The 72,089-nt window shown below is 43.5% G+C and overlaps 1 protein-coding gene across 5 annotated transcripts; it reads right to left on the bottom strand.

Moving 5' to 3' along the window:
- Nucleotides 1-21,012: 21,012 nt before the first annotated feature.
- runx1t1 (RUNX1 partner transcriptional co-repressor 1) lies at nt 21,013-69,753 on the bottom strand. 5 transcript variants are annotated; one of them, XM_036555545.1, is made up of 11 exons: nt 69,699-69,753; nt 42,377-42,514; nt 41,149-41,390; nt 39,542-39,631; nt 35,373-35,554; nt 32,300-32,550; nt 31,381-31,475; nt 29,879-30,098; nt 29,493-29,561; nt 26,485-26,675; nt 21,013-24,788 (listed from the first exon to the last, which is right to left on the bottom strand). In XM_036555545.1, exons 2-11 carry the CDS (start codon nt 42,489-42,491, stop codon nt 24,513-24,515), a joined length of 1,731 nt encoding a protein of 576 aa, XP_036411438.1. In that variant the 5' UTR covers nt 42,492-42,514; nt 69,699-69,753; the 3' UTR covers nt 21,013-24,512. The 5 variants fall into 5 exon arrangements, with proteins under 5 accessions (XP_036411438.1, XP_036411433.1, XP_036411436.1 ...); XM_036555540.1 differs by lacking the exon at nt 69,699-69,753 and adding an exon at nt 58,848-58,914; XM_036555543.1 differs by lacking the exon at nt 69,699-69,753 and adding an exon at nt 58,848-58,914 and having other exon boundaries at nt 29,900-30,098.
- Between the last annotated feature and the right edge of the window lie 2,336 nt (nt 69,754-72,089).

The raw sequence follows: 72,089 nt of genomic DNA, 5'->3' as shown, positions 1-72,089 counted from the left end.
CCCTCCCTGTCTGCGCCTGAGTCCCTGCCCGAGCCCTGTCAAAATTGCCCAGAGTTGCTTCACATAGCAAATTGTTGGAACTAAGAGGAGAAACCACAAAAAATGACACCAGTTGCAAGGCTCAGGTTCCTCTTTCCCGTGTGATAAGATTCAATTCAAAGGAAACCAATGCAGCCCAACCCAAAACTAAACTGCTGCTGTTCTTCTGTACCACACGGCAGACCCTCCCGGGTGTGACAAAACTGTACACCAAAACACCCCAAGCCTTAAGATACATCAGCTCTTTCTCACACTGATGCATGACCTCACTGGCTGTTGCTGTTGGGTTATGAATGCCTCAGACTGTGTGCTGTTTATAAGACATCAATAGATCAGTGTTGTGAAAGAGCACCATGCTCATTTTGTGTGAATAAAAGGACAACTTTATGATCCCTGAGGTGGAAAATTACAACGATGAGAAAAAAACAACCAGTGCAACACATTCAGGGTATAAATGTTCCCTCACAGAAATAAAATATATCATAATATACTAAGAAATAGGTTGTTCAGCCTAAGAATATGTTGGAAATACATTTAAAATACATTAATGGAAAGCAGAAATATACTGCAATATACCAAAACGGTAATCATATTTTAAATATATTGATAGAGCAAAAAAATATATTCTCTAAAATATATACTCAATATATTTTTGTGTGTTGGTGTTTTGAAAAAGTAGAATGTACAGATTCAGACTGCAGATTATTCACTTTGTTCAAAGATTAATTATTTGTATACAAGTTTATTATTTTAATTAATTTATTTTACCTTTATTTTACCAGGAAGTCCCACTGAGATCAAAAATCTCATGACATTCAGATTTCCTTCGTTAAATTTGTAAATTCAAACTTTCATGACAGCTCAGTCACAGGCATCCACATTGGCCTTGCTTGCAGGTTGAGAGACGTCAAGAACAAACACGTGGTCCGACCAGGACGGAAACAAGGTCCATCCAGGGACCAGGAGACACAAAGCAAAACTCGGGCGGCTCCAAAGGAGGGGTTGCGGCAGATCGGGAAAGTGCGGGGAGATTTTTTTTTCCGCACCTGTCAGCGGGACCGGGGCCCTGCATGCGGAGCGGGGAAGGGGTGCTGCTGAGGGGAAGCCCTGAACCGCATCAATCATCCCTTAAACACACCGTGGGTGCCATGCGTCCCGCTCCTTATTTGGCAGCGCTCAGCCATCAATCATCGCAGCTGGGGACTCTCCCAAGATCAACACTCCAGACGGCTTCACGCTCCCAGCACCACCCCAAAACACACTGTTAAAGGCCACCCAAAGCTGTTGGATGAAAAAAATCGATCATTTATATAATATAATATAATATAATATAATATAATTATCATTTTATATATATCTGATTGAAGATGGAAGTCAATATGAATTTTTTTGGAAGACCTCAATGTAAAAAGAATGTAAGTAACTTCTTTTCCCCAGATGTTCTGTTCTCATAAAGGCCACTTTAGGTAGCCTTTAAGGATGGCTCTGAAAGATTAACATACAGACTGATCTTTTGTTCTAATTATAACTACCGCAAAGTGCGCCATCTCTCTCCTTCTCCTAGTCTTTGACGTGTTCGCGGTTGCTGCTCAGCTGGATCCTGCCTTGAGTCTTGCATTGGGAGAAGCTGCCATTTGGGAAAATGGCAACATGTAAAAATAACCTCTGAAATACCACTGAGAAGCGCCCTTAGAGGATGCCCTATATGGAGCCGCTACGGGTTCCGATAAGGCATGGCAGACTGTGGAGGACGTCAGGACATGAAACAGGATCTATACCATTACAAAAAACTGTTAATTACTCTAATTGCTTTCCATGGATATTGTATAACATGGTTCACTTTTTATCAGTTTCTTATGGCTGATTGCATTCATCGATCCGTCAATCAAATTTTATTTGATATTTATTTGAAGTGCATCTTTATGATCAAATAGCTGAACATGTAGTATGGTGCATTTTCCAAGGTGGAAAAAAAAAAGAAAACCCAGGGCCAGTTGAGAAAAACTGGATTATTCCCTGACCGTGGGGAAAGGCAGTTGAGAGACTCCTGGAATGCAATTGGAACTTTTAACACAAAAAAAGCCTTCATTTTGTTGCACCATCTTCATGAAACATCTATATTTCACAGTAAAATGAATACAGCTGCATGGCTGTTTGTCTGTGTGTGGCGACTAGCTATAGCATAAATGCTATTATTTACTTTATAGTGCATATGTCTAAATTGGCAGGAGGAATAGAAGGCAACTTCTAGAGTCAATCCAACAGACCTGTTGCCAGAAAATTGGAAACATAAGAAACTTATTTTAACTGTGCAGCAGACTCATGAGAAGATGAAGCGTGCCACAGGAGTTCACAGATCACAAATTATACATAATTGCAAATGGAAAGCATGATGTCAAATCTCCCATGTCTCCATAAACATCCAAGATAACGTCACAGACAATTACTCATGCTAATCCAAAATATTCTGGATAAAAATGTATTTCAAACAATATATTATTGTAGCTGGCGGCATTATTATTTCAAATTATGCAAGAAAACAGGGACGTGGGAAAGTGCAGTCCATTTTTGGTATGAGAGAGGAGGAGATCTGAATGAGTCTGAGAGGAAATGAAAGGAGAAGGACAGGAAAATTCTATGAGTTTCGCTTTAGTACTTTTCATTTTCTCTGAAAAGAGAAAAAAAATCCCAGAGCCCGATAACACATATGTTCTCCATTAAATGGGAGCGCATAATTGTATTGTAGGTTCTTAACTGCAGTTTACATGAGGCTTAGTTTCACTTATTTGTGCCTGCCAGAAATGGAACCAGTTATTCTGTTGTCGCTAACAACTGTGGTAGATTACATGTTTTCCACAGCAAAGCCCAAGGGAGAGGAGTATTTTTATAAATCGAGGCTTGAGTTTCAGGGGAACCTTGAGATAAAAGTGTGCTCTTTCTCTCTCCTTGGCTCGGGAGCAGCGTGGAGACCATTAGCTGACATTTAAGCGAAGTCTTTGTCCTTGCCTGGCAGATACTTGCTTGCATTCATCCAACCAGCCCCGTCTTAAAAGTGTCCTACACCCATTCTGAGTGGCATTGAAAATATGCTAGGTCCACGGTTATGGAAAAGCAACTTTATGCCTCATTCCGCTTGCAAAAGATGTAGCTGCCGCCTCACTTCCTTAATAATGTCATTTTGGCTGAATGCTATTAACAGATTACCAGGGCCTAGGGCGGTGAAGCATGTGCTCAGTAAAGATAGTCTTGTGTCGGTAATTTAATGTTAACTGTTTTCTCCATAGCACCTCTTTCTGCCGCATTAACAACAAACCAATACAGACTCGCCCCCTCTGGTCTTTCTTCCTTGGCGAAAAACGGATTACAAGATAGCCAGTTCCTGAAGATTATGAAATCACTCAACACCTGGGCCGTGGACACTAAACGAATAAATAAATAAATAGGCTCAGACGCAATCAGATTTAAGTCCTTAAATGCAGCTTCAAAGGGACACGCTTATTAATGTCTTTGAGGGAAATGCCCCCCACCACCACCCGAGGGCCGATGGTGATGCTCGGCACATATCAGGTTTGTGAAAAGCATGGTGAAATTCTGTGACACAGTTTGATTTGGGTGGAGGAGGAGGAGGAGGGGTAGGGGGGTATGTGTGTGGGGGATGTAAACCATTTAGAGAAAACTCTTTATGGAATTTTATCCCATACTCCATCCCCTGGAAGCTGAATTTATATCCTGCATTAGCTATCATAGTGGTGGAGTATTACTCTTCTCCCTTTGCTAGCAGTTCAGGGGCCGAGCGAAGCCCTATCACTCACTAGCACTCACACATACACAGGCATTATGGGTTTATCTCATCTCCTCCAGCAAGCACCAGGCCTGAGCTGAGTCCTCCAGGCTACTTTACTAATAACCTATTTCTTATCAGGCTCTCTCCACCTCTGCCTGTGATCAAAGACCCAATTAATGGACCGGGGAAAGGTGAAGCATTCAAATAATGGAGACAGCTGTTTTTCTCTGTTTGAGAAAATCCATTTGTATTGTTATCGCTGGAGTGCAGTTCCCCAGACGCTTAATTCAGCTCGCGGCCTATTTCTGCTGGCTGATAAAAAAAAAGAAAAAAAAGCAACAATGAACTTCGGAGGACAATGGCAGAAATATCACAGCAGTCCGACTCATCCGCGAGTCTATCAACTCAGAAATGGTAAAACATAAAGATGAAGTGAGGAAGCGGGTGACAAAAGGCGGTCTTCAAAAAAAAAAAAAAAAAAAGAAAAAAATTGAAAAATAAAAGCGTTCGGGAAGAGAGACCGCTCCCTCGCTCTGTCGTTTATTTTGAGGATGGTTAATCACTGTTTTTGAAGCGGGACGCCTGCGTAATCTGAGGTTAACTGTGATTGCGCTGGGGTTGCGTCTAAATACAGGGTCTGAGAGCCCATCCACGGTTTTAATCCAATCACTTCTCCGAGTGCATCCGTCTGCCAACAGAGTCCTTTCGCCTCTTACCTCCGTGTTCCATTAGGGCAAGGGGCGTTCTCCGCCGAACTGCTTCACAATTAGCGGCAACACCGAGAAGCGAAGTGGGGCTGCAAAGTGAATGCATTATCGTGAAGTAGGTAAAAATCTAAACCCGAAAAGGCGGAAGAATTAAACGACCCTTTGAATACACACCGTCTGCTTAAAAGGCATATCCTGTGGGGAAGGCATTTTAATGCTAAGAGTTGTGGAGCCTATCTGTCATATTGGAGGAAAAAATGTTTTAAAAGCTTCACTATTAACACAGTAAGCGAAGTAATTTCCGACTCCTTAATATCTTAAGTCAATGGCAACCCTTGAGAAGTTTATTTAAATCACTTTACAAATGGACTGAAGATCATTAAAGAAGTGTGCTGCAATTCCTTTATGAAGATGGAATATGCTGCAACTCTGAAACTCACTAATTAACAAATATCACTTTGCAGAGTCTCATAATCTGACCTACAGAAAAAATACCTCTGATTTTCAAACTTAATAAGCTTGTGGATTTATTTTCAAATTCACATTTTGGAAGATTCACATAGTGTATAAAATAAACAGCCTATTGCCTATAGACTTATCATCCATACTGTTGTACTTTTGAAAATCTTGTAAATGAGCCCTGCAGCAGTATTGCCATACAGTGTTGCTGTAGACCATGAACACCAGTGTAATAAACCCACATTCAGCTAGTGTGCAAAATTCAGGTTCATAACTGTAAAAAATATTTAATGTTGATTTAATGTTAATATTTCTTTGTTTTTAACATTCACCTTTTCTCATCAGAAGTTTTTGTGTAGTATGCATTAGAGTCCCAGAGAGATTATGGATGAGAAAGCCTTTTTACCAGGACCCATACTATTAGCACAAACACCGCTGCTGCAGCTGGAGAGTCTAGACGTCTTTGCAAGGTATCTGCCAAGCCCAGCTCAAGTAAGGTCACCTTTGCATGGTGGACGGCGTCATTTTTAATGCATGTACATACATAATTATTCAATCATTCATGAGGCAGCCACTTTTCCAGAGGTCATGGATCTCATGAAATGAAGAGGAGCCCATGAAATCTTGGAAGTTCTGAATACAAGCAAAATGTCAGGAAATATCTATTTGATTCTGATTTTCCAGAGGCTCTCCTCAACATTTTCCATTTTCTTAGTACTCACTTCATATGTAATTGTCGTCGTTATTGGCCAGGTGGTTAGAACACAAAGAAAAATTATAGGTACTTCATAATTTTTATTTATGTATGCACACACAAACAAACACACACACACACATACACATGCACACACACACACACACACACACACACGCACACACACACCCTATACAATATACATTTTCATGACTCACTGCAATTAGTGTGTATGTATTTACTGATTGTTAAGTGTCCTTCACATAACATTTAATAAAATGAAAATGCTAAAATCAACGCTCTGTGAGTTTGGCTCCCAGAGAGGAAGAGGTGAATAAAAAAGCACAGCAGATTGAAAAAGAGGAGAAAAGGAGAGACAAAAGAAAGGAAACAAATGTCACCAGGAGGGACAAGGACGGCACATGCCGGGGGGGACGCCTGGTCGGAGTGGTCCAGCTGGTGGGCCAGACAGAGGTGGGTGTAACCCAATCACACAGGTATGCTCAGGTGACGCGGCAGAGTGATGCAGGGACAATGGGGGGGCACGAGCAAGCGCTCACCCTCATTAATACCCCTCAGGGACTGATCCCTGAGCAGCTCATCAGTCACAGAACTCAGCCACTGCAAATCTGCTTTTACAGGGTAACATAGGCAGGTGGTTTGCGTCCACTTTGTAAATGCAACCATAGCCGTATTCATACTCTTGACATGTTTTTTTTTTTTTTTTTTTGCAATGACGCACTGCACATGTGTATGAATTTATTTGTTTATTTGCTCTATTTTTCAATAAGTGTTACAATTTCTTATGAGACAACATCAACACCCGGCTAAAGGCAAGAGCTGTAATTGTCAGCACTGAACCAGTCAGACTGAAATGTGTTTCTCCAGACATTGTCTCCTCCATGACATTAACCATCCCCCTAATGCATTTTCACACTAGCTCCCTGCTGTGGCAAAAAAAAAAAAAATATTCGGAATAAATGCGGCAGCACTTCACCTGGTTGATTTATTTTTCCCACTAATTTATGCAGTTAAGTCCTGGGGTATTATTTAGATAGAGTTAGATGCATAATTTCACAAATATCGCCATGGTAACCGCGGGAGAAAATGAAATTTCTCTGTTTAAGTGCTGCAGCTGGACGCAGCATCACGCCCAGGTTAGTGGGAGTGAAGCAGCGGGTGTGAGCAGACACTGGGGTCTCGGGTAATTGAAAACCTGCTATTTGGACAAACGTCTGTCGGCATACAGGTGACATCATCTATTGCTGGGAACAATTACATTTGTATGCTGTGGTACTGTACACATGTTACAAAGCAAATGCACCCTACATGAATTGCTGCAGATAGATGATATGTTGTAATATATATATATATATATATATATATATATATATATATATATATATATATACAAATGCGCAGATTGTGGCACAGTTTTTTCCAGGAACAAGTATTCCAGGAAGTTAACCTTAAGAACAATTAACAGTTAGCTGAGTCCTTATAGACAATCATCCTCTTAGACAATAACTCTCTTGTCAAAGCTAAATGAAACAACATACAAGATGTTTCTTTATGTGAACAATGCAAGTTAAAATGCTTGTGACACATTGAGTCCATTGACGTTGTCTTTCCATGGGGTGTACACTGTCATTTCCCATTATTGTTATTCTGTGACGAGAGGACTGGGTGGATTGCTGGGTTTGTATGGCTCCATGTCCGTGTGCCACATAGCACAGTGCATTAATCACTTTCCAGTGGAGATACACAGCACTTTCTGTAATTTACACACCCCTGTCTTGGGAATATGGTCATTGAGGTAAGCTATACTCATGAGTGCTTCTCCTCAATCCCCACTGTTGTATAAGTGCACTATTATATCTTTTATAGTCTTATTTGGAAAGCTTTCTTTTTCAATTACAGCAAGATATTTGATGAATTTTGATGAACAATGGAAGATGATTTATTCCATGTATTTGAACCTGGCTTCTCAGAGGTGTGGTGCTCTGACACAGTCACCAGCAGGGCACTTACAACTTCTAAAAGTGGTCTGTAGTGCTACCTGTTGATGGTTAACTTTAAAAAAATCAATTAACAAGAAGCAATGCCCAATGCATTTCTGCCCTGTGAGGGATCTGGCAAATGCAGACTGCTAACTGAGGGTGCCACAGTCACTGGCCCCGGTTCAAACCCTTAATTATTGGGGGCGACCATGACAATGCACCATGCTTTCAATGTTTTCCTCTGTGCCGTCAGATGCCGAGGGCCATATTTAGCCAGTTAGCCAGTTGCGGTTAGCGCAATATCAGTATTGTGGTCTCCGAAAAAGGTCGCAGGCAGCAAAATATGACAGATGCACCCAGGCTGCTATTTTTTTCCTTGCTTTTCTCAGTTCCCTTAGCGGCTGTGACAGGAGCTGGACCATTTATCTGGGGGTGTGAATTGGCACTAATGGAGCGCAGTAGTATTTAAAGGGCATATAAATCAGACCAGTAAAAAGCACTTTTAATGCAGATGCAAAGAGTGAGAAAAGTAAAGATTTATTGAATACGCGGGGGATGTATCCACACAGAGATACCACTTCAGTAGCAATGTTGTACTGTAATTCATATTATGCTCTTATGTTTTGTTCGCAGCTCTGGATATAATGTGACTGATGACACGGTACACAGCTCTGAGACAGCAACACCTTAATCAGCTGTCGGCAGTTTTGTGTCGCTGAAAGTTCAGAATGCCGCGTTTCAGATGGAAAGGTCAGATGGTGGGTGAATTGAACTTTTTCAGAAATTTCCCTCTCACATTCATGTCTCTGTGCAAGTTTGTTAACATTTACGTTGTACGCACGAAAAGGATTCATGTGAGGCCAGGTTTAAAAAGTCCTGGAAAACCTTTGAAATTCTTGACGATTTGACATACCCACTTAACTCATCATTTCCACCAGGGCACAGATTTATATAGCTTCCATTTGCATGGAAAAGTGCTGTTTCATTCAATCTGCCATTTTCAGAATTCAATGGAAGCTTGAGAAACCCTGATGTACAAGAAGATGTGTGAGGATCACAGCTGTTTGGGTCATTCGATGAAGAGGTCACACTATTCAGCATGGGCTACAGTTTTAAGATGCATGTTAGTATTGTGCTGCTTGTTGATATCAGATTGATGCATTGAACAGTGAACTGAAGTAGAATTTCAGTTTTCCTACCCATACGGAAATTAAATATATGGTTATAGACAAAGAAATATGTTGTTCAGTCTAAGAATATGTTATAAATATAATAAAAAACATTGATACAAATCAGACATATTTTGAAATGCTGAAAACAGCAATAATTTACTTATTTTAAATATATTTATTGCCCTGAAAATACATCCTCTAAATTGTTTTCTCTATATACTGTATATTTTGCACCACCCTCTTTATATATATATATATATATATATATATATATATATATATATATATATAAAATAGATAATTGGTGAAATTGGTGAGTTTGGATATAAGCAGCAGTTAAGTAAGTAAATATATACCGTAAAGTGCTACTGTGGCAGTGGATGATCGGCAGGTAAATGCGTGGTAGAGGGTGGGGGGTCTGAGCGATGGTGCTAATTGAGTTAAATCGCTGATTAACAAGGGTTTCATCCTTACCCTTTAATGGTGCTTTTTTTCCCCCCCTGTAATAAATGTGGAAGGAACTGCACCTGCTTGCCTCCTGCAACCTGCTTCCTTCTCTTTGCAGAGTTTGCACATTTGGCCTGATCAAATTACCCGCAGGAAGCCTGCTGATACTTCATTAATGAGCTCTCGTCACTCCCGAAGACTCTGAGGCAAAATCATTGGCCAGAGCTAGATCGGGGTCACCAACACTTCCAAAATGTCACTGTTTCGGAAGGTTCAGCTGTAGTTAACTTTCTAATGTTTTACCAGTGAGTGTTCTCCAGTATATTTGCTCACAGCAGGGAAATGAAACACTGCAGGGAAGAAGCTAATTACATTTTCATACAAGCACAACCAAGAAGTTTAACAAAACAAAATTTCTAAGGTTCCTGAAAGAGAAATGTTAATTACTTAAGTTTAGTAACATCATTTTTTTTCCCATTTCAATGGAATTTTGACAATTATTAAGCAAACATGGCTACAAGCATCCACTGGCACTCCTGACAAGTTGCTACCAGCAACACACTCTCCTACAGGCAGCAGCCAGAAATTTGCCTCTATCTGCTTATAATTATGGCACAACATTACAGATATCTACAATATTTGGACATCTATGTTATGCTTAATTCACGTTTTTTAGATACAATGTATAAAAAAGCGACATGCCTTGCGGCTAAGTGATCTGCATTAAAATCGGAATTAAATTATTACCAGTCCTCCTCACTCCCCACTTAAACACAAGAATTTGAATTTTATTACTATAGAAACATTTCTGCAAACCTCTCCCACTTAACTTACTAACTATACAGTAGTGGTTATGACTCACTTGTTAGTCTGCTTCTTTGCAGCTATTTGCCACATTTTTTCCACAGATTATTAAAATACTTTAAAATAGCAAAGAGGCTGGGAGCACAGTTTAAGCATAAACACCAGCAAAAGACAAGACCAAGCACAGAAACTCTGCAACATGGAATGTCTGGTTGTAAAAATGAGAGAGAAATTTATCTGGAAAGTAGAGGTGAAGCGGTGGACAGCAGTGGACAATGTGCAGCTAGTTCGTAATAGGCTGTCGTTGGGGGAGCAATGTGAAGGTATCAGAGGAGAGTTAAGAGGTAGGCATATGCCATGCTTTAGCCATCATGCGATGAGGCCGACACCATTGCTTTGTCCAAGTCATAACAACTGCACACAATTGAATAGTTTGAATCCGTATTTGAATCCAAGTTCTTAACGAGGTACGATGACTGAACCCATTAAACCCTATATTTTCACATGGATCAGAGGAGGGGAAGAAAGCTAACCAGCTAAAGATAGCTAATTTTCCTTCTTTATGTGACAAGAGACGGCAGATGATTTTGTGGGGAGTGGGGCACTAAATGGGTGTCAAAGTATATCTTCAGTATATTGTGTGCTTATGCCAGCTAAACAGCATTACATGTAAAGAAAAATGGATTTAGAATATATTTTACACAAACATCTAATGTTATCTAATTTTGTTCCAGCTGATTAGGAACTTTGATGGGTTCTCGAGCACAAAGAACAGGAACAAAAAATTAGTGGTTCTTTTTGAAAGGGAAAATTTTTTTTTTCCCTCCCAGTGGGGAGGGAAATGTTTTTTTATTTTCTGGCCGAGAGTAACAAGCACAGTGGAGTTTATTTTCCAGCTTCAAGCTTCAGGTGTGATAGAGACACGTGCTTCCAGGCCCAGGTGGATTCTATAAATGTTTGACAATTCATTACATGTGAAAGGTGCAGCAGTGTCTGAAATAGGACAGCAAACGCGCTCCTTTTTTAGCCTGTTGTTCGCGAGATGGAGATGCAGACATCTGGTACGCCAGCTGAAAGATCCGTTTCAAGCTAGCTCGTGTTTAACATCTGGTCCATCCCTCAATCACTCAGACTGAGAGATAAGGGAGAGGAGGCTGCTGTCACACTGCTGACGTTTCGATGCAGGGTGTAGCTGCCCGACCCCATTGCCATGGTGACAGAAAGTGTTTTTTTTTCACGTCCACTCATTCCATTCTGAGTTTTCATACTGAGAGAAGTCTGATGCTGCCTCACCAACATGCTGAGATGCATGAATGACAAACAAAATCTGGAGTGCACCATAAATTTGTATTGTAGATCTTTGATTTTTTTTGTTGTAATATTTAATGATCTATTCCACAATTTCATCAGTATCCCTGTGTGGATATCTGACCACACCATGCAGAATCTCAAGATGGACAGGTAAAGATGTATCATAGACATTATTTCATGAATAAATGCATGAAATATACTACTGTACTACTTTACTAGAATCCTACTCACGCTGCTGCTGCGCCCCAGACACTACCCCTACACCTCAAGAAGCTTCATTCTGACTGTCCATACTGTCCTCTGTAGTGAGACCCCTCTCCAATGCAACAGAGGTCTGCTCTACAAAGGGGTGAATCACCCTTTGACTCAGTCACCCTCTGTTATAATCTCACACTCTGTTCTTTTTTTTTTCCTCTTCTGCACACTGAGGTTTCCACTCTTGGGCTGTCACTGACTTACCCATTACACCTGCGGGGTTTAACAAAAGCACAGACTTCCTCCCCAGCCAATCGGCAAGGGAGGCGATCACACAGAGGGAAGGGGGAACAAGTGTGTCCTAACTACCGGTTAAGGGTTGCTAATGATGTAATCAATTGGTAGCAGCAGCCGCCCAATCCCTTTCCGCCTTCCACTGAAGTTTACTGCAAACGCAAATGTAACATCTTTGAGACTATGGCAAAAGGCACAGCTTTGAAGGGTTTGTGTAACAAGCCATCTGCACTGGGGAGTAGTGCATAGCAATTGCATAATTTTTTATGGAGAGGGGAGGGCGGCCGAAAATCGGAACAATGCCACAGCCCAAAGTGAAATGAAAGAGGCAGAGTCAATGCGGAATTATTCTCAACTGTAAGCTGCCCTCTCAATTCCAGAACTTTTAAATAGACAATAGACTACTGGTTAAAGATACTGGTTAAAGATCTTTAGATTTTTGAGAAAGGCTTTTGAGACAAGGCTTTTTCAGACAATCCCTATGCAATAAATGGTACCTAGACAAACCGGTCCCATCCATGACTATAAAAATTCCACTTATAACACTCTCCTTTCTGTGTCAGCTGTTCATGGCATCCCTCCTCCACCACATCAACCCCCCCCTTTCTCTTCCCTGTTTATGGTGTCCAAACAGGGGGTCCACAACCTCAGCCTGTGGTCAGATGCAATTCCATGTCAAATAAAAGTACTGCTATAACCACATCAAATGCGACTTTCACACTTTAATTGTAAGGAAATTCACATCTGCTGAATAACAGTAAAAGCTGCTATTTTTTTCCGTCTTGTACTTCAGCATTTTCTTTAGGGCTTTGGCCCCTATCAAGATGTCACTGCGAATTATTCCAATGGCATGTAGTGTGTGCTTCCGTGTGCAATAAACTGTTTCAGTGATAGACACGATAGACACATTATTCTGAGTCCCAATCAGAAGAGATTGAATTATATTTCCTGATCAAACACCGTCACGGCGTGACGCCCTTATGTGTATTGTCCAAATTTAACGAGAGCAGAAGGCTGACGAACTTCCTCTTTCATCTGGCACTTCTCTTTGTTTCAGGCACTTCTGTGATGACTTGCCTGGTGACAGAATCTAAGAGGTTGCACTCAATAAATCATCAGAGGCGTTCAGACTATTAAACACATTATGCAATTTGCCGCAGCCTTAGGCTCCGTAGCAAAAAGCGGCAGTTCCGTTATTTTGAATATGCAGTGCATTCTTTAAATATTGCCATCAGAGGAATATTAAAATGACAGTATTTTCTGAAGAAAGACAGACCTCTCAGTTGTTTGTAAATGCCACCTAATCCATGTGCAGCTTTCTTCCTTTTTTGGTTATTAAGGTGCTCTGCACCATCGATTATACCGTAGCTCTGCAATTGCATCTATTGTGAGTACTGGTATTCTCCATGCTACTGCTTTATAATTTCTGAACACTTGCAAGGATAAAATGTTTTATCCTGACACCAAGAATCGTGGCTATTTATTTGAAACATGAAATAACATTCCAGGAAACCCATATTGCTCAAACCTAAAATCTTAACAGTGACTGCCATTTCCTAAAAATTTGTCTTTTTTGTTGCAAAAAAAGATCAGCACAAAGAGGCTTGTTCAGTAGTACTAGTAGAATCGAATGTATTTTTCTTCATGGTATGTCCAATGTTCTCTCATTCTGACAAATGAGAATTCGTGTAAATTACAATGTGAGGTCATCACTGATAATGAACAGGTTGTGCATTGGAATAAACAGTTCTAAATTTCCATGTGTGTTAGTAAAGTAACTACACAATGAATGTTGTGAGGATAGGGTGTTCTACGTGAGCTGAGTTTATTCTCCCTTCACAGAAACCCTGAATGATCTCGATCACTCAGGATCAAACATGGACAAAATTCACTCTTGTTCCTCCTTCCACATCCTGCCGGCCCATAAAGCATAGAAGACCCCTGAAACTGGAGGAGAACAGAGGTGAAACTACATCCTTTCATTACATCATCCCTGACAGTTCACCAAAAAAAAAAATCAAAAACACCATGTAAAGCAAATGAACATTTTCCTAAAGACTTTTTTTTTTGCTCAGGTACTGGTGGGAGCATCTGTATACACCAGGGATTTTGGCGGGACTACCTGATCACGCGGTTTTATGAAGTAAATATGAAGTGTTCTGTGTGTATCTGGAATTTTGCCATGTTATGGAGTTTTTTTCTCCCAGATTACAGTGAAAGGTAAAGACTCTCATTTCTACATCATTTACCGGATGCTTCATGGATTCTGCATTTCTGGCCCATGTGCTGTGTCGATCGCGTACGGCATGGGCGGCCAATGAAAACAAACCTGCTGCCTGTTTTGAGTTCAAGTCCAGGTTCATTTATATAAGAGGAAAGACAACAATCAAAGCCACGAGACTAGATCACAGGGGGTCCTGAGAGACAGAGAGAGGCTGTTTCCTGTTTCCAGATAAGAAAACAGTGCTAAATATAACCTCATTAGACATTAGTGGAAGATAGCAGTTGAGGAACAAACTGGTCTGCAAATGCGGGAATTAAATTTCCACAGGGAGTTGCTATGTTTTGACCACTCAGATGACCACAGTGTTAAAAAACACACAGATTGCCACACAGTTATCATATATCATGAAATGCATTTCTTTTATATCCAGTATTCTGCTGTATAATTTAAACCATCATATGACATTACACTGAATGTGAGGCACAAAACACTACCTACTTTATGCTTCATCTGTGATCAAATCCAAAGCGTACCACTGACATGTATCCCAGAATCAAAATCATTTGCTTAATATGAAAAGGTGGCACCACACGTGTCCTCAATAACATAGGAATTAAATTATGGTATTGAGCACATGCACTCATCGATTGTAGAGTGGGCAGTGAATTACAGTCACACACAATTTTAAGGCTCAATCGCAATAGTTTTCAAACTCAGATGCTGGCAAAATACTGGCTTTGAGGACTGACAACATTCACACCAGTAGCCAATGCAAAGGAAATGCTGGTAAAGTATGGATCCTCACAAAGGCAGAAACCAGGGGAATTTCTGTAACCCATATCTGACATCCAGGGGATGTGATTTGTCATAATTACAAACAACATGAAATAATAACTGGAAATATGAGAAAATATCTGTTTACATCCAATCTGCAAGCTACAAATACAAAAATCAGAGAGGGTTCTGTAGGATATAAATACACAAAATGAAAAATGCGACATAACCTTGGCATGTTTGTTTGGAATGCCATGATTGGTTATTCTGACCACATGACATGTGGTGGTCAATACCCAGTACCAATGGCATTGTATTTTTCCATTCACATTGCCAGCCAATGCCTACATTCCCTACCCTCAACCCTGGGACACCAGCTGGCAAAGTGGTGTGAAAATGGCCTCTTAGCAAAATGCAGGTATTGGTCTCCCCCATGAAATAGTTGGGGAGAAACGCTGACCTTTCTCTCCGGAAGCGGGCGCAACACGAATTACGTCACCGATTTCGAAAGTTGCGAAACTCTCCAGCATTAAATAACGGCATCAGCAAAGCGCGTCCCGCCCTGGGGAAAAGCGGATCAGCAGTATCCTTGAGGAGCCTCACACCAGCATCAGCATGGCGGGAACGCGGCTTTCCCCCCGCAGCTGCGCTATCTGCTGCTGATCCTGACAGGAGCGCATGCCGTAATATTGATTAATTGGACGCGTAAGCAGAGGAAGCAGGGCGCATTCACGGGACGCAAACACAGAGTCGCTGCGGACGCTCCCTTATAATTTCGCTAAAACCCAATTGGCAGTTAACTGGTACACAACACCTCGAGAGGTCTTCCTGCGCATTGGGAGATGCAATAAGATAATCTTCACCGGAAGGCAAATGACTGTAATCAGTCATTTATAACAACAGCAAAAGAAACTCTTAAGCACACTACATAATTTGTTTGCTTTGTAGTGGTCTTTTTCTGTTACTTATATTTTTATTATTACAAATGATATTTTTATTAGCCACATATAGACATACAGTACTTCATGAAAATGTTTGATACAATGCATACAATGAACATGTCACACCTACTGCAACTGGTCATATTGGCTCATGATAGCAGAGCTGTTTTGTGGAGCACAGATTTCAGAAGTTTATGGGACCCAGTTTCGAGTTTCTTAACAATTCCCTAAAATGGGCTTGAGGAAAAGAGGGAATTGAAAATTCATCTTGGGTATCTGATATGAATGTGCTTAAAAATGTTCAGAAATTCATGAAACATCACAATTCTGTCATTAAAAATGCCGTCCGAGGCTGAGCAGATGCAGAGACGGAAAATTACAGAACATATTGTGGCTAAAATGACGGCAGTAATCCCCACCTGCTTGTTCCTGGTGCTGGGCTGAAATTGCTGGAAGGCTGCTTGGAGCGTGATTCAGAGGTGACCGGTGTAATCAACAGCAGCTCAGCTGAAATCGGACAGCATGCAAGAACAGGTGCTCATTACTGCAGATCACTCATGCTTGAGAAATGTGGGTCTTCCATTTTTAAAATCTATTAGTCTATTTCATATTTGTTTCGTAAAATCAACATTTGTATAACATCTCCAATAACAAAAATAATAATAATAATATAATATAATAATAATCGTAATAATAATTTTAAAAATCACTACGCAATTAACCAAGCCTAGACAAAACGGTCCTATCCACCACCATAAAACTGCACTTATCCCTTCCTTTCCATGTCAGCTGTTCACAGCATCCCTTCTCCGCCTCATCTCCCCCCTTTCTTTTCCTTGTTCATGGTGTCCACATGGGGGGTCAACAACCTCAGGCCACAGCCAGGTGTGATCCTCTCATCACACTCCAAGCCAAATAAAGTACCACTATAACTACATCAAACATAATCTTCACGCTTTGCTTGTATGGAAATTCATGCCTACTGAACTACTGAAGTAAATTTAATGCCAAAATGTATTGAAATAAGTGACATACAAAATATAATGAATATAAAATGAAAAGACTGCCTATATTTGTCAGTAAACTTGTATGTTCTTCTAATTTTGTTTCTTACTCTTACATCACCCATCATTAAAATTGGGAGCTAAAAAAAATGCATTTTGGCAGTTCCAGTTTATACTTTTCCTTGAATTCAATCCACACTTATCCTTAATTTTGAGTCACAATAAAGTGCAAGTGTTACTTTTTTTTTTTTTTACAAAGTTTGTCAAGTTCAATTATCACCAACATCATAGAAGACTTTCAGTATTGAACCCCAGCACTTTGTCAATCAAAATGAAAGAAAAATGCTGATTCACAGACTGTGTGTGAAGACCTGTCACACATACAAATGTATTAAAAGAAAACAGATGACCAAGTGAGGTGATTTCACATAACGAAAATACCAGACATATCCATTATACACACAATTTTTATATAGATGTTTAATATTGGATATCCCAAAGCATAGGTCTAACTGTCCTAACACCACAAATGACATCCTGTACCCTGCCTTGGTAAGTTTTTATCATTACAAAAGATTGTCTTCCAGATAAAAAGTTTAAAGACACTGGACTTTAGGGAGACATGGAAAAGTAATATGAAACAGTTTGTTCTATCACTGGGAACTAGAGAAAAGCAAGATCAATATTTCAGAAACAAATGGAGGAAAATCATATGGTAGAGGGCCTAAGGTAGGGTGAACATTCCTATAATCACAGTAAACCTAAAAGGGGTTGTTTGTTTTAATGAATAAAAAACCTTGCAAGCACAGTGTAATTTGTTCTTATGGGTGAATGATGCGACTCATTCTGCCCTGTTTTCTTTGATATATCAAACACAAAATACTGTGTGAGCCTGGAAAGACACCAGTAGTGGACAATGGTTCATTATCTGCTCTTCAGCGTCACAATAACACGGCCATCTGGATGAAATAACATCAGGTCTCTGCATTACTTTATGGGCCTGCAAGCTGTATGTACAGCTGATCAAAACCATCCAGTGAACCCTCAGTCACTTTGCCTCCATAAAGGATGACCCATTGCTGGCAGTCGTTTGTTTCTTCTCCAAACAGCTTTGAGCTGTGTACTTTACAGGTCAGGGGATGCAGTAGATGTTGTCATTGGATCAGGATTAGAAAAGAGAATGATTCGCGTATGATAGGAGTTTGATTAAATTTTTTTTCTGCCGGTGTATCATGCCATAAATATCAGAAAAAAAAACATTTCGGTTTGTGCGTGTCTTTGCTGTCGGGCTGTGCTGTTGAGCGGGAGTAAGTCATGAAATTTTGGGCCTTGTTACGTACGTGGTGTATGATGCAGCGATGTTTTTTTCCCTGTGGACCTGTGGATACCCTGTGGCTTGGAAATTCTTCCAAGCCCTCCGTGTTTACGTCTCTCTGTAGCATGTAGCTGTTTTCTTGGTGGGGCACAGTAGGTGGCAATTTCTGTGCGGTCATTTTGCTAAACAGTGGCTCCTCCCACGTCCTTGGTCCTATGCTCTGTTCTGGATATTCATATTATGATAAACAGGAAGGCTTTTGGCAAGTGAGGGCCACCTTGGAATCCCCCAGTGTGTGGGATCTTTCTCTCAGTGATCCAATTACACAATTAGCTCTTAGCACAATTTGCTCATTAGGTTGCGATAGTCACGGGTCTGATCCCTGCTCAGACCATAGCAGGTAGACCGGCAAGGCTGAAATTGAGTAACTGAGCAAGTTGGGCGTACCTGGAGAACTCATAGATGTCAACTGAAATAATACTACAGTGTTCAGTTGGTGGATTGAATGCTTCTGGAGCAGCTAACAGATGAAAGGGTTTGTGAAAAATAATTTTGCATTTAATAATTTGTTTTGCTCCAGACACAGTGATGTAGACTATGTACAGGTCGCTGCAGGAAACACAAATGGAATTTCAATGGTCATTTTCTTGTTTGTTGTCTAGCTGAGAGAGTCTTTATGACTAATTGCCATTTACGCTGACCATCGATTCCTTTTTTTGCCCTGGGAAGCTAGTCTATTCATATAATAAGTCCCTGTGTGGAAAAAATACCCCCAAGTGTCTGTGAGAAATGTACCTTTAAATAATTTCCTCCTATGCCCTCCTGTTCTGTTGATAGAACACTGCTCGAACGAGAGACCATGGCAATTAGTTGAAGGTAAATTTTGAACTGACACTAGCAAGTATTTTGCCACACAGAAGGTTATTAATGCATAGAATAGCACTCAGGAAACAGCAACCTGAAGAGTGTGCAAGACCAGTGTGGACATAGTGGTAGATGTACTCTAGAGTCTAGGCTATAGGCAAAATGACTAGCCTATATAGGCTGAATTGTCTCTTCTTGTCATTAAACCTCTCATGTTCCTATGCTTATTTTCTTCATTGATGAGCATAGGAACATAGGAGCATAGGAAATGATGAAAGATTGCTCCAACGTTATCACCAAAAAATTAAACTGAAATATGGTAAGACTGATCATATAAATTAGTGGAGAAATTTGAGGAGGGGAAAATAATTCATATTACATCACAAAGCTGTCTGCCAAGTTTTTTGATAGGAGATGTATGGTATCCACCCTTTCAACTACAGAACAGAAACTGCAGAAGAGTAGTAAATCTCAAGAAAAATCACGTCACAGCAAGGGAAAAGTAACTCTTGAATACCACACAACATTTTTTCCTCAATCTGGATCATATATAAAGTGATATCCCTCCTTTTTCCACAAATTCTTACCACTTTAAGTTTGTAAGCAACAAGGCACCCAAACCAAATTGTAATGATAGAAATAATGACACAAATTTTTTTACCTAGTAATGAAATATTAAGAGATCAGTTGTCACTGTATCTGCTCCTGGTTATTGACTGATTGCTGTATGCAGCTTTGGTGTGTATCCAATTGGTCAGCTGAAGCATGACAAGAAAAACAGTACAGAGAGGTCTGTCTGATCAAAAGCAATGCGATGCTTAACATATCCTTTGTCTGTCATGTCAGATGTCCAGGAGAGTGTGTTTCTTTCATAAATGTTTTGCCTACCATGCTGACTTGCATTCTTTTCAACAGTAAAGATGAACATCTTAATCTCATAACTGACAGAAAGACAGATTTTGTATGATAAAATGGAAAAGTTATGAGAATATTGTATGAAGAGCAAAACAATATGTGTAAAATATGTACAATTTTTTTTTTTTACAAAAGTATTACTTTGAAAAGGACTGGAGACCTGCACGGCTGCTGAGAGTTTTATGCACACAGTGTCCCTTCAGGGTAATGTTGTGTAAATTCTTCTTTTTGTGTAGCCTGATGAAAACCAGAGAAAGTGATAACTGCCTGGAACTCATTTGATTGAAAATAAAAAAAAGCATTTCACACAGGCTCTCAGTGAAACTAATGCAAACATTAGCTCCCCCCCTCCCATTTATTTAGTGATTTAACTGGCCATTTGAAAATCTGTAAATATTTAGCATATTGCTGTATAAAACAGAATATTTAGCTGTGTTCATCATTTTACAATTTTATCAATATTTTGGCTTCAATCTGTCAGAAAAGTGACAAGCAACTTCAGTCTTCCAATATTTGTGAGTTCCCATTCCACCAATGGCTTAATTGGTTAATTAATTCTCCTGCGTATATTTTTTTTCCAGGCGTTCAAATATTTATCAGGTGATTTAACACCAGGGTCATTTGAAACCTGAATGTCTCTGGTCTTCAGGATAGCCTCCTCTTACTTAGAGAAAAAGACAACAAACAAGAATTGAACTTCTGTGGTTACAGATTTTAACATATTTATTACACAGTAAGGAGTACAACAATACCAGAATCATACTTCAAAGTTTCACAGGTTGACAGACCATACGTTACAGTCCAACTAAAGAAAAACAAAAAAACGAAACAAAAACAAAGAATTACAAGAAACCACAGTCCCGACATAGTAGACTTAAAAGCTCAAGAGTATGCCGACAAAGCAGGATGAAGGACCAACCCCAGTGTTAGTCTACCATTAACTTGTGGTACACGTCTGAATTAAGTATTGCACAACAACTTCAATTTGTTTAAGTTTTTTTCACAATAAAACTTTCAGAACCCTCCCCAGCCCTCCCACCCCCACCCCAAAAAATCACTTCAGGCTGCATTTCCACCACCTCCAACAATTTTTTAAAAATTATTTATGTATTATACAAACTGGAAATTGCAGTAACTTTTCCCCCACCTTGATACATCATCGAAACAGGCATGCGTCATTTTACCAGCCTTCATTATTTTAAACACTTTGAATTATTTTTTTTAAAAAAAGAATCCCCATGATATGAGCCTACACATCGACAGGCGGCCTACCATAGCATGTCTAACAACAGAGAAAAGCGAGAGAGAGACAGAGAGAGAGAGAGAGAGGAGAGAGGAGAGAGGAGAGAGAGAGCGAGAAAGAGGGATAAAATGAGGACACCATATTTCCCATCAGCGACCACTGTTTTGACTACATCAAATAGAGTCAACATCTTCTTTTAAGTCACGGTCTTTAATTCGTTATACCTACAAATTATACTTCGGGTGATCTGTATATGTGACAAGCATAAAGGAACATAACAAAAGTTCTTTTTTCTTCTTCTTTTTTTTCTCACTTTTCTTCATTCGTTTTATGAGGTCTGCATTGTTACCAAGTAGTGATATGGTTTTGCAGCTGTATGAGCTTAAAGTTTTGGTTTTTTTCCTGTTCTCTTGTGCCCATTTGGTTTGACTAGACCAGTATCTGTTCAGCAACTGGTGCTATTAACATGCTGTCAGAGGTAGAGTGAAACTTTTGCCACTGAGGATCTTGTAGCAAAACAGAAGTAGAGGAGAGGAGAGAAGGAGATAGAGCTTCAAGGAGTTTTCAGCTTTATTTATTCGCTTCTTTTTTTGTCTTCCTTTTTAATTTTTTTTTTTTACCCAGGTTGCCCTGAAATGCAATAACGTAACACACTGATCCTTTTATTATTTTTTTTTTTCTTGAAATACACAATACACTAGTGTTGAAATGGCTTAGCCGTTTCACGTAAAATCACAGCTTCTGAGGAAACGTAACTGGGTGTCAGACACCTTTTTGGATTATTTAACCCTTTAGAGTCTAGAACGTAGGCTTACACCGTGGGCGTGTATGAGAATCCCACCGATCAGACTGCTCGAAGCCACCATCAGGCCACCTCCATGAGGTCAAAGGTCAAACACACGTCTATTAGCACCATGGTTATTGGGAGAAAAACTTGCTGTGTAAGTGAATAAGTGCTTGTCAGTTACCCTCTTCCTTCCCACTGCTGACTGGGTTGAAGTTGATTTATGCTGTTCTATAATAATTCTGTTACGCTGTGCAAAAATAAACAGCATTTAGCAAGAAAAAAATTAATATTGTGGCATTTATTGGTGTTCTTAAAAAATATTAAAACAAAAAATGCACTGCTTTAAAATTTCCAGTATTATGCAAGTACTCTTGAGGGTTGAAACCACAAATGATGAATATCCAAGCAAAGCAAAACGTAAGATGAAGAATCTAAAAACTCTTTATCATTTATAATTTTCTGTTGAATGGAAGCCTCATAAGATTTTCAGCTACCGTGGATATTATTGCTCTTTTTTCAGAACACATCCTACTGCGTGTAAGGGAAGCATCTAACATCTGTGTGAAGTGCACCTATCCACTTCCTTCACCATTATTTCCCCCAAACTGGTTGAGCAGTGCCGGTCTTGGTTCTGGACAGGAAAGGGTTAAAGGTTTTTTTTTTTTTTCTTTATTAAAACATTGCTGAAACTGGTTTCACCTGATGATAGCTTGGTTAAAACAAAAATAAATAATCGTGCATTTGAGTGTATCTCTTTTGACTTGAAGAAAATCAGATTTTGGTCCTTCGTGTCTGTCTTTGGCTGACTTCCATGTTTTAATTCTTTTGTAATACTGTGTAACCTGGCATTCAGCAGTGTTAAAGCTGTCAATCTACACCTCTGCATTTGGAACGTTAGTTTCTTAGTTTTTTTCTTTTTTTTCTCTTTTTTTTAGTAAAAACAACAATACTTAACAAACGTTCAGTGATGTGCATGCACGGCCCTTAAGTAAAAAGAAAGAAGTTATGATGTCTTATTTTGCTCAGAAAACATCACCAACAATAGTGGATTTTGTTACATTTTCCTTATTACAGAAAAAAAAAATCACGCTAATACTACAGATTAAATCAGTGTGAAATGGAACTATACCGAAAGAGTTTGCCAAAAGATGCATGCCTAGAGTCCTTGTGACAGTGCAAATACATTTATGTACATCCCTTGTACAAAACATTTATGTTAGCATTCCATGAAGCATGCTAGTTCTCAGAAAAAGATCTGAATAGAGTGAAGTAGCAGCTCTGAGAGTTTTCTTGAGGACAACAAAAAAAAAGAATTTTCCTTCTGGTAGAACTACTAGAGAACTATCACTAATACATACAAATATAAAAGCAGCTCGGATAGGATAACTTTTCTTTTTGCACCGACTAGAAACAAAGAGCCTAAAGTTGTGGGCATGGTTAATCTACTATGCATCTTCACAATTGTCCAACACATATACAATAAATCACCATTGGAAACTGCACAGGACATGTGTTTTTTTTTTCTTTTTACACCATGAGGACTATTTAGAAAACCAAAGAGAAAATCAGGGCTGAGCGAGTGTAACACATTTAAGGGGGCAGAGCTGTATCCAGGATGGATCTGGTGTTTTTCAGCCCTCTGCTTCCAGATGACGTCAAAGTGAGGCTCCGTCTCGCCACGCCGGGGAAGGCTGACTTTACCGTTCTGTTCCGGGACCGGAAGGGACGCGTTTAAAACGTGAACGTGTGTTTTGTGTGTTTCCCTTCCCCGATCCGGCGCTATATTCCTTTGCGCGTGTCCACCCTGCTGCAAAACCCCTTTTCTTTCTCGAGCCGTTGACCTGGACATTATTACGCTTCTTTCTGAAGTCGGGGGAAAAAAAAGGATGAACATCTGGGTTTCTTTCCAATCTGGTGCACATCTGAGTATTTCTTTGAGGGCGCCCGGAGTTCAGACAGTAACCATAGGATGCCCGCCGTATTCCCAGCAAAATGTTTACGCCCCCTCCGTCCAACACTCGTGCCCTTGAGGATGTTTTTCTTATTCTCTCTTCCCCTCCCTCGCTTATTGTTCAAAACAAATGTGTCTCTTTATCACAGAGCATATTATCCTTGTAGCTTTCAACAGCAATTAGTAATCCCTTGGTTTGCTGTTTGGTAAAGCGTCTATTAATGAGGTCAACTAGTTTCAGATCCCAGCTACTGGAAAAAGAACAGAGGGGAGGTCAAATGTACTCGTCTGCAATTCTCTGCTGTCTCTTCAGGCTCCTTTTTTTGTATTTACAGGGAACTAAAATAGCAACAACAATGATAATAATATTAATAGTAACAACAATGACATTAATAATAAAAACAAAGAATATCTTTGTGTTCTTTTTCATGGCAAGTCAATATGACCCGTTATTGGCCTTCTGTGTCAAACGTCTACTCCAAGACAAGTCCTCTCTCTTTGTAGCATCTTAGTTTAAAATCTTTGAGCGAATGAGGAAAGTGAAAGAGTTTTACGGGGAGGGAGGGGCGGGGCCGGGCTCGGGCCGCTCTAGCGCGGCGTGGCTTCTATGGTGGAGGGCGTGCCCGGGGTGGTGGAGCGGGGAGTGGCGGCGGGCGGGGTGTCCACTGGGCTGCCCGCCCCGCTGCTGGACGCGGCCGAGGAGCTGACCGTGGCAGGGGCCTCGGCCTGCTGGGCCTGCAGAGTCTGTCCGCACACGTGGTGGTGCTTCTCCCAGTCCTTGTGCTGGCAGAAGGAGCCGCAGTACCGCGCCGTGTTGCAGCCGCTGCAGGTCTCGCTCGCCTTGCGCCCGCAGTTCCAACAGCTCTACGGAGGGGGCAGCAGAGAGTGCGAACTATAAAGCTTTTCCCTGAAGGTGCAAACTTACAAAGTTCCAGTCTTTTTAAACACAACAATATGGCAGAAGAGGTGTAGGAATGTTTTTTGGTACCACTTTCACGTCGAAACATCGGCAGCAATGCCGACAGTACCAGAGTGTAGTCTCATTAAAGGTAGCTTACAATTGGTGCTTTCGAAGGTAAGTTTAAGGAAACCAAATAACTAATAGTAAGTGAAAAGTAAGTCCTGCCCACTTGTACCTGTGGGTCACAAACTATGTGAACCAAAAGCATTTGTGTCAACATTTAGATCAGGACCATTGGTCTTAACATTCACAACACTCAATCCATGTTCACCTGTTCTGAAATGCTGTTTTTCCAATTGGGGTCAATTCATGTAAAATCAAAATGGGGCTTGGTAAGTAGCCTGTACAGTAAGTACAGATTTTAGAAAAATCATTACCTAAAAAATTAGCTCATTTTTCCATTGGGGTTGCGTACTGCCAAGCACTCTATGCACAGTTTTTTGTGTTTGGTATTTTTGGTATCAAAAAATGACAAATTTCCAACATATGACATACAATCACCCTGGATTGGCCTTGTCTTGTTATCAGTAGAAACACAATTGAAAATCATACTTTACTGGGCACTTCAGAACAAATTTCCTAGCCTCTTCATTACTATGTAGTAATCCAAACTCTACTTAATGTGCATATAGCTTTGGATAGAGATAAAAAAACAACCCTGGAAGAACAAAAGGGCATGGGGCTAATACGAAACTTTCCTGGTTTGTTTGGAACAAAACATTTCCCATGAATGAAAATGTATTTTTCTTACAATTCCAAGTTACACACGCAGTCCTATTTTTACTGTTCCAACAGCAATGGTTTAACGATACATTTGTATCTGTTACAAAGCATGCAGATTCACACAGCAAGGCAAAGCATTGCGTAGGTTGTACTGTACATAAAGCAACTTTGTAAATATGCCTTACAGGCAAAACCAGGTAACTTCAAAGACCCTTGATTTTTTTTACCTGAAACAAGAAAGAGCACTTACAAACAGCTACTGAAGCAATACTCAAGGGAGACAGTCAGATAAACCTGGCTCATGTAATTAATCTCAGATGTACGTACACTGATTAAACTCCCCGGTTGAGATTAGCTGCCCATACCACCACCCACCTTTATATTTTTCCAATTTGCTGATTAGTACAACCATTACAAGCTAACATCTAAGTAAGGAAAAACTACAGGCAACTGAGCAGCCACACTTAAAGTGTTAAAGCAGATCCCCTCCAAAAGAATTAAATAAACTATCCATTTATGAAGTTGGATTATTACAGGATCACTTGAGATGAAATAACTTGGTAAAGGAATGCAAACCCAGATCCCAACGACATGAACCTGAATCCATTTGATGTCTGTCTGCACTGCTGGGATAATGCATTTTTCATGTGCATTTTAGACAATGTTTTATTTATCATCTGTTTTGATTGTATTTAGGGACACAAAAAGAGAGGCATTCTCCAGAACTCCAAATTAAGTTAAAGCACCGCTCAAAGACATTGAGGACTGTTACTGCCTGACACCACAGCAGAGCTCGGAAACATTCAGGTGGTTCCTTCACCAGGTTTCCCTATGAAGCTATGATTGCCCTTAATGGGGTGGGGAGGGGTTTCTCACCTCACTGGAGTCCTCCTGCTGGTTGATGACAGACAGAGCGTCCTCTGCCGCCTGCCGCTTGGCCTCGGCGACCGTGCGCTCCATTTTGGCCCTCTCTGTGCTGATCATCTCGTGGGCCTTACGCTCCGCCTCCGACACCGCCTTCTGCAGCTCCGACATGGCCTGCCTTTTAACCTCATTCACAGCCTCTTCTGAAAGACAAGAGACCTTCCCTCAAGAACTGGTCTGCACTTTGTGTCCCACAAATACACATTACAATATAGCTCTAGACTCTCACTGATGTGTGGCATGCACTCGTGGAAGTCACACTTCATCTTAACACCTTGGATTGTGTAGTGTCGGGTCCAACGAATGACGATAATTGGTCTTGCAAGCGCCAGTCCCGCATTCTTCACTGTTTCTATTTACTGCTGGGTTTCATGAACAGTGTCATCAAAATAAGCTTTTTTTCTGCAAGCTGTTAGCGTTTCCTTAGCACAGAGTCACAGCAAAAAGCAGTGAAAGAGTCATGGAGTAGGAAAGATAACAAGCAAATGCCAAGAACAGTAAGCTAAAAGTACACACTGGACAGAGAAAGAAAGGAATTTATTCAGCTGTGGCAAGGGCATGATGGTTTACTTCAGCTGTCTGCAAACAGGCACTACGGAAAAGGATGGAAGCATGACAAACAGAAAGAAACAGCCAAGTAGTTTGACAGAAGATGTTGGTGACTTTGTGTGTCCTTGAGTTATGGTAAGTGCTTTTCAGCCTTACACGGCAACACAGGCTGCACCATATGAATGGAATCATAGCTGAGTCCTGAAGCAGTCATGCATGGTAAAATTCTCAGATTTCAAAACTCAAGTCTCCCATGATTTTCTGGAAATGTGTGTCAAATTGGTGGCCAACAACATATGACGCTGTATAGTGTGTTCTCTCGAAATGTGTCGAGAGAACACACTATACTATATAATTATAATATATATAATATAATTATAATATAATTATCACCATTGTATCATTACACATCTGTATATGCATGTTTAATTTCCATCATTACAACATAAGAATATAACAGTGATGTCATCAAGACTATGTTTATTTCGCTATATGAAATTATTATATTTGAAAAACAAAATTCAGGATCCCGAGTAGCTCAGCTGTGGCTTCCAATAGCTCAGTGAAGGTGCTGATTCTGAGTAGTCTAATCTCTACAGTCATAGATTATGGCCTATTTCACAGAAGCAGAAGTAGAAATTATGGCAAATACCATGAAAACATCCTTACACTTTCGCATTGTACATCCATTGTTTTTTTTTTTTTTCATTTAATTGCAAACATCCATTTCTAACGAGAAAAAATATCACTGCCAACCTGTTTCACATAAGTACAGACAATTTTTTTTCTATACAATTTTTACATTCATTCTGTGAATAATGAAATAAAATGTTTAAAGGGATTTAAACAGGTTTTACTATTTAAATGTATCATATTTGTACAAAGACTTGTAGGGAATTTTACTCTGAATATTCAAGGTCAATTAAAATTCCATCAAAATGGCAACAGGACAATATTTCTGCGCTCTGATCAAGGCTGCAGCTTGACTAATTGTATATGTAAATCAGGCAATTTATATTTAAATTATGCATTTCTATTGTGGTCCCAAAGGCACATGCAGATCAGTAAATGAAAACTGGTAGGACATTTTGAGAGGCACCTGAATATTTATTACCAACTGTAAACATTCTGCATTTGCTAGGGAAAAAAAACAATGCAAGAAGTCATAGATTCTGAATTTTCTGCAACCCTCTCTGGGAGACATAAAAGAGAGAAAAAAAAGGCAATTTGGAGCCTTTCCACCATTTACATTGAATGATATTCTATCCTGCCTGACACCTTGCTCATAAGCCGAGTCCCCTTTGGAATGTGGAGAAGACAAGAAAACACAGTCGGCGAATGAGATGTCAATATAATTCATCGTCTTTCAGAGCTCAAAGAGTCATCCATTAAAATCTAAATGAGGGCCTATTATGTCACAAGAGATCCCATAAACCTCTGAGCAATACAAATCTACAGCACATACATCACAGAATCATACCAAGTATGGCGTCTGAGACTGAAGAACATGTTTTTGTTAGATTTGAACTGAATTTATACCCCACTGAAGGTTTCCACCACATACAACCTAAATCAAATACGTTCAGCTTGTGGAAGCAACTTAATATTGCTGAAGATACTTGAGGATTGTATGAGGATTGCTTGATGACAGCAATAAAAATATGCAATTGGAATTAGTTGCTAGGGGAAGGGATTTGAGCTTTGGCTGTGATACATAATTCATTTCAAAGATGTAATTTCTTAGGATTTCAAGGAAAAGAGAGATGTAATTTTAAGTCAATTAGCCGAGGATGTCTACCATGCCTATACACACAAGTGTTTTATAAATGTTCATGCATACTCCATATTCTACCTTTTGAGAGAAACCATAGTCTATCATTTCCTGTCCACATATGCTACAGTGCAATAAAGGATACTGACTTGAAAGCAATAAAGCAGTAGTGATGCATAAGCAAAAAAAAATGCAAACGTGAATGGCAATACTAGCAATAATATTAGTTTAACTAGTGACTATTATAGAGAATACATGCTTAGATTCCTTGATATTTCGGATTATTAAAATGACTTTACGGCCTGACATCATATTTGGATGTGAAAAGACAGCTTTTGGTGAAATTTTATTGGTTGGCTACTGTATATCTCAAAGAATAATTTCGAGCGCTGCACGGCTGTCCAAGTTTCCCTCTGCAGTAACACAGACGCCGAGGTGACTGACTGAAGTTTAAAAGCTTTTCTTTTTCAAAGCCAGCAAAAAGGATCTGTTTGAATAATTTCCCTTTGATTTCCCCCCTGCTTCCAAGGGACACTCTGGATAAAAGCCGCACTGAGGTATCTGAGAGGGAATGACAAAGCCGATGCCATTGGACATACATCCTTTTACACAGAGATATACACATACATGCAGTGCTCACCAGCTTTTTTCCAGATCTCTTCAGGCACGTATCCTGACACCGGTCTGTGGAGCAGCTCCCTGTGTATTTCTAAAAGGCAGTAACAAAGCTTTTATCAGAATCCCATACATAGCATATAACTAAGTACAAACCACTGCAAGTCAGCTCAAGAACTTATTAACATTCAAACCTATACAAAACATCAAGTAAATATTTGGTACACGACAAAGTACTCTGATGCCATCAGGCTGGCGCAATAAGAAGGTAATGATCTGCTGCTTGAGTATTCCCAGCGAGTGCCAGGAATGGAAGAAATGAACGGTCTGCTTCACTTCGTGGTGATGCCATTTGGCCTCTGCAGTGCCACGGGACCAGACTGGGTCTACCGTCCCCAGCGCTGGTCTCACCTGGTCGGCCTGGCTCAGCACCTGGTGTGGAGGCGTCCTGGCTAGCCGGACTCTGCTGTCTGGACTGGCTGCTGCTGCTGCTGCCTTTCTTCAGGTCCTCCGCGTCGCTGTATCTGCGGATCCAATAGTTGAGCTCCTCCCGGTCGGCCTCCTGGCAGCGGCGGAGCACCGTGAGGGAGCGCCGGGTCTTCTCCACCATGTCCATGATGCAGTTCAGCAGCTGCGGGGGGGCAAACATGCTGAGTACACAGGCTAACGCCTGGGTGGCCGAGCAATGGTATCATGGCTCAGGGCAAATACAGAGTGAATGGATACAGTCAACCTGCAAGGTGCCATTTGTAAGAACAATACCTTTCAATATAGCAAACTTATCATTTAACTTAACAGGCACCTTTGCACATAGATTAAGTAACATTAAACATGTACACATACACACACATACTTGCTAATATACACAACAATTTAACAGTCCTAGATTCAACTTGGCAGAATCAAATTCATTTTGATTTTACTGATAAACCTGATAGAAATGTTAGTCTTAATTTCAAAGAGCTTTGATTGGTTAATTAAGGGCTGTAGTCACCGTGGCTGAAACATGAATGTGTTGCTCCTGATTTATAATGCAGTTTTTAAAAGTACAGTTGTGTACATTTCAAGAGTCAATGCCAGATGCTTATTTGCAATTATGTCAGGCTGATTGCTTTTCCACTGTTTGAATGTAATACCTATATCATGTATTAATATAACATTTTATTTGAGGATGATGTTGACATGTGTGTATGTGTATGTGTCTTCATGCTACACAGAGAAGCTGATGTAAAGCACTTTTTATACTGTAATGGAATATTATCATATCTTTAAAAACAACATACCTTAAAATAGACAGACCTTAAACATAAGTTTAGATTTAAATCAATTGCTTTTCTGGTTGTGTCATGAATGCAATTTTTCCTTTAAAAACAAAACAACTTTGTTGTTTGACAGTGTTTACAAATTCAAATCTAATCCTGCCAAGCCTACATTGCATCTCCTAATATTTTGCACGCTGGGTACACACTAATGAACAGAGCCTTTTTGGGGTGTGTTTACACAGAGGATAAAAATATCACAGAAATTTCCACAGTACTTCTCTGTGTTGAATCCTTTCTATAAATCTGCATGCAGTATGTACATTGAAGAGCAAGTTATTTCCCAAAAACACTGATGCTGTGAATCTCAGCACTCAGATTCTTAGTATTTTGAATAAAACTAGATAAAAATAAGAGTCTTGCAATGTACATGGCTGTGTTGGTGGGCTATCACAGAAAAGCTGCTCTGGAAATCAACTGGAGGACAATTAAAATACTTCATATATGTTTTGATTGCCATAGATCCATGTTCCCTAAACACATACAATGCTGCTGCTTACCCAGAGTGCACAAATGCATGGGGATACCTTGTATTTCTGAACACAAACAAGGACAGACACTTGGACAGTCTTAGTAATAAAAAAATGTTATTACTTTTCTTACATGGTCAAGGTGCTTCCACTCCTCCGCCCACTCCCTGTCGGTGAGTCTGTGATCGATTACTTCTTCCTGTCGCGTGCCGTGCATCCCTGTCGGACGGAGGGGACAAATGACTCCAGACGCTACTCCTGGCTCCCCAATCAGTCCCTCTGCAGTGAGTCAACATTGACCAAACCACCCACACCCCTCACCCTACGTCCTGACACCCCTCACTGTGCATCTACTCTCACCCACTCACTACATCTTCCCTGCTTGGAGGCCTCTTACTTACTGGAGGGGGTTCTGACAATCACCCATAAAAATCCATCACAGAGCAAATTCATCTTTGCACTTTGGATTTTCAGGAAGGGTAATTCGCACTATTGAACTTCCTCAGCGCTCCCTGGAAGCATCTTATCCCAAGACTGCCCCAGGTCTATTTGGGGAACCTCCGTTACTTCAGTAGGGCCTTTGTTTGCGATCCCCGCCTCGGTCACCGCCCCCATCTTGGAGGCGCTGCTGTCAGACTCCACTACTGTGGCGTTCTGTCGCGTTTGAACGCATTGCTGATTTGCTGGCAGTGGGAGGAAGCTTCACATTTTGGATCTGTTTATTGGCGCGTGGGCCTAAACAGAACTCAATGTCACTTTAACTTGCTCCTGCCAAAAACCCTATAAACTGAGGATTAGAATTCTTTAATCCATTTATCCTCATGCAGGATGTTGACAAGAAATGAAGGCAAACATGCTTAAGACCAAGAGCGATCCTTAATGTCTTTGACCTTAGTGATTTCTGTATGGAAATCTGCACTCCCTGCTAGTCTAACCAAAACAGACTGGGGATGCGACCCGGTTTTTTGCTGCTGACCCTGCACATATGCTGCCTTCTTGATCCGCCCGAAAGGTCCCCACGCTGAAAGACCTGGGACACTCACCCAGAGGCCTGGTGCGGTCCCTGAGGTCGCGAGGGTTGGGGTGCCTGTAGGAGTCCCTGTAGTGGTGCGCGATGGCCATGTCGTCCAGGCGGTAGTGCTGAGGTGGGGGCGGCGTCGGGTGAGGCAGGCCGTTGGGCTGGTAGGAGAGCCCGTTGCTGGGGCTGTAGCGCTGGCCGGGGCTGATCGTGCAGGGCCTCTTACTGGGGTGGTCTGGGTGCAAAGCCTCCCGGTCGAAGCCGTTCTCTTTGGTTCTGCGGAGACGTGGGACAGAGGGCCATCGATGAAATACAGCCTCGATGAAAAAATACTGGGAGGGATGACATGAGCAGCACTATCACTTAGAGTCTCCAATCTCGGATCTCAGATCTCTCATGGGAAATTTCACTGTGTTAACATTAATTTCTGCTATTCAATCCTGATGGCCTAACGCTTGAGAAAGGTTTCTGATTATGACTGTCCTGGTTAAAAATACCTAAAATCTCTGATACGCATATCTCAGTGATGCATGTCTTGCTTCAGTATTACTCCACCTCTCCACATAAAGAGCCTGCTGTTGACTGGCAGACTGATAGCTGTCAATGGCTGTAGCTGTAGATGGCTGTCAACAAGCTAGTTTTTAGTTGGTACCTGAATTAGCCATTTAGTTTATTCAGTAGCTGGGTGACATTAGCTACATTTGCCTTGTGTGTGGAAGGAGGTCACCAGCATAACACCTTCACAGCATGCATTTGATTAGCCTGTGAGAGGGAACTGAGTCATACAGAGCTGAATGTGTTGGGACACATCAGATGAGTGTAGTGATTGCTGGTTAGCACATTTGTTGCTCCTTTGCATTACAGTTGAGAGCAAGAAGCATTTGAAAAAGCAGTAAATAGTTGTAAACCGAAGAGTGGAAAACAGTATGCCTTTTAAAAAGAGTCCAACAGTCATTTTATTAGCTTAAGCAATCCCACCCAACTTGTTTGACCTCAGTGCCCATCAAATGTCCACTGATGGGACAGTGCTCCCCACGATACAGCCAAGTGTAAACTCCCTGCTGCAGAGTCTAAATTAGTCACATTACAGAAAGCAGGACACAGTGATGACCAAACACACATTCCCACCTTTTGAATGCTCCTGCACACTGCAGCATTCCACAAAAGGGGGTGTGTTTTATCATAATACCCATCGCTTCCATCGCGTTTCCGTTGAGAAATGTCACCTGCGCGGTGTACGAGAGTGCAGAGGAATGCCTGAGCCGCTGACCATGAATTTGAAGAAGGAAGGGCTGCTGATTTGTGTGTGTTTCAGCATCCTCTGCACCCTCGCCGCTCCTCTGGGCATGCGCGATTCCTCGACCCCCCCCCCCCCCCCCCGATGTCATCCTGCCCCCTGCTTTCCTGACGTACGGCTCCCCGCATCATGGCAGAAACAGATTGAAGGTCTTAATGAGCTGTTTTTATGGACTGGGAAGCCTCGTTCTCGGCAGGCCATATGCACCCCCCCCCCCCTTCCCCCAGCAAGAGCAACCCTGTCCTCCATCTTCTGCTAAGACATATTTAATGCCTCAGCTAAGTTTAACTACGATGCAGTGCCGCGATTGAATATTTACCATACCCATGGCGATGAGGCACACATTGCTTGATTAAAATAGTAAAAAAAACAGCTACATTTTTTAATGTAATTTCACAAAGCCTCTATATGCAGTACCTATAGTGTATGCTTCCCACTGCCTTTGATAATAACAGTCTGGAATAATCTTGCATTGTGTTCAGTGATTAAGAGTAGTGTTTCCCATTCAAATTCCAACATTCCAATTCTTCCTATAACAAAGCAAAGCCCAGCTAAGCAGAAAAAGAAAAGCTTAGCAAGCCAGATTGGGGCAATGGCTCATCTATATGTGTTATCACCTATGTCCCTAGGCTCAGTCTCCACGCATTTCAGATCTTAGAAATATGCAGGAATTACAAAAGCGAGTCACGTGCAAGGCTCCCAACAACACACCAAAGACCTATACTGTTAACACAGACATATTTTTAAAAAACTGAAAATAAATATATAAATACAGTTGCTCAATATGCCAGAGCAATCTGCTGGGTGCCGTATTTAGAAAATGGTGCAACCAATTTTTCTTCCTCCCTTTCTTGCGATTCATAACAGAACCTATTCATTTTGGTAAAAGGCTCACTTTAGTTTTACGATCATCACAACTGGCTTGCACGTTTCATTGCAATTCCAGTAGACTGAGTAACAGCATGTCATTACGGGACCAAATCAGAAAGCCAGCCACACGCTGGCTGGGGACTCTGTCCGCATTCTCCAGATGTGTCCCACAATCCTCCAGGAATGTCTGGTTCTGCTCCATTAAAGAGCGCCTCTGAAAACAAAAAATGGACCGCGACACAAAGCGGGCGGCGATGCGCGAGCCGGTGATTCCGGATCTGCGCGCCACGACGGGCCTGTCCTCCTAGGGAGCCGCAATCTGCAGCTTATATGGCCAAAGCCACCGGGGAACCTGGGTAATTTCATGCTGCAACACAAAGACCCAACTGTTCACCAAGACATATTTTTTAGCAGAACTGGGCACACGCCTAAAAGTGATACCTTCAAATGATGAGCACAAACCCCTTTCCTTCGCTTGCACTGAAGACAGAAAAATCCCTCTCCAAAGCTACTTTAAGGAATAACACAGATCAATTATGCTATAGCACATATGGCATGTAGCTTGCAACTGCATAATCTGATTTTCCGTGATAGAGAGAAACATGGAGCTTTAAACCAAGATGTGCCAAATTAATGGCACCAGCTGTAAGTCACAGTCTCTTTCCTCACTTCACACTTAACTCTACATTCACCTTCATTGGAAAACAGCAGATTAAGAGAAAGTTTATTAAGCACTTTGCTGTTAACTTGATTAATTCTGTTCACCATTACAGCAGCGATTGCTGAGTTCTGCGCAGCGAAACACCTTAGTCATAACTAAAAGCCTACAGCCTGCTACTGATGTCACTCTATTGCACAGCTGGACGTCTACAACTAGAACAGGAGATAAGATCAAAGGGTCCAGACGAGGGGCGTTTGGTCTCTGCCTCACCTGTCAGGAGTCCTCCTTTTGCCGTTCTCGTTGACGTCCATGAGCAGTTCGGAGGAGTCCACGGGTGAGGTGGTACTGGTGTCGAGGAGCAGCTGCTCATGCTGGGCCAGGTACTGGGCCGGGTTCTGCTTGGCCAGCCGAGCACAGTGCAGAAGCTCGCGCTGCAGTAACGGCAGATTGGCCTGCAGGGGGAGACACAGTTTTGTCTGGGATCAGCACTGGTTCTTCTACCACGACACTTCATTTCATGCAAGTTTGTTTGGCCTGATCCTAGATCCTATCTCACATGACCTCCCTCTTCTTTTTACAATGCCCATCTTGGCTCATCTTTGCTTGTACTTGCGCAAAATCTTAAGCAAGACCGATGCTCCTGATGGTTGCGTTCTGTGCGATATTTTTCTTCACATCCTTTCAGCTCTCTCCAGTGCTGCCCCAAGATCCAGAGTAGTTCTCTGAATATGATCCAAAGCTTCTCTGACCCATCAAGTGCGACAGCACTTTCGGGCTTCCCTGTGACTTGGAGGTGGCAGTAAACCACCATAAACGCAGGAAATGCCATCAAAGTAGGCGGTTGGGAAGTGGATGGCATTTTGTTTTGTCCTCGGCGGCGAGGAGGTAACCGTTCGTAAACACTCAGAGAGAGAAACACAGAAGTGCACAACTTCAAAGCCATTCCGTGGAGCATTTTACGGCAGATGAAAGGTTTTCATTATTTCATCCAGAGACATAGGAGGCCATTACTGAATTTTAATGACACGGGGGGCCATTATGGCTACCCATATTCCGAGAGTCTTCCGAGAGACTTCAATAAGAGCTTTCTCTCCAAGCCCTTGACTACACTCAGACAATGCTCCCCAGCTCTGCTGCTTCACTGCCGAGCGTCCTCAAGAATACAAGCAATCGAATTGTTATCATACACTGAATATCAAACAGAGCTCTGAAGGACTTCCCAGCAAACACACAAACTTGGAGCTACACAACAAACCCAGAGCACTCTTGTCAATTCTTTAGCGTTTGCTATTCAAGAAGCTGACTGAATCAAAGTCAGTTTATTACAGGAACTAATTTATGGTTACCAATTCTTGCTGACATGAAAGGCCGCTATAAGTCAAGGTTTGTTATTTAGAAAAAGGAAAGACTCTAATCAGATCATTTCCTGGCCAGTGACAGAAATGTCTCTCATCCCTCTTTGAACACAGAGGAAATCTTTCAAAAAATTATTTATGGATATGGGAGAAAAAAGAGCATCACCAATCACTGACCATGCCAATAACTGTTCAAGTTAATGGTCTGTTAATAGTTTACGATGACAATTACTGCAAACCTGGATTACCTTAACCCCGCTAACCCCACGCTTCCATTTACAGAAGGTCATTTTAATTGCTCACTTTTCATACTGTGAGACTGCCCATGAAAATATTGAGCAACAAAGCAGTAATGAAGAAAAAAAATCAATATGATGATAATTAAAGGCACTGTCTGACACACTCAGAAGGCAAGCCCGGGCCCTGCGCACCCCCATTTCACCATTATTTTTAAGTGCCGCTCTCAGACATTTCTCAGCTGACATTTTTATCCAACTAGCATAATTGCCCATGGAGCCGAAACAAGTCAGAACACCGGCCAATCAAAGCAAAGGATTCTTGGGGCAGCAGTGCAAGGAGCGAGGCCAAGTGTGGAGCATCTTATAAGCAGATGTCTGGCCTGCTGTTTGGGATCTTCATCTCACCATTGTCTGCTTGCTTGCACTTAACCGTCCCACCCTTACATTAAATACTGACACCGACAAGTAGGTCTATGTAAAGCATTGCCTACTTATTATAGATGCCGAGAGCATCCTAGCTGTCCCGTCCTTAATGTGTTTCATTCTTAATGGCTTCCCTTGGCATGAAGTCTATGTTTAGTTAATATAAAATTGTTTAAATAGACTCACAGTTACTTATCTGCACTCTGAGGCAATGCTCATGCACGTCTACCATAGACAGCCTGGTAACTGGTATTGTTCAAATACATACTGCTATTCAAATCGCAAAACAACACAGCTGGCACAAAACGAATCCACTTTAAAGGGAAGCTGGGTAATTCTGACTAAAAAATACACAGAGAAAGTGTTTGGTCAGACATACCAAGCATTTATAAAGTGTAAAGGGCAGTTATTCGGTGTTTGCTTGACCATTAAATTAATCTCAGTCTCCAGCCACATAGACATTTAAAGTCTCAACCGTAAGAGAAAGCTACTGTTTCGGGGACAATGTTGTAGGTCTTCCTTAACACTGTTTTGGTAGCACGCGTTTACTGCATGTATTTGTTTTGCTCTGCAGTTCATCTTTGATCTAGACTTGCGTAATCACAAAAAATAAGAAGTCTCTCAACAAAAAAAGAAACTGGTTTAATTTACTGAGACCATACAAGTGGTTTTCAAATGAATAACAGAAAAATGGCAATACAAAGCTATCCCTTTGGCTCTCGTTTTGGTCCCAGATTAGCTCATTAGAACAGTGTGTAATATCCTTCCAGTAAACGCTTCTCTGTAAACACAAGAATGGAGGAGGAGGTCGGTAGGTGGCATTAGACTAATGAAAACAAGGCTCTAATGCAGATTGTTGCAGCTGCGTTTGAATGCACTTATAAAAACCCACGGTCCCACAGCCATATGGTATTTGTCATTAAAGGCTCCTTTGAGGAAAAGCACTAAAATTAGAAAAAAAAGAAGTTGCATCTTTGACTCCAACCATTCTGACTCAATGATAAAGTGGCCATATGGCAGACTGCAGTGAGAGGAGTTCTGGCAGTGTCCTTGTGTGCTTCTCTCCATCCGTCAGCTGCCACGACCTCTAATGGGAGCGATTTTTGTAGCGCCGCGTTGGCCCCGGAGTTTCCTCTGAGACGATGAGGCGCGTGAGAATGACACCGCGCATGCAAAGGGGGGGCTTGGGGGGCGAGAGGCGGCGGCTCCATTGCGTCTCGTTCGCGTGCATAACGCGCTTATGAATAAGATAAAAGGTGATCTGTGCTTCAAGAGCCCGGATTTCAGAGCAGGGATAGAAAAACCATGTCGCCATTACAGCGGAAATCCTGACATTTCCCCAGGGCAGGGGAAAACCAAAAACAAAAACATGAAATGCGAAACACTGGATGTTCCAAGAATTCTCTAAGAATGTTGGGGAATGGAGTAGTATCTCACCTGGATCAACTGAGGACTGTGGTGCCCCAACCTATAGTAAACCCCCGTTATTTAGTCTTATAATATGAGTTTTTTGCGATCCAAAATGAACTGTCAGACCTTTTCAATCTCGTTGACCTCACAGAACCATTGTTTGTGACATTTAAGTAAAAAATGTGTTAAACAGTGAAAACTGAAACAATTACAAGTAACATGCAGTCCACAAAGGAGCTGGTAATAACTGAACCACTGTTTTCTATTATAATAAATAAGCCTTTTGGCTTCTTCACTATAATTTCTTCTACTGAACAAAGATGGTCTTCACAGCTTGAAACATTCCAATTAAAATGAATACCAATCCCCATGAGGATGACACAGAGATGACACAAGGCTATGATGTGGTTCAGTGTGTAAAGGGTATCTGCTGAGCCTGGTATGTCCAACAAATAAATTCTCTGGCTTTCATTCTAAAACACCTCTTGAATTGTTCTATATGATTATTTTGTTCCAAGCCCCACTTAACTATACAGAACAACAACAATAAGTACAACTGTTTATCAACTCTCTGACAAAATTGTGGGTTTCCATGTGGTAACACTAACATCTTAAGATTTTAACATTGTACTGGTAAGATGCTACTACTGTACAAAGTATGAGTGGGCTGATATTCAAAGACCATAAACGTGAGTCCGTCAAACCAAGAGGAAAAAGGCAGGCCATACTTCTGGCAAATGAAGCTGAGGTTTTGTGTATAGCTACCTCGGGCAAGTTTAAATCACGTCTTTCCAGTTAAAATATTACAGAAAAATAAAACAAATCCCACAGAACAGGAAATTCTGTGCTATTTGGCTCACGGGGAACCCATGTATCCATTTATGCCTGACTCCTTTCTCCCATTCAAAGTCTTTAACAACAGCAAAAAAAAGAGGTAAAGAAATATGCACATCTGCATCTTAGCTCCTGAGCCATTCAAATGGTTTCCAGATCATTGCCGGTTGTGCAATACCTTCAGAAAAGGGATGACAAAAGGTCGTAGTGGGAAGTTCGTAGCTTCTTGCAGTTTGGAATGGAATTCCTCTATGGTTAGGGTGGAGTTCTAGGAGAAAGAGAGAGCAAGAGAGAGGGAAAAAGAAAGAGAGAGACAGAAAAAGAGAGAGAGAGAGAAAAACACATGAACACACATGGAAAACATTACGCGATAATATTTCTTATTGGAAGCAAAACTATATCCTGTCGAAGACCGAACGGTTTTAGGATGTAGACGTATAATGGAGAGCACATGGCGGACTACAGCGAAGCCACGCACTGATGATTCATTTTTACCCCTGCAGTACATGAGCAAACACCGCGTATCTCGCCAGCAGCTCCAGGACTGTCACACTGAAATGAGATACAGGTATACGTGCGCAGATTGCAGTAGCAGTGCAAATGTTTAACTGTGGAGTCCTGTTTTTCTGGGGAGATACGAAATGGTTTAAATACCTTTGCATGTACGTACGATGTGGTAATCTGTTTAAGGGGTGGGGAGGGGGAGGGGGAGCTGGGGGTGACGGTGTTTGATCCGTTCAATAATGATACCGAGCAAACAAGGTGCTCTCCCCTGGTGGAGCTGCGCATATCTACCCCAGCTGGCTTGAATTGGTTTTCATCTCGTTTAGTTACGAAAAAAAAGACTTCTTTTTATCTGCCCCTCGCCAGTTTATCTTATTTACACAGACAGACAGCATGGTGACACTATTTTCAATTTCAAAAATGCCAGTTTTAAAAAAGGGAGAGAGGGAGAGAGAGAGAGAGAGAGATAGAGAGAGAGAGAGAGAGAGAGAGAGAGAGAAATCCAGAGCCGCCTCCTCCATTTCCCAGACCTGAATTTTGTTACATTAGTCCTACATCTGTTCCCCCAGATTGCACAGCTCTGTTTTGACATCCTGAAATCCTCCAGAGCTTTCCTTTAGCATAGCGAGTGCTAATTAAGTGTGTCACTCTTTCAATAAAGTAGAGCGGGGACAGAATTAAAGAGGGATAAAAAAGCCAAGGGGACACTACTGAAACCATGTGTGCGGATGCAGAGGGGTAAAAAAAAAAAAAACATGAAACATAAAAAATTCCCCTTTACTTGAAAAATTCCTTGACAGTGTTACGGATGACGAGAAGATTCATCCATTCATTCAAACTCAGTAATTAAAAGCATTATCCGTTATGAAATCATCATTGCACAACAATTCGCCATTTATATCAGCTCATCAGTGAACAGAGCTGAAACACATGTTCAGTATCTTTGTTGGATCATATTTTATCTCTGAACAGACATCCAGGCCAGATGCAACAAATACTGACTTGCTAATAAAAAATCACAACTAATCCTATTGGACATTTCCACTTGGAGCGGAACCCATTCACCTCTGGCATGTTAAACCACAGCTAGTCTCTATGCGTGGTTTGTAATTTTGTGGAGAGCGGGCAGATCTAAAGTTTGATCACTAAACCATTAAACAAGGTCATGAACAAAGGAGATAGCTAGACTGGAATCCCAACAGCTTTTTATCGCAGGCAAATAATTAAGTATGAATTAGGAAAAACTGCTCTAGCTTGTCTATCTCTGCGCGTTGGACTCACCACGAGGCCCAGCACGAGTGTGCGCACCCTCTCGCCGATCTCCGGGGAGATGTCGTTGCCGAACTGCTGCAGCGTCGTGAGGAAGCGCTTCAGCTTGCTGAGCTGCCGGGCGCCGCAGGCCGGAGGGAGCTGCTGATTGGCCAGCGAGGAGGAAGAGGAGGAGGAAGGCCCGTTGCTGAAGCCGTTGGGCGGAGAGGGGGCCCCATTCAAAGCCGTGGGAGAGTGGCTGGTGCCATTGGTTACTGGGTGCGAAAGCGGACAAAAGAGAGCTCTTCAGTATTTCCGTTGTACAGTAATGACACTGACAGGTTTTTACGGTGTACGCTAGCTGTAATATATTTCTGAACACTGAACACAAACAGCTAAACATGAAAAAAAAAATTAATTTAAAATCTTTACATCTGCTAGAAGATGTGGCATACCAATAACAATACCTTACTCAAACACTTCAGCATGGTTAGGTCAGTCAAAGGCAAAATCAAATGCAGACAGTAAAAAAAAGCTCCTTTTTTCACAAGCGCCAACAAAACACACCATATGAGGGATAGAACACAAAACTCCATCCCTTAATGAAATTAAGCTGCATGTTCAACTCCCCATAGCTTTTCCCCAATAATGGAGAAACAAGATACTCCAGCTACATCTGGTAACAATTACATGAGGGGGGAAAAATCAAAGCACTCGCTTTGTTAAACCTTCAGAATTTATAATTAGAGCTTGTTATTAAAGACTCCTCCTTGCTGGGGAGCCAACTATACAGTATGTGTGCTAATTGCAGATTCCAAATGATCTCTTTAAGGGATCTGGCATCTTCGACTGCGAACAAAACCTCTTCAATTACTCTGATGTAATGTTTTCAGCAAGGGCTTTAAAAAGAAGACTTAAAAAAGATTTTCCAAGTCCAAGCATTGCTTTTATGGTGTATATTTTGAATACAGATGAAGTTATGATCCGCTGAGACACAGGCTGGCAAGGCTTTAATGAGTGTGATCGATGCTGTGGATGCTTACACCAGTGAAATCGTTTAAAACATAAATCACCCTGGGATTTCAGGCGACCTTGATTAGCGCATGTCTTGACTGAACTATGATAAATTCACTGTTCCAGGCCAGTCGTATGGAATGCGTTGGCTGAGCACTAACAGGGATTGCGCCTAAGAGGCCCCCTTTTCTCAGTGAGGAGTTTCAGTGAGAGAGTCCCTCTGGACATGGGCAGGGCTCAAACTCACGTGTGGTGGGTGTGAAGGAGCTGGTCCTGGGGGCACCCTGTGTGGTTGGAGGTGGTGGCATGGTGGGCGGAGTCAACCTGGATTGTGTCTTCACATCCGCAGGTGAGTCTGGCATGGTGGAGCGCTTCTCAGTACGATCTGGAGAGAGAGAGAGAGAGAGAGAGAGAGAGAGAGGGAGAGAGAAATGTTACTCACATTCATTTGATAAGCAGGTGCCCTCATCCACAACATCTTAGACCCATACCCCTACTCATACAGCTGGCTTTTAATGGTAACAATACAAGTCAAGCACAGATGGCCCAATAAGACCATCATCCCCTAGGCGATGTTGCTTCTCCGTGCAGTCTCTCTTGATTAGTGATGTGACCCCATGTGACAGGTTTGGGCCAATTAGGCGAAAAAGCTGAGCTGTGCACGGACGAAAGCACTCCACATGCTTCTCCTGAGATGATCGCGGGGGCTGCCTTGATCAAAGGTCTAATGGTTACCGCATCGCCCCTTATCACATCTGTGATGCAAGCCCCAAAGTGTTATCCCCAGACAAAGGCACGCCCAAACCAGTCAGCAGGTTCTAACGAATTCCAGAGGCCACAGGATATACCCCTGCTGAAACTCTGATCTGGGGGGAGGCTCAGATGATGTGCAGCCCATCACTCCCCAGGCTACACAGATTCCGCACCTGTACAGTGAAACGGACAGATGTTTCCTCCGCTAATGATAGTTACTTCATCCATCCATCCATCCTCCTGGCAGGCTCTGAAGGCCTACATATCTCACGCACGGCTGTTCCGGGGGAAACCCTAGCGAGTCCCACAGTTCTGCCCAAACCCAGCGTCTGTATGTGCCGGTGGGGTCAGTTAGGGTGCTAGCTTCAGAGAGTGTGGGGCAGTGATTTTATTTCAAAACTCGTGACTACTCCCTGTACCCTCTCACCACTAAGAGTGCGGTTCTGCTCTTATCATGGAAATATAACACGTTCTAGCAGAAATGCCCTTTTAGTTCAAAGGGAGGGAATAGGTGCTTGGAAACAGGCAAAAGCAGACTCCGGCAAGACCTTCACCTGATAAAAGCTGTAAATAACCTAGCTGTTTCCATCTAGCCGTTCACACGACCTTGCAAGTGGCTCAACCGTATCGGGAAAGTCAACAGTGCAGCGTTTTGTCTCGGAGAAAGCGGGAAGGGAGGTCTTTCCAGGGAAACGAGCGCTATCTGTGGAGGTGGACTCTCGGGACGCGCTGTAATCAGGGTGGTGGAGGGACATGTTCCAGACCCAGGGTGATGTCTGTGACAAACCCTTCCCATAGGTGGGACATAGGGAGAGCCCTGCCACACTCTCCTCTCAGCCAATGACGGGGACTACACCTCAAGAAACGAGCACTGCTTTAGTAGTTAAAAAAACACACACCATAACAACACTGATAATTTAAGCTATTGCTTTTACCTTAGGATCAAATACTTTGTAACTTATTCAGTTACAGCTCTATTTAACCTGTCATCTGTACCGGTGTGTCTTTTGTTAAGATGATGTGTTAACACATCGACATTCACAGGCAAGTATCCTTTTCCATTTGTGCAAAAAAGACACCGGGCGCCTGGTAGAGTGTCTCATGAGAGGTACAGCAAACAAGCGTCTTTGACAGCTCTTGGACTCGACTCAAGTAATTACTATTCTGCTTACACAGGAGTAACCTGGAGATGGGGAGGAAGAGAGCGGCTGAAGTCAGGGGTGAGACTTTGCTGTGGTAACGATCTGCAAGAGAGAACTGCAGGACCTCCAGCATTTTTAAAAGTTTTAAAAGACGAACCCATTATCCATTCATGGCTAATAGCGAGGATGGAGCGTTATTTAAAAGTTAAGCGCATCGATTTTGGAGGCGCGCTCGCAGATCGCAATCAATTCTCATTACGCACCGTGCCCAGGGTTGAGATTTCAACTCGTCCTTCATTAAAAGTAATACCAACGCGTTGTACACATAACTGCATTTTTTTTTTCACAAAGATAGTTAAAAATGCATGGAATAGATAAGCACGAACAGACCTTTAGAGGGTACAGGCTTGACACAGTGCTACAGTGCAACTAGCATTCTAACCTGCAGGCGAAATGATGAATCTGGTTATGCCCAGTGGCCTGTTCTAGTAAATTCTTATGCTGTAGACAAGTATGTGGCCATGTACTGAATTTTCCCCAGGACCTGTACTGCTTTGGGCAGAAAACAAAATTGATCTAAGATGTAGTGACTGAGGGCCAAAGGTCTGCTCCGGGGAGCCAGGTCCAGCCAGGCGAAGTCAAACCTCTAGCGCAGCCAGGGTCGGGCCCTGCCAGGAAAAGTATGGAGATAAAGACCAGGAATTTTCGGCCCCATCTGGGTATCGCTCTCCGAGCGCCGGTGCTGAGCCGCGAGAGGACGGAGTCAAACGAAGGCAGCACGATCTGAAACACGTGTGCCAAAACTGACAGGCTCTCCAATAGCAATCCGCTCGGGCCCCGAATGAGACCCCCTGCCTCCGGGCTCTCTTCCCTGAATCCGCTTCCACAGATAACAGTCCCTGCCGCCAGAGCAAAAATCGCGCGCTCTTTCCCCACCCCGGCTGAAAGACAAGGTTTTCATTAAAACTGTTTATTTGTTCCACCGCTGGAGAGACTCGAGCCGCTTATTTATTTTATTAGGTAAAGATATAACGGGATAATTACGGAAGTATATAGTTTTACATAATTGCTTCTTTACTTTATCATTTCCTTTGAGCATCAGAGAAAAAGAGGCTTAAAATAACAGCTGTAATTAAACGATGGCCGACGGATCAGATCTCAATTCACTGAAGGCTGCCAGACATCTGAGCATGAAATACAGAAAATTCCAAGTGCTACAAAAAGAACCGTCAGACCAAAATGAATCCTGTTTAACTTGAGAACTGGCTCTTTGCGATGGGGAGATTTCTACTGAGAATATGACTTATCAATATAACCTCCTCTACATTATATATTCGGTGTGATTCTCTGTGGTTTTCTCTGACAGCTGACAAATTGACAGCTCTCACAGTTTTGAAGAATGTGTTGAGAAACAATTACTTAGATTCCAATGAGATATGTTAATGTTTCTGAGGAAGGGAACACCAACAGGCTACAAAACAGACAGGAGAGAGATGAGATATGACACAGTGATATAGGCTTAAACATTTAAATGATCCCATCTCACACACCGGTGTCTTAAAAGAGAGCAATGTCACAATATCACAAGAGTGGCCCCTGGGGTATGGACGGGAAAATGAACCCTCAAAGAGGACACGAGCTAAATAACATCTTACAACAGATGTGCTGATTAAAAGACCCAAGACCCATTGTGAATATTACTATGGTAAAGAATGTTGCTCATATTCATAACAAAATCAATGCTTATTATTATCTACTGTAGGTACCCTCACCTAGGGCAGACTACACTAGCAACAGTAACAAAATCACAATATCAAAACCTAGAACATAACGTAACATTTCAATATGATTTCTAATGTAACACTGATAATGCAACATGTCAATATCATACGCTGTAGATGGAACCAGGAGCCTCCTTCTGATCAAAATAAAAAAAGCCACCGTCGGTACCAGGTTTGTAATTAGGGATTAGCCGCTGGGTCAGTGTTATGATTAAATTCATGTCCAGAGAAGAGCGTGACCCCCGAGCGCAGTCACTCTCCCACAGTCCCAGCGAGATGGAGCCGGCTGATAAAGGGCCGGGGGTCGGCCTCTGATCCATTCAAAAACATGCAAAGAAAACAGGCCCCCGGTGGGGTTGCCAGGACCTAAGATAAACCCGGCAAAGACGGACATGGCCTACAGTCTCCGCTCGCGTTTGTTTTTGATTACGCCCCCCTGCGAAATGCTTTGGAGCATCTCGGCTGGCAACGCCCCGCCTCCCCTCCCCCCGACATCTACCAAAGGCATCAGTTCGTTTGCCAAAAGCAGACTGAGGACCTCAGACAAACGCATCAATTGAATCATTTTCAAAAAGGCCTATCACGTGTTCTTATTTTCTTATTGTCATATTTTCAAATGTCCGTATGAAAGTATAGCATTTTTAACACCCCCCGTTCAAAAACAAATCAGGAAATGACAACCTTTATCAAAACAATAAATAAGGAAAGTATTGTTACAGTTCTTGTCTTCAGCGAACTTATTGAATTTTATGTGTGAATTTTGTCAACCACCATTAAAGCAAATCGCCCAAAACCCTAAATTTAAACAATTTGATATCATTACAATATAACTATGATGCAGATCTAACCAGGTTGTAAAGTTATGTCACAGTATAGGTGTGAAAGCTACATAATTTCTTATCAAAAGCACTGCACATGTGAAATATGAAACAAGCTTAGTGCGCAGCTTAGTGACACTAATGTATGACTACTAAAATAAGCCTTTGTAATCATGGCTGGACCACCAATCATATGACACAAATATACATTAATATTCACCACAGAAACATATGAGGTTCAAAACAAACCCAGGAAGCTGGATGCATTGCAGTAATACTGTGTGCATCTTAATCAGTATTGAAAAGAGGGTGGATAACAAGGAGGGATCACAATTAAAGAGTCCATTCACAAAGTTAATTTATCTGGCAGCTACTTCACCATTAAGAGCGTGTCTGACGGTAAATACATTATGACATGAAACCAAATGCGGAGTAAATAAATATTCCATGGCCTAAAATGGATATTGAAATGCTAAGTGATTTACTGGTACTCCCAGGGAGAACATAGCTTGAGTGCTTTCAATTTCCCGTGCAGAGAGATTTCTTTTAATACATTTCGAAAATGCGCCAGGCCTATATAGATTGCCATTAAATGAAGGCATTCAGCTGCCAATTTAAGCAGAAAAGAGCACTAAAGACCTTAACTTCACTTCACTCCTAATGCTTTTCATTACCTACAGCAACATTACTGATCAGCTTGTTACATTCAGGATTAAAGGATCAAAGTTTTATGCCTGTACACCATTGATTTTGCAGCCTCCCTCCCATCAGCTCCCTCTAGTGTGAACATTAAAGGTATAGCCTCACGCTCACAATCTCTCCTCGGTGCATAAACAGTTTCTATGGAGACAGTTGAATAATTGGCCCGCGGTATGCGCCCGTGCGTCTATTGTAGCGGCAACCCGTACTGACTCGCAGATTGACGATAAGCGCGGCAGTCGATTTGATCGATACGCATCCACCGCTTGCAAAGAAGACGGATCAGCCTCTCCGGCAGAGGAGTGGGAGTGGGGGTGGGGGGGTGGGGGGGGGCTGCTTTCGGCCTTCCAAACCGCCCCTTACCACTTGAGGGAGAGTACTGCCACAAAAATGAAGTTTAAAATTGATGGCTGTATTCTGCAACATCCCTTCAAGGTAATCAGATTTGATAGATTGGGGGGGGGCGCAGATTGTTGCCACATGTAGGCAGTTGCGACACTCTTGTGTTGTGGTGTAAATTTATGAAATAAGGACACAAAAGTTTTTATGAGGAATCATCATTTGTGTTTGTCTGCACATCCTCCAAAAATATGACACAGAGTAGGCTAAGTGCAAAGACCAATTACCAAGTCTTGGCATATTCAATAATTGATGACTTAGGACACATTTACCCTCTGTTATAGAGCGGATTTGTTGGAGATTAGAAACCCAAACAGAAAGGCTCCATCGGTGCAGACGTTCATTAGTTACGGTAAAATGCTCTAATGCAGTTCCATTTCAATTTAACTTGCAGTGGATTGTGGGACCTCATTTCTCACGCACATCATCTTTTCTCTGAAGTCCTCTCTACACTTTTACACCAGCTACTGTATAATCACCAGGTGAGAAAATGTCTACAGAGCTGTTCCTCGTTGCCTGTTGTTTTTCCGTAATTATCTTCATAGTTTGTTATGAGCTCGGAGATGGGGACTTGGCCGAGCGCTGGAATGCTTCATTGTCATTTACTCTTGGTACTGAGCTGAATAAGGACTGCCTACAGAAACCTTAAGCAAGATTTCAACCAAATAAGGATCCGAGCATGCTGAACCCCTGTTCCAAGAAAAGTCTTGGTGACTCACAGAAATGAAATGGCTCTTTTTTCTCCCAGCTTTGTCTCAAGAAATCAGAACCAGCCCTGCGAAAGTAACGGGCTCATACATACACAACATTCCTGAACCACAGTCTTCTCTTATCTGCCTTTCATCACCGGGCAGAGCTTGACAGTGCTTTGAGTCCCACACGAAAAGCACAAGACAGGAAACTCCTTATATACGCTATACATACTCCCTCTGTAGTTGGAGCAGGTAGCTGGGATACATTCAATATCTGCAATGAACAGATGTCTCTCATTTCAAAGCTTTACACAACTACATATGCTTAGGTCGTGTGGACAGCCTTGGAGATATCAAAAATAAGAAAAGGAAACCTAACGCTAACAAGGTATCATTCTGGGAGTCAAACTGTGTAATGACAGAGGGACTGACTATTATGTGTAAAGCCAAGAGTGCCTCAGACTAAAGACTAAACTGGAATAAAATTCTCTTATCAAATAGGCAAAAACACAGAGAGAGAACAATATGCCTATGCATGGGTATGAAGAGATGGATTAAGCACCTCTGTCTAATTGAAATGTCTTTGAAAACATAACAAACATTGCTGAAGCATTTTCTAGATGGAATGTAAACACTACAAGTATTAGAAATTTACATATTTTTAAAAGCAAACAAAGAAAAAAAAAGTCAATGACTCCTAATGAAGAGTTTATAAAGAATGCCCGAAGAAATTCCCCTTAATGCCACAGGTTTTAATCGACTTGTCTGGCCACATACCAGAGGTGGAAAACCCCGGCTTCAGAAAGTAAAAGTCCTACCATGTTCTAGCCATTCACTAAACAAGGTGATTTCACTAATTAGCTCCTCTACCTGGTTGAAGAATTGTGCTAATTAAATACAGCTGGTGTAGTGCATGGGTGGAACAAATACGTGGCAGGACATTTACTTTCTAAAGCCAGGGTTTTCCACCTCTGCCTCGTACATTTCCATTTTAAAGTATCATTTTTTTGTATCATTTAGCAACAAAAAATGCTCACATACTGGAAATTGTACAGCATACAGTTTTAACTGAATATGTTCTTATATTAGCATAGCATTATATCATTATATATAGCATTATATATACAGTACATATCACCAATCACAGTCTGCATGGAAAATGTTATGGCCTACTTCATGGAACCTCATTTCGAGATGCATACTGCAGTTGTTCTACAGAAAGCAGCACCATCTGCCTTGTATGTTTTGGAATGTTTAAGACTGGTAGGGCTTTAACATCAATTCACAAATTAATTGGGTACCCTAAATCAGCATCTTTGCTCTAAGGTTATTTTGAATGATCACTACGTAAGGTTTTCTTTTGAAGTTTCATCAATAATTTATTTTTAAAGTTAATGTCATTGTGAGGAAACACGATATCAATGAAATTATTGACTTAATTTTTCTGCTATTTTCAAGAGTACACATAGTCAATTTGATTTATCCAATTTACTGTAGTAGTAGTCGTAGCAGTAATAATAATAATAATAATAATAATAATAATAATAATAATAAACCTTGCTGTTCACTCTGATTTACCTGAGTAGAAACCATCTGTTTTGTAGCCACATCCATTCTTCAGAATTGCTATGGATTTCAAAGCTCTCTGTGAGTTAGAATGTGTTTCGCCTGTTAAAAACAATTTATGCACAGAGCCATCTAAGCATATGCCTGAGTCTGAGATAACATTTACTTAACAGAATCAATTTCAAACAGCTCGGAAAATATTTGCTTGGAGAGGCGCCTTTTTCTTCTGGGATGTCCTTTCGCACTGATGTGAAACACATGAAACAGAAATGCAACAGGAAGTAAATGAACGAAATGTTGATGGAGAGAAGATGCTGGGGCATCTGTGAGAAGATACCTTGAGGTAGAGAAACTCATACTCACGTTGGATATTAACTATAAGAGGTGATAAACACAGAAAGGAAACAAACCAAAATGTCTGTGAGGAGCTGGAGCAATGCAGAGAGAGGACAGTGCCGGTAGCGAAAGTATGTTAGCGAGAGAGAGAGAAAGAGAGAGAGGGAGAGACATATTGCATGATTAAAATTCGGATGAGGTTCAGAGAGATGGGGGCCGCTCCATTGGTATGCAAGTGACGTCCCGGCCCCCAGAATACATTATGAACTAGCGGCACGCTAATACGCCATGCAATCATCAACGGCAGATGGAACAGTTGGCGGTACACGTCCCATCAAACCCCTCTTGCTTGTCAGGAAGATGTATTAATGTCCCCGCCCGCATCCTCCCCCCCCAACACACACACACACACACACACACACACACACACACACACACACACACATACACACACAAACACGCACACACACACACACGCATGCACACCCCGATTTTATTCCCAGCACTTATTTATTTATTTCCAGTTGGATCCTCAGCCCTGCTATCTCTCCCCTGCCCCCCCCCGGACCTCTTCCGGGAGGCCCCCGTTTCCAGGCCGATCCCCACGGCAGCAGCTCCTCCCGGCCCGCCTCGCCCAGAGGCAGGTGGCGAGCAGTCGCTCCGTCCCACCCCATCAAATAAGGTGAGGGCCCTGGGACTGCATCAGCTCGCACTCGCTCAGGGGTTACCAGCTGCGGCAGCTAACAACCTGCGCAATTTAATATTTAAAGAGGCTGCAGACTACTTTCTTGTGTATTCCTTTTATAGCGCTGTTGGAAAACGCCATTAAATTTGCATAACTCCGCCATGGACAGGCCGCATGGAAAAAAAAGAAAAAAATCCATAATGCTATGAAAAAGAATACAAGTAACAGATAAGCCGATACACAGAGCTGCCGGGCTCTCGCCTGTGCTGTGTATTCGTGATTCGTATGCGATATGTGGGCCGACATGTCTGAGTCATGGCAACAAGATAATTTTTTTATTGCAATACTGCTGTTTTGGAAAATATTTATATTGTGTAGTAACAAAATTGAAAGCTGAGATTGCTGTATTATAGAGACAGACTAGAATATGATGCAGCCTACCAGAATCTTGAGAATTTTTCTTTGAAGTTTGATCAGGTGAATTAATTAAAAAAAAGAAGCATTGTCATTTAATTCAATTTCAGCTACCAGCAGGCTAACAGATGCAGATTGCACTAAAAAGGAATGAGGGCATAATGAGATGAGATGAATTCAGTTGTATTCCCTCTAAATTCAAGGTCATCTATTTCAGTGGTAGGATAACACAAATCACAAATATCTCCCGATGAATAATATCTCAAATAGAGTAAGAGCTGGAACGCAATTAACCATCAAATGTTAATTTACCCAGCTAGAAAGATAAAGTGCACCGCGGTGTTATCTGGTATAACAGTGTACATTTTTTAAGTTGAAAAAATTCAATTATGATTGCTAGCTATTATGCAAACATCTCATAAGGATTTTAATGCTTATAATACCACATCTTGTGTAACATCTGTTCATATTCACAGTGAACAGTGTTACTCTCATGTTTTATTGGAAAAACCAAAAGACAACAATCTGACTAATGCAACAGGCAGATATATACAGCATGTATTGGCTCTTGGTTTGTTCAGCACAGAGTCTTGCTTGAGTATAATACATCCAGGATTAAAACCCAGAACCCTGCTTGTCATCAGCACTATTACCATAATGTCATACACACTGGCTCTGCTGATCAACACAGTGCCATTTATCTGTTAAAAAATACACACACACACACACACACTTTCTCTAAATCTTATTTGCATTCAACATCTATGATAATGTCATCTTCTGACACAAATAAAGGCTTGTGGAATATTTCAGAAACCTGAGAACAATGTGTATGTGTCTTTCAAAGGGGAACCTTTTTTCTTCTTCTTCTTTTTTTTTTAACAGAAAAACAAACGTGACCTTTCAAAATACAAGTCCCTTCTTCTTCCATCCTTTCTCCTTCCTGTTTTAACCATCTGCTTAAATAAGGCCCCAAAGACCTGAAGCATGGAATGAGAAACGAATGCTGAGGAACAATAAAGTTGATTCATGGTTTTGCACTAAGGTGCTTAAAGGGACTTCTATTGAGAGACTTGAGATTTGTGCCTTCTTTAGTTACCGTGCACAGAGATATTAGGCACTTGTTATGCAGGATGGCAAAAACACAAGAGTACTTAGACAGTGCTCTAAGTATTTAATAGAATCTGTGAATGCATTATTTAACAATATTGCATTAATAACCCCAAATTCCTCCTTTGTGAATTCATGCAGTTGTGCAGTTTCTCTAGATGAAATAAGCTAAACTATGAAAATGGAAACAGCAAAAAAGCACAATTAATCACCTCCATTGTAACAATTGTTTTTTTTTTTCAGTAAGACAACTGTGTGACCCACCACCACACAAAATAATCTGGAAGTATTATGTGGGTTATGTCTATGTAATTTCAGAAAAAGTAATTTAGCATATTTGCAATTTAGCAACATAACCTATAGGACATAGGAAATAGTATAAAAACAATATGACATCAAGCAGATTGGGATACTAAGACAGACGATAAGAGAATAGAAACACGTCATTTTTTCCTCATTGTTAATTTTGAAGAGAACCCCTAATTTTCCATTATTACTACCATTATTAGAATGGTATCACAGGCTATATTTACATGCACAAAACATTCCGGATAATGGTACTTACTCTAGTTACGGTCATGTTCCAAATAAGATGTTTACATGCACCATGAATTACGGCCACTTCTAGTATTCCTGTACACATGCTAATCAGAGTATCCCGAATGGGCCTTGTAAAGGACAGGCATAAATTTTCCCACTAATTATCTTGTTTGGAAGAACAGCATGAAAGATGCTTGCTTTTGCTTTATCTTGTGTTGTTTTCTTAGCACTTAAGCAAAATCACCTATTGCAAACAACTGTCCTCACTGCTCCAAAAATGCAGACGTTTTTGTTAGCCATGACTGGTAGCTAGCAAGTGAATACTGACCCACAATTTCTTGCAAAACACTGAAACATGTGCAGACGTACGTTTACAGGAGGTATATTCTGAATAATTGTTTGTAAGACTCCATTTATTAGGGGAATATCTCACACGTCTTATTTGTGTTTTTCATAATCGGGATACTGGTGTGTTGAGCTTATGGTTATTGCAATCGGTTATTTACATGACTCATTTTACAGCTGAAACACTTGAATGTTTGGGTTAACAGAACATTAATGTGCAGTAATTGAAGTCATACAGTATATATATACATATATTTAATCAGCTAACCTGGACAAAATGGGTATCACTGAAATACAGGCACTGCAAAGGTGGAAGTCTGGTTGCCTAATGGCTTTTGACCTACCGTGGGGCTACCTCTCAACTCTTCCCCACCATCTACAGCACTTAACTAAAAGGACAAAGTGCTCCTGGTTGTTCAACCACAGCCTAGTGAACCACACAATATCTCCTGCAAGAGACTTCCTCCTTGCTTCACAATTGTCTCTTCCCGACTATTTAAAACTGGACTTTCCAGGTTTTATAATTGCTGTGACTCCTTTTATTATTATTTAATTTTTGCCAGTGTTTACTTTCAAATTCCACCTCCAGCTCCTTAGGGCTTGAACTTCCTTCCAAGTGGTAAAATAAGTGACAAAAAGAATCGAAATCTAGATAGCTAACCCTGACTGCAAACTTAAAACCAACAAATAGAGAGAAATCTGCTAAAAATGTTTCCATGGTAATAAAATTATAATTCAGGCACTTAAAAGAGTGAGGGAGAGGGAGTGCTTAAGTTTGCTCACTGAATAGATTGTGATGACTTCAAAACAATAATAGCAAATGCCCACAGTAGCTCTTACTACCAGGCATGAATACAGATTTTAATGCAGACAGCCACAAGGCTTATTAAAATTGTATAAAGGGTAGCTACCTTAATAAATAAATGAAGTATAAAGTAGGTATCTAGTAGTTCTAGTTGAAAAAAATAGATATCTGTAATTTACCGCAAATCACCACATGCTTTTGCCCATTTTATGAGGATATGTTCTTAACAGTCACTTTCTAGGAGGATGGAAGGGCTTTTGGGCAGTGAGGCTGCTGTCTTACTAGTTCAACACATTTGTCAGTGTTTATCTGTCAAAATTATAGAGGACTTCCCAGTGATATTGGCTAGTTGCCAGTGGAAGGCTCCTTCTTGGTTCCCCAATAAAGAAAAAAATTTAATGAAATTTGCATGTTATTAATGTTATTAATCATTATTTCTGTTAGGGTACACTGGAAATTTATTTTGTTTTGTTCCTGCTCCTAGAAAAATGTTGTTTGTTTCTATTTTTTGTTTTTGTTTCCTGAACCAGCGCTATTTTTCCAGCAGGGGATAATAACTGGGTTCAGCCAAATTCTGCAAACACCCCCCCCCCCATATGATCTCTTGTTTTAAAAACTCACAGAAAAGAAATCTGCAACCTTGAGACTGCAAAAAGGCCAAAGGCCACTGCTGGAAGTGTTGATGTACCTGGACGCTTTTGCACAACTCAAACAACCCTCTCAGCCTGTGTGCAGATCTGGTCCCAGCCTCACCAGGGAAAACAGAGTCCAGAGGAAGCAGGACAATTAAAGCAGCGTGCTCCATTTGTGATTCAATTTGTGCTAGAGGCGCTAACCCCCTGAAACTCTCCTCCCCCCCCCCGAAACAACAAATAGCATTGCACATCCCAAATCAGCAATTACAGATGCGTTTCCTCCAGCTCTTCCACTGCGGTCCTCCATCCGAGGAGTTGGCGTCGGCTGCTTGCTACGTTACTCGCAATTTCAGCTGGCTGTCTCGGCAACAGTCACCCACACGGGCTCCCATGTTAAGAGGAGTCAAGTCCGCAGCTATAAATGCCAAATCAATTTTCAACAGATAATAAAGAGGTCCGTGTTTTACATCAGGGAAATGCCATTTTACTATACCAGAATGTGAGCTAATAATATATTGCCCTGCTAACTGAAAACACAGATACGCGGTAAAAGAAAAACAGACGGGAATAAAAGGAGAGAGTGGAAGAAAAAAAAAAAAAAACAGAACGACCTGGCGGCAGAGTGACGGTTTGTTTCTGCCGGGACCTCCATCTGCAAGTGTTTTCAAAAATATCACATGACAGGGGCCATGTGTTAGAAATTACAGCCAGTTAATTTCTCTGCTCAGAAAAATATGTAGACAATTTATGAAATGTGGCCCAGGATGGATATGTACTAAGCAGAACCAGATTCAGAAAACACCCTCTTCCCCTCTTCCCCATCTCCTCCTCTCCGACCCCTCCCCTCCCGAAACCTTAAAATAAGGACTGCAGTCACAGCTGGCAAGCAGGACGTTCTGGGAGACGGCGGTGTGACCTAACGTTAGGGCAATTCAAATATGAACAATCTGCGTGCTGCAGTGTCCACAGTTGCTAATGGCTTTGAGTGGAACAGACTGGGGTGATTGCTTCAGGCAACAACAACAAGGTCATTGGCAACTCACCGGATGATTCTGGGACAGAACGCATTAACGTCTGAGCGTACTTTTTAGAGTTCTTTTCTAATGCCGGGGAACTGAAAAGCAATTGATGCTGCAGGACCCAAAAAAAGAGAGAAAAATCTGATCTGTTTCTATTGTTCCCTTCATCAAAGCTTGCTCCAGCCCTTGCTCCTTTAAAACCCTCAGCCTTCAGATTTTGCGGGGGTTTGGAATAATAAGGTACATGTGGGCGTGGTGTGTGAAAGGCTTTGAGCAAAGCTCAAAAACCCTGAAACCTTGAGTGGAAACTGCATTTCAGGTTGTTCCAAAAATGGCATACCATGATAAAAAAAACCTCTTGGAGTAACCAGAATCACCTCAGAATCACAAGAATCACCTCAAACTGCTTTGGGCGGACAGGCTGACAGTGCAGCCTGCACAGGAAGCTAGAGGGGCACAGTTTAGCTGCCTGTGAGCAAATTCTTAAGCATGCTCAAAAGCTCTTTTCTAGTCTAGCCCAATCATCAATGGATCACTGTGTGATGTCACGCTGTGACTGTTGTAAGTGTGGCTACACTGAATACATGAGAGACAGCTTGGAAATGGTGATTTAGAAGCTGACACTCAGAGCAGGGCAATGCTATAGGCTTTGTAACTCTGCCTAAGCTGAATACAGGTATAATGTTGGAAAGTCAGCCACAAAACTAAGGTAAACCTTCACGGTTTTTAAATTCCTTTGCCTTTCATTTTCCCTCCTTTTTCACTCTTAACACTGCAATTGCCTATTGTGTAATTGACTTGTCTCAATGCAACATGCTCTGTTCTCACACACTGGGGGTGGAATAAATGCAAACTACAAGTCCCACAATGCACCAGCAGAGCAAACAAAGAATGTGGAATCAGCATGCCTCCCTGATCTGAGATACTCATAGGCACCTGACAAGCTGCACGGTGCCAGGAGTGATCTGAACCCCTGCCAACAACACCCACCCTACCGCAGCGGTAAGAGGCCTATTGTATTTCAGCGAATGACGTAGCTCAGACATGACTGCGGTCTGAGCTGTAGGCTGTAGTCTGTACTCAGAAGGAGCCTTAGCCAGCTGAGCCACTCAGGAGCTGGTAATTAAATTTCTGACCAGGACAGGAAACACAGATATTTGATGATATCTGATATTTCAAACAGTAAGTATTTATCTCCCATATTATATAATATTCATCTCCCCTTCATAACAGAAAACAAAACTAGGGAGTTGCTTGACTTTCTTTCAGCTGTGATTTTTAGGACTAAAAAGAAGGCCCTTAAAAATAGGTTGCCAATCATCTTTAATTGTGCCATTTCTTAATCCTATTTGTACGTATTCTTTCTTTTATCGATAGTCTGACTGTCGAATTAAAATGAACTGTAATCAAAATATTTTCTGTTTTGTTCATTTCTTTAACCTATTAAATCTGACACAGAGAATGTCACCTGTATGAATTTGGAATTTCTATCCTGTGAGGATTCCCGTGCCAGCGCAAACAAAAAGGTTGCGCCTCTTGCCTCACATTACTAATTTAACATACACTGTGATACAACAGCAGAAACAACACGCGTTACCTCCAGCAATAACAATAAACGCTGCCGTTCCTTTAATGCGCCAAGTCCCAGTCCTCTCACAGATGGACGCCACTCTCTCTGGAAGTGCGCCAGGGCCTGAGCGTGCTGCCAGCCGCCTCGTCCTGAAGGAGAGGTAGCGCGAGTGCAGATGGGTGTCCGAAATAGCCCAGCGTCACTTCTGCTCAAGTGTCCCTGACCTGGCGCGCGCCTCCGGTCACATCTGCTTCCGACATTCCCCCCGGAGCACGGGGCGTGCGCACACACACGCACGCACGCACACACACGCACACACACACACAAACACACACACATACACATACACACACACACACGCACACACACACACACACACACACACACACACACACACACACACATACACACACACACAATAACGCACACACACACACATACATAAAATCACATACACACACACACACACACACACACACACACAATAATGCACACATACATAAACACAGATGCACACGCGCGCACACACACACACACACACACACACACACACAATAACACTCAAACATAGATACATGCAATCACACACACACACACACACACAATATTGCACACATACATAAACACAGATGCACACACGCACACACACACAGACACACACACACACTTGTACAAAGCTATACAACAAAGCAATGTCTCTCCAACAATGTAGCACTGCACTGTGATAAACAATGACCCCCGCAACACACACACACACACACACACACACACACACACACACACACACTCGCCTCTCCTGAGGGGGCAGCCTGGCTCACCCTGAGATGCCATTCCTCTTGCTGTGCCTGTACACAAAGGGAAGAACCCTCCAACAAGGTCCAGCCTCACCACCTTATCACTCATAACACAGGCTACATGTACTCTATACCTACTTCCCCTTCGCACAGCACCCCTCAGTCTCACCCTGCCACACTCCCACAAAAATCCTTTCCATGTAAAACAGCATGTTCAAAAAATGCCCCTGAATTAACATACTACAATTGTAACAATCTGACTTTACATACTATCATATTATTCGGAGGAAAACACTAAAATGACAAACTGTTCTTTTCTGTTGCTTGGCTATCATTCTTCTGAGAGTAACCACTTATCACAACAACAGCAAGACTTCAATTTCACTTCAAAGGAAAAAAAAACACAACGATAGAAACTTAGTTTTGTTATATCCGAATACTCAGACAACAATCTGCAGCACAGGACACAAAATGCACAGCTAAATAAATGCAAAACGCTTGTATAAGGAACACAATGACACAAAATAAGAGACAGGTCTAACACTGTAGTATGGGATGAGGAGACTGAGAATGTGCTCCCAAAAAGCAACACTTTAAATCTTTGTGATGTGTCACCTTTTTGTCCCTTTGTCATTTTCCGCCCCTCCAGGCTCTGACACTTCAGATATGAGTGGGGAGGCGCTTCACGCACTTAAAGCCGTCCCGTTTGACTCACGTGGACCCTCCATTGATATCTCAGAGCTCGTTCCCATTCAGCGCCGCGCTGTCATTAATCCTCTTAGCGTCCGTCCCTTTGAAGCAGCGATCCCGGCTGTCTGTGGAGCCGGCGCTACCCCGTCTTAAAGAGCATCCTGAGGCGGCCCCTCCGCATTTCACCAAAGCCGGCGCCGAAACGTAAAAAAAAAAAAAAAAAACAAGTCACCACAACTGGCAGCGGCGCGGTACCTACTGCACCCAGAAGGCCACGGTGGTGAGGGAAGCCGGCAGAGACTGTCTCACGGCACCATCTGCGAGGCGGAGGGACTGCACTGCCTCCTCTGCTCGGCACAGACCGTCCTCCCCCATCCACAAACAAGCCGCCAGCTGCAAGCTCTCTCTCCCTCCCTCCCTCCCTCTCTCTCTCTCTCTCTCTCTCTCTCTCTATCTATCTCACTCTATCTCTCCTTCTCTCTCGTGCTCCCTATTGCTCTCTCCCTCCCTCTTTTTATCGTTCTCTCCCTTTCTCCCTTTCTCTCCTTCTCCCCCCCCCCCGCTCTACCTTCCTCTCTCCCTCACTCTCCTTCTTGCTCTCTCTTCCCCTGTTCCTCCCTGACTCTATCCCTCTCTTCTTGCCTGCATTACCTGGAGATTGGCTGCTCTTCTCACGACCACCCCTTGTGCTCGCTGGGGGTGCATCCAATTCATCTGATCCATCGATTTCAGGTTCTGACCACATGTCTAAATCAATGTGCAAGCACCAACATGCACAGAGACGTATCCAGTATCAGTTTGATAGTGATTCAACAGTGGCACAACATTTCTGCACACAAAGGTGGTTTATTTACTTTTGACCTGTCTTTTTTTAAGATTTTTTTAAATGAGACAAAAGATGGCATTATTGTTCATTTTGAATTTATTAATCATGTTTCAACATGGCAAGGGTGTTCACTCCTGCTTGTATTTTAGTGTGGCTTTTTCAAATGGTCTCTGACCATGGTGAACCAAACTGCACTGTAATGAACTGTTGTAAATTGACAAGCCTCCCAAGTCTCCCACGTATTGTGGCCCATCTACCAATGACCATCTGTTACAGGTCACAGCCTGTAGTCCTCCTACAATGCTGGCCAGTGTGTCCGGTAGGCACCCAGAGGAGGCTACTGCTAAAACAAGAGAGCCTTGCTCCTATGCTCACATTACCCTTTCCAGTTGGGAAGAATGAAACCTGTTTCCAATTTCCTACTAGTCAATGGACACAAACACCAGCCTCTCTCAGAGCCCTGCCTGGACGCTCCAGGGGTCAAGCGAGAGAAAAGAGACCCTGCCACTGGGCAGCCCCCATTTCCAATCCTGATTTCAAGCAGTAACACCCAACTTCTGCTTGTAAGCTTTGCTGCCACTATCATGCACATGCAACTGCGTTTTCAAGGCTGATAACTGATGGAGCACCTCTGAATGGTCCGCAAGAGAACTTCACAAAACACACGCACAGAACCATGCATGGAAACATGTCCGTCCCCTCACTGAAACCTGTCCGGCAAAAGGAAGCAGGGATTGTGAGCTCCGCAGATTACATCGGAGATTACTTCAAAAACAACCGCGGCTGATCTGGCCACACATTCACCAAATCATTCGCTGTTACAACATGCCTAAAAATAAAATTACAAATAAAACAACACACCCCTCCACCCAATGGCATGAAACACACACACACACACACACACACACACACACACAGCCATAGTCAAAACTCTCTCCATTGTCCATTGCCCCTGGCCCACCTGGCATCCTGAGCTCTGGTATCTTGGCAGAGGCAGAGAGACTTGCCTGGCCTCCCTCTCTCTCAGCGCTGTGACCGCCGCAGGCGCGGGGGGGTCCCCCTCTCCTCTCGCTTACTGCCCCCTGCACTGGAGCGAGGACGGGAGAGGCGCGCGCCCGCGCGGGGCCATCGGAAGCAGCCGTCTGGGGCCTTTTGCGGGGCGATCGGAGCGGGAGGGCGAGGGGCGACGGGTCCGCGTGTGGCCACGAGACGTGCTCAGCCAGAACAGTGGCAGCAATGATATCAGCTGCCCGGGAACCCCCTCCCTGCTGACTCGCTACCACCATACATTTCACAGCACAGAGAGAGAGAGAGGGAGAGGGGAGAGAGAGAAGGGGGGAGGAAGAGGGAGAGGGGCGGAGAGAGTGGGAAGGGGGACACGGAGGGGGGGGGGGGGGGGGGAGACAGAGAGCGAGAGAGGGGTGAGAGAGAAGGAGGGGAGAATGGGGGACAGGGAGAGAGATAGGAGAGAGAGAGAAGAGGGGAGATAAGACAGAGAAAGAGAGGGGGAGAGAAAGAACAAGGGTGGGGCAGAATAGAATAAAGAAAGTGGGGTCTCTAAAAAGTCTCTAAAAAGCCAGGGGAGGCCTGAATGTATATAGGAATGCAGACCAAAGAATCAATTCCTGTAATCACTGCTGATGCATCAATCCCCTGGATGGACTTTATCAAGTATCTAGTTACTGCTCCAGCCACTTACACACAGAAGCATATTGCAGGAAGTGTGGCTTTCTGTGGTGTCTGCAGAAGCCAGACCACCTTGTTATGAGCCACAGGACTCCAGCATTCATTCAGAATAACACAAGCCCAAAAAACATTAACGAAAACATGGTTTGAATTAAACATAGCATTTGTGATGCTTAAGGTGCCACATCGCAACACAGTAACATTAGTTCTTTAAAAGGCCATCATAACGCTTAAGCACAACTGATACCAACCAATAGAAAGGAAAAATGCAAACGGTCCAACTGTATCCTAAAATCCTGGACTGTATTAAAAAACAGCTCAAATTTGTCAACAAAAACACACCATATATAAAACTATAACGTTCTGAATGTGCTACAGCTCTTGCTTTTCAGCGATGAGTGACACTCAGTCTCGCTGCACAACGGCAGCAGTGCCAAAACCACCAGCACCAGCCGCTTCATTAAAAAGGGAGAAAATCAATTTTGAGACTCCTAACAAAGGAGGCACGTCTCCTTCTGCTGCTGTGTTTTAAGTCTCTGGAGTGACACCCCCCCCCCCCCAAGCCCCCACTCCCCGCCCGCCTGCCCCACACACACACACACACACACACACACACACGCACACCCTTCCCTCCTCTTCTCCGGCTGCCATCACTGCATGTGATTAACATATGTCTGGGTTTTCTGTTGCTGTCAGCTTGAAGGCATTTCTTCATGTACGCCAGATGACTTCCATGTGGGAGAACGTCGGAGAAAAAAAAACAGAGGCTTGCTTTTTCTTTTCTTTCATTTCATTAATATCGCACAGCCACCCCTCCCCCCCCCAAAAAAAAACATGACGCATACATGTTTGGCACTTTTTGACGATGGCCGGCCAGCCTCACTTGGCGTGGGTAGGCCCTTACTGTGCCACCACTGTGGGACGGGGGAGCTGGGGGGTGGTCATAGTGGGTGCCCCAGAGCAGCCCTAATTGTGACGGTCTCCTGATAAGCAGCAGCAATCACTCGCCTCAGTCCTCGAGAGGTTGCCTCGTCCGTCTCTCTTGCAACACTCGGACAATCAGGCCCGGGCTTTTACCCCCCCCGCACACACATAAGGACCTCCTGCCAGCTGCGTACCTCTTAGAGAGAGTCACCACATCAGTATCTACACCGCTAGCACGCAACAGCAGTGTTTGCAAATAAATCCGCACTGCAACCGCTGTATGCCTGCGAGATGAACTCATTACCAGTCACTGTCACCTTTTAGACTCCAACGCTACTGCAGAAGCACGCAAAGTTCATGCAAGGTCTCCGTTTTCGTATTGCTGCATTAAAAATTCAAAGTGGGAGAATGCATCATTTAACAAATGCCTGCACTGTACAGCTACAGTGTGTAAGGTGAGATTCTCAATTCTAGACCTAATTACTGCGTGACAGCGTAGTAACACTGTCTATGTTATATAATCTGTAAATTAGAATTCATAGAAATGTCATTGTCGAGGCTTGGGAGCGTGCCAACGCTTGCACTTTAGGCTGCATCATACGCTCCCGTTCCCCTTCGTGGCATGTCACCCGCACTGCCGACACCATGCAGCTTTCTGAAAGTCACCTCAATTCGTACCGCGACCCTGAGGACGGCTGTCCTGGACTCGGTGGCCTTCTCTGTGCTGGGAGCGGTCCCGCTATCCCGCCAGCTGCTGTAATTACAGTCGGCTCATTGATCTGCCCCGCAGCTTTCCATGGGGACCCCCACGTTCGAATCGACCGCGAGCCGAGGGTCCCGCCATGCCACGCTCCTCGTAATCCCCCTCTCTCCCACGCCGCAACACTCGAGTCCGACACGGAGCCTCCCATGATGCTCTTGGTTCAGCGCTCGGGAGGCATATTGAGCGATTAACAGCCTGCCTCCTGTTCTCCTTCACCTCCTGCCAAATCTGATGAATATTTTTCAAAAAAGCAACTATTTAATGGGCAACTCAGTAACTGTAGTTAATTATTCCCATAAGTAGAAGCCACAAAAGCACAATATGTATGGAAGTCTTGCCTTAGTCTAATTTGGGGAGGGGACAGAAAAACACTTACACTGTAAGCTGTTGGCAGTGGCACTCCAGTCCAGTTTGAACGTAACAGAAGAAGTCAAAATCTGCTGACCTGAGGGGAACTGTCTACAAATCCAACCACTCCGGCTCCGCTCCGAGACAGAAGAGCCTTGACTGGGAGCACATCATCTCCCCAAACTTAATGCCTGCGTGTACTTAAAAGGAAAAAAATAAAACTCCCTTTATAACCATGCTGGCTTAAACCATCACTTACCGTCAGGCGGCGGCGGCCATGGCGTGTGAGAAAGGCCCCATCTCCAGCCCAGCCTGGCCAGCCTCTCACTCACCCTCCTCAGGACCCACACAATGAGAAGCCAACCCCCCCCCCCCCCCCCCCCCCTGCTCACTGGGTGCTAAATGAGTTATTTTTAAAGAGTTGCAACCTCATTGATTTTATTGGAAAGCAATGCACCAAACTAAATTGTCTTCTGACCCCAACCCCCCCCCACCCCTGAAGGGGGACCACCACCCCAGTTTTCAATGGCAGGGGAAAATAATAGCAAATATATATTCAAACCGGGATGATAAAAGACTCCTTTAAGCCCAAGTTGCATTAACAGACTGAAAGAGTAATAACAAGACTCCCCCCGGCCCCTCCCCCCAAAAAAAGAGAAAAAAACATGGGCAAAGGGGTTTCGAATGGAGAGTTTTACATGCGGGGAGCCTTTAACAAAGCTCAATAGGGCCTCTCTCTGGCTTTTTTGTGCAAGACTTGGTAAACTGAATGGCCTGGCACTCAATGATGAGCCAATGAGCTGTTGATGAATAGGGGTGACTCCCACACACACTCACCCCCCCCCCACCCCCCCCATCCACTCCATCTCTGGCTGTGGGTGTCCTGACGGAGGCTGATGCAGCAGGCCTGGAGGGGCGGGTCCTCCGTGTCCGAATTTCAACGCTCGCTTGTTCGTCCTTTCTCTCTTCGCCCGCTGACCACCAATATTGGAGATGACACCGGTTGAAGAAGGGGGGGTGGGGGGGGGGGTGTGGGGGTGCTTTGTGGCCCGCTGGTGCAGAACAAAGAGGACGAATTAGCACAGCTTCCCTGTGCCTTCTCCTGCCTCCCTGAAACCCCCAGGGCCCCGATTTTCCACACAGCTGGAAGCTATTAATGCCTTCCTACGGCAGCCCACAAGGAACAGACCCGCCGAAAAGCGGGGATGAGAGCTCCAGTTATTGGATCAAGGGGGCCTGCCCGACCTGCCTGTACGCCTGCAACTCTTCCGAGGCCCCAAAAGAGTACGGCTGCCAATTAGGGCAATGAGAGGCAGTGATAAATGGCGGTCGGCCGGGCCTCTGGGAGATTGAGACACGGCTCGAAAGGAGACAAAGGCATTCGGTCAGCGCGGCCACCTCCGGGACGCGAGGACACGCCCACGGACACAGCGAAGGCTTCTGCGGCTCCCAACGAAGCAGGAGCACCAGCTGCAAACGTCCAAACGAGCCAACATTTTGGCAAATGCGGGTTCGGGAATCCACAGGTAGGAGGCCATGGAGTAGCCAGAGAAGCCGGACCCAGCTAACACTAAAACCTCCAGAGCTTTGCACACGAAAGAAAAAAGGCGGATAATCAAAGGCATATGTAGTCATGTATTTTACAGAAAAAAAGATAAAGATCAGTATTAGAGGTGTTCACTATCTTAGGTGCCAAACTTAACTGAAAGGCTCGCCCACAAGCCCACCAGCTTTAGCCATGTCATACGAACTCTGTGCAGCAGGAGAGGTGAGACCACAGAACAATCTCACTTTCCCTCTCTCCAGAAAAAAAGAAAAAAATGCATCTCTATTATAGTTTTTCGGCTGAACTGGAGCATCCAAGCGACATCTCACAAGAGCTTTAATTGACTTAACAGGTGCTGCACTAGAGATAAAAGGCATTGTCCCACTATCCCCCCCCCCCACACCACACACACACACACACACACACACACACACACACACTCACCCCCCCCTGCCTGCGTGATGAGGGGACGGGTAGTGTTGAAATGTGAGGACAATAGAGCACGCTTCACTGGGCTCCCCCGCCCCCCGGTCAGAGAGACAAAAAGCCGCAGCCTCGCCTGTGTGTATGCGCAGGCCCTTGCCATCTGGCCTGCACCAGCCCCCCTCCCCAGCCCCCCCCCCCATCTCCTCCTCCCAGCTCCCCCCAGAATCGCACCGCGGGCCACAGTGGCTGCCTCCTCGCCGCCGCACTCCGGAGCAATTCAGGACAGACCTGCATCACCTTTTCAGCTTGTACACCCACCACAATAAATGCTAATGAGGCCGACAAATGACTTTTGGCTGAGGGTGGGCGTGTAGGACAGGGGGGAGCGGTGTGGGGGGGGGGGGGGGGTAACCCCTCTTTTCTCCAGAAATCTAAGCGGGCACCTCTTTCCCCTTGGTGGAGAAGGAATGCCTGGCGAACCGCTTGAACGCATTTCTCTTTCCACGGCGCGGTGCTTCCGACCGCTTATCAGAACAATTCTTCAGTGTTCCTTTATCTACCGCTACTACGACAAACCCGATTCTGCTAAATCACATACGTGCTGTTTTTTTTATCTCTGACCTACCTTTGATTAATTTGGATACAGGCCAATCCCTAACAATCACGTATTAGAAGTGCCGTCTCGGAATTCAAATTATACCAAGTGCCGTCATCACAACAAACATTAGGGGCTGGGATGTTTTTCGTTACCAAACAGCTGCTATTAAAGAAAGAGATCCCTTGTCAAGGCCTGCTGTTTGGGAGGTGGGAGGGATGGTTCTGTGGGGTTGGGGGGTGGGGGCTGTTGGAGTTGGGGGGGGGGGGGGGGTGGGTGGCAGAATTTTTCTCCTGACGGCTGGCCCAATCCACTGCAAGGTGCTCGGTGAGCTTCACTAGGTGGAGCTAGCAGTACGTCTCTGTGCCAGCTGGCCTCAGAGCCAGTCTCCTTTATTCTGTCAAGCGGTGCAAAGCCATGATCCTAATTAGCGGGCAGACCCCTCTGCACGCGTCTCCGAATCCGCTGCCACAGATGAGACTTTAAAGCAGACGACGTCCACAGGCTTCACAACCACAGGCCCCAAATGCTGAGACCTCTCTTTTCTTTGCCAGTCTAGGAAACACTTCCGCCCCACCCAAACACCAGACTCTGCTACACTGACATCTAGGAGTGAACAGGAAATGTTCACAAATGCATACATTACCAGAAATATTACTGATAAACGGCGCACAAGTATTTCTCACTTGATTTGAACAGAGAAACAGCAGTCAAACGGTTAAGGAGCCTTACACCTTCTTTGTTTTCAAGCAACACTTCCCCACATGCTTGTGATAAAAGCCCATTTACGAAGTCTATCATACGAAGACAGCTATTCAACTTGATCGATGGCGATATTTCCGCATTATGTGATGCAGCACCTTTTCCTGCTGAGGAATCCGACGCCTCGTCGGGTCGGCCTCTGGCACCCGCCCGCCCGCCCGCCACGGCGACAGGGTAAAACGAGCGAACACGAGCCGCGGACAGAGACAAAGGGCTCGGATGATTTCACGGGGCCTATATTTAAAACCATCTGCATATTTCATGAAGCACATTCCCCTTGCCCGAACATGGCCCCTTAGCCTGTGGAGAGAACGAGAAGGAGGAAAGGAAATGATCCGCACACGGGCTGACGTGCGGCTGTGCCCATTTGGGTTTGATATGCGTGTCGCTGCCGAAAGTGTGTTTTTGGTTGCTGATCTTAAAAGACTGGAAGTGAGCATAACCATTTCCATCCAGGCTTCTTAAAACACTTTCATTGTTACAGTGCGCAACACCCTTGCAAAAGCACTCTCAAAAATTCAGGGATGCACTAGAATGTTCTCAAGCTATTCCCTTTCCATTGTGGGACTTTTAGACTCCAAACCTTCTAGTGTTTTTCCCCTAGATGGTGTCCTGGGTTTTTCCATTTTTGATACCAATCACAAAATTTCAAAGGATCGCTGTGTATAAGTACTTCTGGTTATTTCTGGAGGTCCTGGACGCTGTTGGTCAGTGGTGGAAATACCCTACCGCTTCTCTGGCTACCATAAGCACGGCAAAACAAAGCGACGGGAAGCTGTCTGTGCAGCCGCGCATGTGAGGGCAAGTGACTTCCAAGAACCGCCGGGCACTGCTGGTCACAGCTGGTCGCAGCTGGTCACAGCTGGTCGCTGCTGGTCACAGCTGGCCAGTGGTGATGCTCAGTAGATATTTCTACTCACACACAGTCCTCCCCTCATACACAGTCCTCCCCACACACACACACGCACGCACGCACACACGCACACACATACACTTGACACACACACACACACACACAGAATAATAAAACAAAACAAAACAAGAGAAATCTGTCAGTGCGGCCGGGGCTTGGGAGGCGAGAGTGCAACACCAACAGGAACCTGCGATTCCTGGCCCAGCCCTGCTGCACACAATGCGCGGTGAATAGAAGGAACCGGAGCCCGGCAGAGATAGGCCGCTGTCAGGAACCAGGCATGACGGTGCAGGACGGACAGGACCCCCGGCCCGTGGGGCAGGATGTCGGAGCGGCGGGGCTGGGGCCCCCAGATATCCCGCTTTCACACACTCTCCCGGCCGGGATGTTTTGCTCTTCAGGTAATTAAAGTCGGAAGCCAGGGCCGGTGCCGCTCGGGCCTGACCCCGCTGTCACCGGCTCCGCGGGCCCCCGCCATATCTGCCTTCCGCAAGAGCTGCCCGGGGCATCAACAAGCCTCTGCCACTTCTCTCCGCTCTCTCCCAGCGGTCACCGAGGAACACCCAAAAAAAAAAATGTCCCGAGGTCAGAGCTGCCCAAACATGCCACTGTCCCGAGGTCAGGACTCCGAAAACAGGCCACTGTCGCCAGCCCGGCCCCACCTCTTCCCCTGACAGAGACAGAGAGGAAGGCTTAGCCCAATGCTGTTTTTTTCCCACTTCTTAGCACAGCTTTAGGTCACTGACAAATTAATTCTGCCGGGTTTTCCTGGTTTACCAAGAGCAGGGCCCATCCTTTGAATGTTCCCAGTGTCACCCGTGAATCACAAAGGCTAAAAAGGGAGGGCAAAATTTATGTGCCTGAAAAAAAGCAACATCCCAAAGTGGGATGTGTTTTGTCACTGTTTCTGAGATAAAATAAGATTTTATGGGTGGCTTTGCTTTGATTGAACATACCACCTTAGCAGAAACGGTACCACAGGACTCAACATTTCAAGTCAAAGACAGACAGAGGGACAGGCAGACATGGAGCACCATGCTGAGGAAAATAACTGATCCAGCATCAGATGGGGGCCTTATAGGCATTGCTATCTCAGGTGAATACCACTGTGTAAGAACACATTATGATGGCAATAAACAAAGCCATCCCGCTATGCCGCTGACCCAGGTCACTGACACCCCCTGACCGCTTGCTGAAAACAGGCGATGTTGTTGCCCCCACTCCCCCCAGCTGCTTGGCCGGGACCTTCCTCACCGCTCTGCTGCAAAGGAGCTCTGCGGAGCTCCACGGAGACACTGGGAGGTTGGGAGGGGATGGGGGTGGGGGGAGCGGGGAGAGATGGGCGATCGGCTCGTGGGCCCGCCGCCGTTGCCATGACAACAGGTACTGCAGATATGTTGTCTGCGGGAGCGGCCGTGCGATCTGTGAGTGCACACCCGGAGTGCACATTATGTGTGCGCAATATGCTAAATAAAGTTACTGTCACCACCAGGGAGAGAGGGGAGAGAGAGAGGGAAATGGAGAGAGAATGGGGAGAAGGAGAACAAGAAACACATTTCCATAAATAAAATATAGCGGCAGCATGTGGTGAGGGATAAGTTATGTTCAACCTTGCCTGAATCAAGATCGCCTCATGTCTGACTCGTAAAATGAAATACTGTCTCGGAGCATATGTGGGCCATTAGCATCACTCGCCCACTGGTAAGAAAGCTTCTTAGCCACTAAATCAAATCCAAGGCAGTGCTGGGTTGTCAGAGGGAGGGGGGAAGGGGTTTCGTGGGGGTGGGGGGGAGGGGGGCATTTCAGCCCCTCAGATGATTTCAAGTTCTCTCACTCTCCCCTTGCCTCCTTGTAGAGAACTACACCGCTCAATGTATGCAACAGAGCTGTGTGGAAAAAGCTGGGGGAAAATCATATTCAGATTGGATGCTGCACATTCCCCCCCTGCGCCATAGGGCTCCATTCATACACTGATGATGATATTTACCTTAACACCGTGATGTTTTCGCTTCTGCGGGGCGCCAGGCAGGGGGACATGCACGCTTACTCCACCTTGGTTTGCGGCGAATTCGCCGTTAATTTACACCTCATCCGCCGCGGCACGCCGCAAATGGCATGATAAATCTCTGACAGACCCGGACGGTAAAATGTTTTTTTTTTCTCCCTGTTTGTTTGTGTGTTGTGCTTGTTTTTGCCTGAGGTGTTTTCGTTTCGTGGGGGAAAAGCTGGGTTCCGCTGCTTCGAAGGACATCGACCCGAAACCCCAGCCCTCTCCCCCCCCCCCACCTCGGAATGGCGGTTCAAAAACGAGGCTTCGTGGAGTCCAGTCTGCGACACCGAGGCAAATTGTCCCTCTGGGTCACACACAAAGGGACCTGAATGACAACAACTGGCGCCCATCCAAATTGCTAAAGAGAGAGTGTGGTTCCAGTAAATTGATTCCGCACGTCCTGCTGACCTGTGTAGAGAACAGAGGCCTGACACACACAGAGCCCTGTGTGGGGTCCACCCGCGGGTACAGGGTGACTTGGATTGATTGAAAGTTCCATTTTATTTACGCAAAACTCAGCCTGTTTCCATCTTCTTTTGAAAGCATATTATTTATGAATCGAGGGGCTTTCTGTATCAATTCACAACTCCCATGTCAATGAGATAATGCCGATTTAACAAAACCATTTGTATGTTCCCTTGTCAGAGTTGGGATCCTGTGCCTGTTGCTTGTTTCCTAGAATAAGAACAGGAAGTGGGTGTCTTTTCCAAAAATATACTGGCCACAAAGGACGGCAGAAGTTTTAGGGTGTACAGAAAGTAGAGTACATAAGCATAGTCATTCATGTCCAGGAAGGCTACAGCCTCTTGACGCGAGCAGCAACCAAAAACAAAGAAACATAACATATTAACAGATGGAGAGACAAAAAAGCAAACTAAAATATGTAACAGATACAAAAAACAGGTACACTCTGGCTGAGAAAAAGCAAAACAACCTGCAAACATGGTTGCACTAAATAACGGCTGTCTGCTTCTCAGTGTTATTGTCTTTACTCCCGTTGCCAAACCTGAGCCGAAGGAGTCCTCTAAGAGGCCACTGCTCGCTGGCACGCAGCCAGAGGAGAATCTTAAAAATACATTACAGCCCCGAAAATTGGTTGCAGCCGCAATCCTATCTGCATCGCAATTAGGAAACAAACACACACACTGAATGTGATCTCATGTTGTCTGTTTTAATCCGCCTCAAACCTGATTTCCTCTTTCCGTTTCTTTTGGTCCTTCTCCTGTGACTCGGGGCGCTTTGATTGGGTCTCTGCTGCCGCGGCTCCGGTTTCTCCCTACCCTGCCCCAAAGTCCTCAACTCCACTTCCCCTCTCCTCTTCTGGCTGCTGCTGATATTGTCCTGGATCCCTGCCCTCCCATCAATCTTGCAAGCCCCCACCCCCCTCTTCCACAGCAGCAGGCAGAGATAGACTCCACCCTGCCATCTGCATCCAAAAAACGTATCCTTCCCTCTCCTGTCCTTCTCTTTAGCTGCTCTAAGCATCGGCTGTCAGAATCACCGGAGCTGGGGGGTCAGCTCGCGCTGTTCCTTTCCCACGGAAACTCGATTCACATCAATTCGCCCCGGGTTAATCCCAACGCCTGAACGCCTCACGTGTTGTGCGCAGATTCTGCTCCGTCCAATTACTGTGCTGGAAAGGACAGCATGATCCTCAAGCGGGAAAAGGCCGGTTTTCCTCACCCGTTCGCCGCTAGCCCCCCCCCCTACCTTTGGTCACAATCCACTTTATCTTGACGCCGCACCTCTTGTTTCATTTTCCATTTTACCACCTCAGAACGCAGATACACGCCTATACACATCTTCTGCACGGCAACAGAACCTTCCGTTCCGCGCCTGGTAATTGTCTCTCAAAATTCACTCTTCTTTTCTAACAAAAAAAAAAAGCCATCCAATGTTAGCCACTTGGAAATGGAAAAAAAAAACTTGAATGCGGTTAAGTAATTGAAAACAAGCGTGGAGATCTGCCCGACCATAAGCTCCCTTTCATATGTTAATCACAAACAAACAGTTGTTTTGAATGAAGGCATTCTCCAAACCCTGCAATCCTGTGAAGAGGGGAATATGGTGAGAATCACAGATGAACCGCACGCTCCTTTCAGCGGTGATAATCCGCGGCTTGCTTGTGCCTTTCAGAACACGCTGATGCAGGGGGCCAAGAGAATGGGCACGGTTCCTGTTAAGCTTTAAGCAACACACACAGAGTGTCTTTTCCAGTCTGGATGGTAAACAATGTTTACCACCCTTGTGCCCCCAGGCGCAGTGCACTGCATGTATGTATTGTGGAGCCAGCAGTTAGCCTCTCAGATGCTATATGTTCGTCCTCAC

This window comes from Megalops cyprinoides, chromosome 21 (assembly GCF_013368585.1).
Source record: "Megalops cyprinoides isolate fMegCyp1 chromosome 21, fMegCyp1.pri, whole genome shotgun sequence".
Lineage (NCBI taxonomy): Eukaryota > Metazoa > Chordata > Actinopteri > Elopiformes > Megalopidae > Megalops > Megalops cyprinoides.
The sequence above is the reverse complement of the archived record's forward strand: the minus strand, read 5'-3'. Positions and strand labels throughout refer to the sequence as shown.

Bases quoted from the DNA above. Each gene is read 5' to 3' on its own strand.
- runx1t1 (XM_036555540.1), bottom strand. The intron at 39,632-41,148 runs GTGAGTCCAACG...TCTTTCTCCTAG, and splicing joins CACTCGTGCTGGGCCTCGTG to AACTCCACCCTAACCATAGA. The intron at 30,099-31,380 runs GTAATAACATTT...GCCCCCCCGCAG, and splicing joins ACCTTGACCATGTAAGAAAA to CTGCTGAACTGCATCATGGA.